The following is a 52016-nucleotide window of genomic DNA, read 5'->3' as shown; positions in this document are numbered from 1 at the left end:
TTGGCAGAGAGAGACTCCCATTTTTTTTATAGATACATTTTTTAAAGATTTATTTATTTATGCATACAGAACTGGGGTACAGGTCAGAAGTGCAGGGGCAGTGCGAGGATTCACCAGAAGCAGAGTGGGGAGCAGAACAGGCAGATCAGCAAAGTACACTGCTGAGGGGAACGGCGGGCGGGTCAGGAGAGGTCTGCCACGCCATGTGGTCTCCTCCTGGGCAGGCGGGAATCGAACTCATGCGGAAGTGGCTTTAGCCTCTCAGTGCTGTGCTTTAACCCGCTGCGCCACCAGGGAGGGCCCTATGGTGCTATTTTTATATATTAAGATAATTGCACACACTCTGAGGAATCTTAGGAGAATAAATAAAAATCAGACCTCATTTAGTACCTCCCATTTCCCTGGAAATGTGAGCTCATTCTCACACCAGCTAGCACACTGGGCCTAGAACTTTGTATGACTTATAATGTGGTTTACTTATCTATCATAGGTATATTTTCTTTCACTTCAAAAAGATCTGTTGACTATTATGTTGTCTTCAAGTGTTTTAACATGCTTCTCTGTAGGCTATAGAAGACCACGTACTTGCTTGTCAGAAGAAAGTTCTTATAGCCAGTTCCTCCAAGGTTCTTCACTGGTTCCAAAAGCTCCTCTCTGACACCAATTGGGTGTGCTATGATTCAATCCAATACTCACACTAACTACCTGGAATAGGCATGTAGGTGGGGTCCCCAGGCCACCCACACTTCTATCCTACCGAACATAAATTTAGGATTTTCTAAAGCCCCTCAGGGCTGATAATTCACAATACACTCACAGATCTTAGCAAAGTGCTATCTTTATAATTACAGCTTTATTATAAGGGATATAAGATAAGAACAGCCTGATGAGATGAATAGGACAAAGTACAGGGTTAGGGAAGAGAGTGGGGAGGACACAGAATTCCCATAGCTCTCTGGTATACCACCCTACCAGAACCTTGATGAGTTCATCAACCTAGAAACTCCCCAGGTCTCACTTAAGTGTTCTTATCAAGGTTTCATTACTTTAGAATGACTAAGTCATTGGCCATTAGTTATTGAACTCTACCTCCAGCCTCTCTCCTTTCCCTGGAGATCAAGGGGTATAGCTGAGAGTTCTAACCCTCTAACCCAAGTTTCACCTTCCTGGTAAAACTTGGAGCTTGAAGCTCCCTGACGGTTGTCCATAAGTTATCTCGATAGCACAAACTCAGATTTGGTCAGAAAGGAGTGAACTGTGAACAACAAAGACTCTCCTACCACTCAGAAAATTCCCACAGCTTTTGAAGTTCTGTGCCAGGAATCTGGAACAAAGAATCAATATATTTTTTATTATTCACAGTTCTGAAATGAATTTTCTGGATAAATCTCTTTATTTCCATCAGCTGAAATGTAATCTGAAGATAACATATTTTACTTCATTGATCACGATGACCCAGCTTTCTAACACTCAGGAGTTATCACAGTGCTTAACACAGTTCTGTGTATAAACAATCCTCCTCAATCAGTGTGCATTTTGAATTGTGTTTCTCAGTTCATTAGCTGATAATACTGGTACCTGCCACTCACGGCAAAGGCTGCTGGTGTGAGAGAGGACTGGCATGAACCCAGGTGAATGTATCTAGGAGAGCTAGGTCAGTCAGATTACAAATAGGCAGTGTCTGTTTCCAAACTAGTGGTGTTCTTTTCATAGCAAGAGAAAGAATCCTTACTTAAGTTCGATATACAGAATTTATTGAAAAGAAATGTATAAGGGTAGCTCACAGAATAAGAAAGAAGGGTTTTTGTTCATGATTAAAAAGATGGAAAATTAAGAAACTTCTGAGACTCTAGACCAAAGAAACAAGACTCACTTTATCACCTACCATTTGATCTTCACAACTCTCAGGCAATTGCTCTATGGCCCTTTTACAGGTGAGTCAACTGAGGCACGAAGAACTGAGAAACATGTCCCAACATTGCATGGCTAGTATGTGGTATAGCTGGGATGCTTTCAACCATCATGCTATACTATTCCCCACTTTTGTACCTGATATATATATATATATATATATATATATAATGTGTATATGTGTGTGTGTGTGTGTGTGTGTGTGTGTGTGGCAAGTAATACAATTATCTCCATTCTCCATTAGGGAGAAATAATCCAAAGTACATCTAAAGTGGTAGGATCAGAAGTCAAACTCAAGAATTTGAACCCAAGGCCTATGCTTTCAACATTGTGCTGTGCTATGCTGCACAATTGGGGGTGGGGACAAGGACACAGTCCCTTGGAGAAGGGGGAGAGGCATAAGAAGGCACTACATTCACTGCACTCACCACAGTATTGCAGAAGCAGTCACTCTTCAGATCCTTAGTAGCCTCGATCCTAAGCTGGATTTAGTTATACTCAGTAGTAGAAAGTTTGGTCAAGATCAAGGTCAAGAAATAAAAAACAGTGGAACCATGGGTGTGTGTGGGGGGTGGGGGTGGGGGGAGTGGACTAGGGTCTAGACAGGGGTCTGAAGCAATCTTCCACCAAGAGTGAGTTGGCCTGGGACACAGATGGGTACAGTCACTTCCTTCTCTGTGAGGGCACATACAAAAGATACAGAAGGTTGCACTCAAGGAGCAGCTGAAATGCTTTTAGCACCTCTATAGCACTGCTATGCCCTTGACCTGGAAAGCAACAAGATGGTGTCAACTTAGATCCCCTCAGAAATGCCTTCACGGAGTTATGAGTTAATGTCATGCTCTCTGCTTTTCTCAGGAATTCAGATAAGAAATGGCTATTTGAGGAATAATTTGTGGTCTTCAGAAAATCTGTCACTGAATACATTGCTCTTCCTGCTTACATATTAAGCATGATATTCTGCCTAGATTTAGAGCTGGAGAAATATTTGTCTTGAACCATCTAGGTGTTTTTTTTTTTTTTTAATTTTTAAATTGTGAAGTGGCCCATATTTAAAAAAGATTTTTCAAAACGGAAACAAATGGCACAGTGACTACCTCAAGATAAATATCTCAAGGTAAATATCTCTATAACTGCAATCCAAGTCATAAACAAGAATTTCCAACATGCCAAGTCACTCATCTTACTTCCAAACACCTTGCACCACCTGTTTCCACTATGCCTCCTTTTTCTGAATGTTTCATTTCTACTACTTAAGGATATATACCTCCATAGTATAGTTTAGTATTGCATTTTTCTTTTAACCTCACATAAATCAGTCACTATGTAGTCTTGTGTGACTAGCTAATTTCTCTGGGCATTACACTGGTTATGTTATACAGTCTATGCTATTGTTTATATATATAGTTCATCCATTTTTATACCTGTATATGCCACTATATCACCAGTTTACCTATTTTATATTGGTAGACATGTGGGTTTTTTTATTTTGTTTTGATTTTTCCTGAACACTTTACCTGGTTCTTTTTTAATCAAAGAAACAGATTTTCTTTAGTTCCCCCAGAAGGAACACAATCCACTAAAACCTTAAGTTTAACTCCGCAAGACTCATTTGGGATCTGACTTCCAAAACTGTGATGCAATAAATTTATGTTGTTTTAAGCCACTAGGTTATGGTAATTTTTAATTCAAACACAAAGAATGAAAAAACATCTGCTTAGGAATTAAAATAATTCATATTACAATAATTTGATCATAGTTTTGCATTATTATGGCATTGAAACATAGCCCATTTTCCATATTGTCCTATCATGTAAGGTAGAAAAATTATTTTTAAAAATTGAGGTACAATTTACACACAGTGATAGGCACAGATCTTTTGTATAGAAAATTATGCCTCTGTAAACAGGGATATGTTCTGAGAAGTACATTGCTAGGTGATTTTTTCACTGTGCAAACATCATGGAGTGTAATTACACAGACCTAGAGGTCTCGCCTACCACACACTTAAGCGGCACACAGCAACCACCCACCGTTGTCATGTGGTCCATGGTTGATTGAAACACTGTTATATGGTGCACGGATGTAATCTGATGAAATTTTATAAAGCCTGTGCAATCAGCACCCAAAACACAACAGGACATTTCTGCTACTCTAGAAATTGTCCTCATGTCCCTTTCTATTAATTTCTATTTTCTTCACTGCCCTCAACACCCAGGCAATTATTGCTCTGATTTATATTCCCAGAGAGTAGCTGGACTCTTCTAGTATTTCTTTCTTTCTTTCTTTCTTTTTAAGATTTATCTATCTATGCTTTTAGAACTGGGGTACAGGCCAGAGGTGCAGGGATGGTGAAAGGATTCACCAGAGACAGAGTGGGGAGCAGAACAGGCAGATCAACAAAGTACACTGCTAAGAGAGCAGCAGGCAGGTCAGAAGAGGTCTGTTGCACCATGTGGGTCAGCTCCCTGGCCAGGGATTGAACTTGTGCTGCAGTGGCTTCCGAGAGCTTCATAATCCGGTGCTTTAACCCACTGCGCCACCAGGGAGAGCCCTCTTCTAGTATTTCAAGTAAAAGAATTATACAATATCAACTCTCCAGCATATCCTAAGAATGCTGAGTTTGAAGTTAAGGACTCCAGGATAGAGCCTGGTCCTTGTATCAGGATCATAATTCTTTGAGTTTGACCAAGCGTCAGTCTCTCAGAGACTGTTTTCACTTAGACTATAGATGGTGCTCACAGGACAACTGTGAAGATCACAGGTGACCCTATGACAAAGTACCTTGTCATTTCTTAAATCATATACACTTTTAAACACTTATTTACAATTCAAAACATAAATCAGGTACTAACAATCTTAGGGCAATGGAATAATAGTGATTTTTTAATTCCTATTTTATACTAAAAGTTCTTTATTAGATTTTTACTTTGATAGTCTGTTTCAAATAGTAATTATAATCTTCAACTGTGCATCTGTGCAAATCATGAGTAGAGCTTTATTTGCCCCTTATATGAAAAACAAACAGAAAACAAGATAAGGATCCTAGCTTATTATTTTCTAATTTTATAAACCTAAGCAATGCCTAACTCAACATGAAATATGTTGCTGTGACACTGTTCTTCAGAACAAGCCACATCATTGAGGGTAACACATCTAGCTGTGCAGATGCACAACCCAGAGTAGGCCCATCAACTATCTGGCTTATATCCTCCAAGCCTCCATGCAGCAGGTGCTCCATGTTTGGGAATAAATCTTTTTTTCCCCATAACTATGATCTATGATGATCCATGATGACCATCCTGTCATCAACTAACATAAAATGCTCATATTTTGATATTGCAGAACTTTATAGCAACCTCTATTTCTCTCATTATCAAATATATCTTAGAGTTGCTTTTAGATAAGAGTGTGAACCACTTCTTTTTATAAATATGAATTAGCTTTGATAAATAGCACAGATAACTGAATGTCAATGATACCAATGCAACCTTAGTGATATTTATCAGAACTTTATTCTGTCTAATTTACTAAGAGCTGTTGCGGACCACCCACAATGGACACAGGGTGGCTAGATGGCAGAATTCTCAGTGGCTTCAATCAGTGGGTAGGTTGGGAGGGAAGAGATGTTTAGTATTATGGACTCAAGAAAATATTCCTGGAATTAAGTCTTTCTCTATGATCCTTCCATTGCCATGATTAAGAAAGGAAGAAAGCAAATAAATAGAGAGAAAAGAAGCTTGCCAGAATGTGAATTAGGGATAGTTGGAATTCACAGACTTTGCCCTACAGATCAAACTTCAACTTTCAGAATTACAGAGCAGTGTATTAGCCAACAAGAATGTAGCTATCACCACAGTAATGGTTGACATTTATTGAGTGATCACTATTTGCCAGACACTATTTTAAGTATTTTATAAACACATTCCTATGTCTTTCTATAACCCTGTGACAGCTAGCCTATGGCACCCCTGTGTTAACAGGGAGGTCACTCAGGCATAGCAAGGCTTGAGCCTCTGGTCTTAGTCATCACACTATGTTCACTCTCTCACAAAAGCTGGGGAATGACTCTGTATTTAAAATTTGGATTCTGATTAATTCATGTTATTCGCAGCAACATGGATGGAGTTATAAGGGGTTAGGGATTATGCTCAGTGAAATAAATCAGAAGGAAAAAGAAAAATATTGGATGGTTTCACTTATAGGAGAAATATAGAGGAACCAAATAAAGGATCGGGGGGAAATAATAACAAAAGATTTATCAGGCAACTATAAATCAGAGACATTCTGCAGGGGGAGGAGAGGGAGAAGGGTCAAAACAGGGGTGGGAAGAGCACAGGAAGATGGTACACAGCTGAACTGGTGGTGGGAATTCTATTGGGGACTACACCTGAGAGGAGAAAGCAGACTGCAAAAAATGAACAATGATGTAAAATATATATAAATAAATAAATTGTATCTTAAAAAATAAAGTTTGGATTCTGAGCAACAGGAGTCTGAGCTCTGAGAGATAGAAGTGATTATTCAAACACATCTGCGTGGAGGGTGTGTCATTACATGGGACATTTATGATCAAAATATACAAACTTAGGACAATATAAGAAGTAGTTGTGGGCAAGGTAAACAGGGATGTGTTTCTCCTTCATGCTTCTCAGCTATAGGAAAGTAAAAGCATTCACAACGGAAATAATTTCTATTCTCTCTACTTAAAGTAACAGTTTAGCAAATAAAATTTAGTTCACTCCATAGTCCAAGTTTGTTACTCTCAAGTAATCCTTTTCTGCTATTGTTTTAAAGTCCTGAATAAAGAATCTAAGTATTACTGAAGCTCAGATCAGAAGCAGGTGAATCAGCCCTGACAAAGAAATGAGCTCACTTAAAGAATTTCAACTTAGTAAAGTTTGTTTCCATCTGTGTGCAACTGTGAGTCAATTCTGCTCTATTATCTCTTTGATCCTCACAACAGAAAAGCAATAGGAAAGATAATACTATTAGATTCATTATGGCTCATTATAACAAAGAAATAAAGAGGCCCAGAGATGTGAAGGGATATCCTTGAGTTTACACAGTGAATATTCAACCTGAGACCAGAATCCAGGATCCTGCTCTAAACTCACTCTATTTTAGTGATATTTTCTAGATTCATTAACAAGCAATAAAACTGACAGATTTGGCCTACCCTCTAGTGAGCTATCAGTGAGCAGTGAAATGTTCCAAAGTGGTCTGAGCTAAGGTAGGGCTTCTATAGATACTTAGAAAATGGAATAGTCACACAATAATGGCTTGTTTTTAGCACTTAGAATGTGCCAAATAATACGCAAAAAATGATGTATGTAAATGAACTCACCCATCCTGAAAACATTCCTGTACAAAATATATTAGCTCTATTTTACAGAAAAAGATAAAAACAAACAAACAAACAAACAAACAAACAAAAAACCCTGAAGGTTAAACAGGTTAACTTACCAAGGTAGCAGTTAGGATTTGTGTTGTCACCTCCAGGCTGATGAATCAACAGAGAAGAGAACTCCAAGGCTGTTCTTCCTGACAAGCTGACGACGCTGCACCCGCTGACATGCATGGCCTCCTCTCTTCCCACCTGTTCCATCAGTTTTCACTTTGAGGCAGGAAGTTCCATCAGGCTTCTAGAGGACAAATGTTCTTCTGATACTTTTGTGATAGGCACCTCCCTCGATTCTGAAGGATGTGAATAAGTTTAAAACACAAACACACACACACAAATGTTGTTTGTTCTTCTTGAGGGAATATTTACTGAAACTCATGGTGGGGCACAAAATTTAAAAAAAAATAATTCTTTATGCAATATTTTTGAAAATCAAAATCAACACAAAAATCTCCACTTTAAAGACAGGTGACCCTAAAATTGCAAGACACAGTCACTCACCTCACCCCAGTTTCAATCCTGTAGGACCCTGTTAGTATTTAAATTGTTGACATTTTGTTCACCGTGGATACTTTTTGCATGACACTGCCCATCCTCAAACATTATTTATTGTGACGAAGGAGTTTCTGATGTGTTAAGTCCCCTTAAATTCTAGCCTCACTCACCTCGCTCTATTTCAGTCCTGGACTGGAGACTTAAAAGACAGAACTGGTCTTCTCATGCCCTTTGTCTGCTCTATATGTTAGCTGCTCTCTGTGTCAGCCCCACCAAGTGAGTGATGACCACATACACACAACTTCATAGCTGAGTGTGGGAGGGAAGGAGGAGAGAAGATTTTCTCTTCCTTGCACCAGAACTATCAGAGGAGTTTCGTTTCTTTCTCTTTCTTAAAGGATATTTTTATACCATCAGCCAAGAAATTTGCCATGAGCAAAGTTCCAATCTTTGACACCCTCAAATCATGTTGACATGCAACTTGAAGAATTAAATTCCTATCACTATTTATTAGTGGTTCTTAGTTATAAAAAAAAAAAAAGAAAGAAAAAAAGAAAGAAATCTTTCCCAGGCTGCTCCCAAATCTAGTAAGTATTGCTGACAGCTGAGCCTCTCTGCAACCTTCATAACTTCAAAGGTGATTCCATTGCGCAGGTAGGCTTGCAAGTGCTTACTTTAGGGCCAGGCTGACTTACTCTTCTCCCTCAGGAGTTCCCTGTAATCCTTCTCAGAGGACAATGTCAATCACCGCTCCCGAGTAAGAGGGAGCTGGATTCAATTCCTTATCTTCCCACGTTCTAACTTTGTGATCTTGGACAAATTGCTTGACTTTTCCTTCCTCAAATCTAATAGAAATAGTAACACAATCTACCTCTTGGACTTGTTTAAAGAAATAAAGCTAAAATAGCAAGCAGAAACCCCAGTAACCTACTGGACAAGGCATTGGCCTCCTAAAACAGCCAGCACAGCTTTGATATGCATGTGCCTTCCTGCAAACAGGCTCCTACGTAGACTCAGTGTGAGCTAACTCAATATGAGTCCATTCTGGGAAAAAAAAAAAAAAAAGATAAGAAGTCCAAAGAATAAATAAAGAAATAAAGGCAGAACTGCTGCTTGGTTGGCAGCCAAGGGTGGGGAGAAACTCAGAACTCAGAGCCCACTCTCCTTTTTCCAGGGTGTTCTGAAAAATGCTTAGGAATCTGGAAAATCAAGAGGACTATAATAAGGGACATAATGGCATTACAGATCCAAGTTTACTGTTTGGGTTGGCTAGTTTCTGCCTCAGAACTTCTATGGCCTATCTCCTATCTCTCCTCTAGTGGTAGACATCTGGCTGGGGCCACTCTGTGGCCACAGGACCCAGCAGAGAAGGGCTGCTTGGCCCCAGCAGTTTTTGTGGCCTCAAGCTTATTAGTGAAGTGGCCACTGACTAGCTCAGCAACCCATCCAGAGGACATAGCTATACATTCCCAGTTGTCTTGCCAGATGAACATCCGTTTGGTTGTAGGTGTATATGGTGGTGACTAGTAGGCTTGAATGTGTTTTCTGATCAAGAGTAGAACAGCACTTAAGTGTCTGATGCAGGAAGACCCTGAGGGCATCCTGGCTTGGCAGGGGTTGCAGGGAAAGAGTAACTTGCCTGTTTGCCCTTCAAAGAACAGCTGTGCTCTATTTGTTTCTTGGGCAGTGTTGATTGTTTCAACCCAATGGGTCAAAAATCTCAGCCCAGTTCAGAGACTTGTGCCAGCTTCAGGCTGACTCAGAGGGGGAGAAGAAGGTGCAGATTGGATCAGCGTAACTGAGGTTGGCTCTGCCCCAGGATTCATCAGAGCCACACAATTGGCTGCACTTCCTTTTCCCTCAGGGAGGTCCATCTGGGCCCTTCTTGCTCATGTGTGGCTTTCATTGCCTCCTTTCATTGCTTCCAATCAATACACTGCCTTTCTTTCCTTTTTCACTGAGGAGCACTCCCTGTACCAAGTTAATAGCTGAATAAACTGCTCAAGAGTAAGAGTGTTTTGTTTTTTCCTCCCCTGAACCCATTTCCAGACTTGTTTGGGAAGAAAGTTGGTATTTCATACCACAGTGTGTTTAAAGTGTATGCTCTGATTGTCCTTTAGCAAAGCTATTTTAGTTTGGCTCCTTGTAGTTGGTTTCTTTAATTACAAGTAACAGAACCCAACTTGTGCTGGTTTTAGCCAGAGAGAGGGATTTATTATAAGGATAAAAGGCATCTCATAGAAGCAAAGACAGAGGTAGAGTGAGCTTTAGAAAGGAGCTGGAACTGCACAGCCACCAGATCTCTGCTCTGGCTCATCTGGGGAGCTTTGCAGTGTCCTGCTTTTCTCTCCCTCTGCTAACTGCTTTCACTCCTTCTGCCTACAAGTAGCAATGTCACTGTCACTTCAAGGTGGTATTCATCACTTCCACTTGAGAGATGTGCTCAGAATGACTAGCTTCTTTTAGCCTCATTTCTCAGGAGGAACAGGACTATCAGATACCTCAGCTGTGATGGGCAGTGGCTAGCCTGGCGGTGTCCTTTTAACAGGTTCCCATATATGGCTGATGATCAGAATCATTTGTGGGAGACTATTTTTTTTTTTTTAATACAAACCCAGGCTCTACCTTCAAACTTCTAGGGGTAGGGCCTGGCACACTGCATTAAGAATTCCTCAAGTCACTCTAATGATAAATTAGATTTGAGAGCCACTGAAACTCAAGTCTTTGGTATCCATTAATCTTTCTACTAAGGTCAGACGAAAGACTGCCTTTTAAACTATCTACTATCTACTGTTTGTGAAGCTCTCACTATAGAACTAGAGTGAACAATTTATTTCAGTGTAAATATACGTGAGTGGGATGGGGAACTCCCTGTCTGACAGAACACTTGCTGTATAACCAGTCTAGTGGAAATCTGAGAAGCCAGCTCAGAGTTGTAACTAATGTCACTATTCTTAATGATTCATGGTCAGGACTTATAGACAAGATTTCAAGAACAGTTCCTACAAAGAGAAATCTGAATCAGTGCTAGCCAAGCAGATGACACAGATACTATGGGTGAGTGTGAGAGCCAAGAACAGGTTTAGGATCTAGGAAAAATAGAGCACCACTGGGAAAATGCCATCTTAGAGAACCGAGTTGTATGATGTTTTCATGCTTTTATTTCATACATGCTTTTTTTTTCCTGCTTAGCAGACTACTCTTTTTCTGCTTAGCAGACTGGCTTTTCAGATTTAACTTGTATTTTCACATTGAAGAAGGCTTCTCTGACTGCCCAGTCCATTAATCTTTGCTTCCTTTCCTTTATCTTGTGCATACCTTGACCTGATCATGCACTATAATCATTTTGCTTCAACATTGTCTCCACTTACTAGTAGGCAATCTGGCAAATAAACCTCCTTGAATGGTGGTCGGAGAACTCTTCTCCTGAACTGAGGCAGTGATGTGTCTGCTAATCTGAGTCCTGGTTCTTCTATCCGTCACTTTCCCCTTATTCCTACAGCCAAAATTATTTTGCTTTTACCAACAATCTCAATACTGTTCCAGGTTCTGGGATCACTTATGCCTTAGTCACGAAAAATTTTAGGAGCAATAGCCCTCTATCCCTGCATGCAATTTGCCAAGTTGGGATACCCTTAGCACCGTGATGCACTTTCAGGATGTCTTGTGTTTTACTCTGGTACTCTAGTTAAATTACTCATAATTCACTCGGCATGATTCAGATATTACCTCATTTCACTCCTACAACAAGCCTACAAAGAAAGCTTTATAGGGAGAGCTGAGAGTTACAGAGGTTAAAGTGGCCTGTCTACGTCACACCACCAGTATATGTCAGAACCAAGATCACAATCCAAACCTAACTCTAAATCCTTAGGCTTTTAAACACCAGGCTCTATTTTAGCCCCCCTTTGGAAGCCCACTTTACATTGTCAGCTATCTCTTCCTGTGGAAGCTTCATTTTCTCAATTACAATAAAATAATCAAGACATTTATTAACTGAGTATAATTTTGGATGGTATATTACTGACATAAACTGAAAATAAAGTGACTTCTCATCAAATAGTTTTCAAGTACAGAGTGACTTTCTAGAAATATCTAAAAGCTTCCAGCACAATGTGAGTACAGGCCTATTTGCAGCTCATCTATTTCAAATGGCTGAGGAAAAGATTTCTGCACTGTTGTCCTCCCTTTCCACAGGAGTTCTGAACTTCAGAAGGCCCTCCTTCCACTGTGCTGTTTGTTTTAGGTGTGGCCCCTACATGGCGGGGCTGAGGATGTGCACATACTGGACCCAGACAGGGACCAGCCACAGCAGACTATTCATGACTGAGTCACAAAAGAGTCAGTCACACAAGCTGGGCCTAAAACTTGGCATTAGGGGAGGACACTGCATCTTCTGGTTTCCTAAATATACCATCCTTGACAGACCACACAGGAAAATATTCATCACTTATCCTATAAGCAGGATTTTAAAAAAATACACAAGTGCTCAAGGGATGTCAGAAATGGTTTACATTGACTACACGTGTGAAAACTGAAAAATTTTAAAGTAAATCAGAATGGTATACTCCCTCCACTCTACATGGCTCAAATGCTAGAAACCAAAAGAGCCGCACTTAGAAGTCAGAGTAGACTCAAAAACCTACCTATTTCCAAAGAGGGGTGAAACAGACTTCAAGGAGGCTGTAGTTAGCTAAGCCTCTTCTCGCCAGGAGCTACAGAAAACTAGTTCAGAGTCTCGCAGAGACCACAGACGCACCAGACGGATTATGAGGCCCTACGTTTGGGAGCAACAGAAGGAAGGGCTATTTTAGCACACTCAAAAATCACCTCCAGAAAACAACACTTTCCTCCAGCTTCACAAGCAAACTTTTCATTTTAGATGCAAAAGGTAATCACATTAGACTCCCTCCAAGGACAGAAAGCCACAGCAAGCCGGCAGGGCAGTGTGACAAATGAAGCATCTCTGTAAGTACAAAGAACGGGGAATGCGAAGCTCTGCCAATTTTTGAATGCGAGTGATCAACAAGGGCACAAGTGTAAGTGGGGAGGTGGGAGGAGGTTTGTTTCCGAATGTTTTAAAGATGCTGATGATACTCATGAAACATCCAGAAAGCTGGTAGGTAGAGAAGAATTTCTGGAACTCAAAAGAGAGATCAAGGCAATAGATTTGGGGGCCCTTTTGCAAATGATTTGTATGTCCCAGGAGAAAATAAAGCAAGGTGAGAAAGGACACAAACTTAGGGAAACCAAACCGACACAGGATGATGGATTTGGGTTACACAGTCACTCCTGCTCTTTGTATCGAGATTCTTTTTAGTCTATTCCCTTCTAGCTAGAACAAAGGCACTATATCGCCATGCCCCCAAACGGATAGTCAAAACAGACCCTGGGAATAAATGACTTTACTTAGCAAGGCCATAAAAAATGTAGTAGAGTGTGCTCTTTAAATGTCTCAAAAATAAGGAGCTAAGATTTTTATTGTGTACCTTTACTGCAGAAACTTGAGAAAAAATAAAAAGAAAGTCTTAAATTAAGTTGAAATTTTACTACATCTAATTTTTAAAGCTCCCCTTCTTTCCCTCCTCCCCAAACACTAATAGGCAGAACACAAGGAAGTTGCCTGTATAAAAAATGTAGGATTTAAGGCAAGTTTGATGACTTAAGACTTATAAAATATTTTACCTGTCTTTCCTGAATTTCCTGAAACATCAATATTGTTTGGAGTTCCCACATTTTTCTGACTATACAGAGAATGCACAAGTCATGGTCATTGTTCCCACGCACTCTTTACACACTTTTAGCAAGCCAGGAGATTGCAGTGTAATCGCTCAAACACTCAACAACACAAGCAACTGGGTTTCAGCTGTCTTCACTGAAAACTGTTTCCTAATGTTTTATCCAGCCTGTATGCAGTTTCAACACTGCTCAGGCCTGAATAAGCACTAGACGGAGGTGGAAAGAATGCTAACCCAGGTGTTCCTGACATTATCAGATAAAGGGAACTCAAAAGGCCTGGTGTTGGCTGGTTGATGGATAAGCTTTATGACATTAATGAGGTAGGGGCAGGTTAGTTTGCTTTACACACTCCCACAAAAGATTAACCCAGTTTTCTCAGTGCTCACTAAGGAAGTCCTAAATTAAGAATTCTATCAAATGTGGGACTCCTTGGAGGTGTAGGAGTTAGGTGTTAGATGCAGCAGACCTCTCCTGTCTCCCCCTGCTCCCCTCAGCAGTGTATTTCAATCTTCCTGTTCTGTCCCCCACTCTATCTCTGGCCTACACCCCAGTTCTTGCGTGCCTAAATAAATAAAAATCCTTTTTAAAAAAGAATTTTATCAAATGTGAACACACGTACACATAAAACAAAACCCCACAGTATCACTGATGAAAGCATTTTACAAAACATAGAAGAATGGAAATCTCCAACACTCTGTGGACCAGACTTTTTATGGGATATGCCCAGCCTTACGAGGGGTACCTCAAAATTTTTCAAAGCCGGGTCCTCCCTCGTGGCACAGCAGGTTAAAGCACAGCAAGAAGCTAAGGCCACTTTAGCATGAGTTCAATCCCCATCCTGGAGGTGTCCACATGGTGAGGCAGACCTCTCCTGACGCGCCTGCTGCTCCCCTCAGCAGTGTACTTCATTGATCTGCTTGTTCTGCTCCCCAGTGTCTCTGGTGAATCCTCTCACCACCCCTGCACCTCTGGCCTGTACCCCAGTTCTGTATGCATAAATAAATAAATCTTTAAAAAAAAAAGTTTCAAAGCCAAGTTTTAAGGTAACTTCCTCCCGATTCTCACCTTTCACATACACTGCCCTCATACAGAGCTATCTGAAAACCACTACACACTACACCTGCGACATATCTTCCAGTTCACCAGCTGAAGCCTCTGAGTTGTGCTGCCTCAGACTTTTCTTAAATCTACTGGGTATACAAGTGCTAGTCCTTGGGGCCTCCTGTTTTCCCCTATTCTGCATTTCTGGCAAGGGAAACTCAGAAACAGCATCTTTAGAGAATTGTTCAATGTTCAAATTTTGGACCTATGCTAGAATGAGGTACAGTAGAGGCTATGGTTTTTATTTACTAAATTGACCACTTCCATCTCCAGATTCCTGACAAGAAATACCTGCTCCTGATGAAAGCCCTGGCAACAGCAGCCAATACCTGAAAGAAATACTGAGCTACAGAGAACTTGTCGCCTTACTTATTTTCCCCAATAGTTAAAGTGCTCATTCTTAGAGAAATCACTGACTAGAAAATAGCGTTGGATAGTCAAACAAGAATAGTTGAGTGACAGTGGTTATGTTCATTATAACTTGGAATCTTTTTCTAGGACTCTCAGATCTTCATGATGCACTGAGTAAAGTCTACAAAATTTTTCAGTAGTATCATGAGATAGATATTCTAAATACATAGTTCAATTTCTCTTATGAAATTAGTACCAACAACTAAGGGAAAATTGATTCTAGTTGCCATACCACTTAGTTTCTAACAAATTGCAAGATTCAATAGAAGGCCTATCTTTAAGATTGTTCATTTTTAAGACTTAATTCTTCCAAAATTTTCCAAATGTTCTAAACCAATATATGCATGCATCTTTACTGACAAAATATCTTGGACCTGCTTCCTAATTAACTTAGTTACAGGTGACTAACTTTTTATAAATAATGAAAAATAGTATATTATCATGTTTAAAAAATTATTTTTAATCTACATGATTTGAAACCATACCTACTTTTAGGAATTTCTTACAAGTGGTATATTGTAATGTTCTGAATGATTTTTATAATAACCTTGGAAATTCATTAACATTTTAATTTTCTAGTCATATATTTTTTTCTGACAGGGAATTGGGTTATTTAATTCAATAATGAAATTGTGGGTAACTTGTTGGGTCCCAGCCGGGATGAGCCTCCCCAACCACCCCCGGAGCTTAAGCACAAGATCATAATAGGAAGAAGACATCTTGCCACTTGTGTGAGTGGCTTAACTGATTAATATCCACCCTGATCGCAGTGGCACATGTGAGGGAGATTTCCTCCTGCCCCCAGGCCAACATCCTGAGATTAAGAGTATAAAAGGGAGGCTGGAAAGGATAATAGGAGAGAGAACGTTTTGCTGCAACCATCTACGTGTGCTGACTCTTCAACCTCTACGTCCCCCCGCGCAGACTCCTATCCCTGCCTTGCGGCAGCGGCAGTAACTTCTTCTAATTTGATCGTTATTTGGTGGACATTTACTATAAAGTGAATAATTAAACCTGCAGCACCAAAGCTTTAAGGAGATTCATTGCTAATAAAATATATTATGATAAAAATATGTTTAAAGCACTATAACTTTAACCAACAATACATGCAAAAAGGTATTTGGAGAGTAATAGGTTGATTTTTTTTTTTAAAGATTTATTTATTTGTGCATACAGAACTGGGGTACAGGCCAGAGGCTCAGGGGCGGCGAGAGGCTTCACCAGAGACAGAGTGGGGAACAGAACAGGCAGATAGACGAAGTACACTGCTGAGGGGAGCAGCGGGCGGGTCAGGAGAGGTCTGCCAGCCATGTGGTCACCTCCGGGGCAGGCGGGAATCGAACTCATGCGGAAGCGGCTTTAGATTCTCAGTGCTGTGCTTTAACCCGCTGCGCCACCAGGGAGGGCCAGTAGGTTGATTTTTAAGTCTTAATTCTTAATTACATAAGAATAGTTAAAGTGGCCCTCCCTGGTGGTGCAGCGGGTTAAAGCACTGCACTAAGAGGCTGAGACCACGTCTGCATAAGTTCGATTCCCGCCTGCCCTGGAGGTGACCACATGGCGTGGCAGACCTCTCCTGACCCACCCGCTGCTCCCCTCAGCAGTGTACTTTGTTGATCTGCCTGTTCTGCTCCCCGCTCTGTCTCTGGTGAAGACTTTCGCCACCCCTGAGTCTCTAGCCTGTACCCCAGTTCTGTATGCACAAATAAATCTTTAAAAAAAAAAAAGAATAGTTAAAGTTTTTCTAAATGAAAGATTGGAAGAGGCAGTTAATAATAATCATTTGAGTCTTGGTGAAACCTCTTGAGTTTAAGTTCTCAAATTTGAGAACGAACAATTCCAACTAGCGAACTCTTCTATCAATTCTCCATTTCCAATAAAAATGAATGATAAATGAATCATGTTGTCAGTTAAAGGATGATCAAAAACATGATGTGGGGACTCCAAGGGTTACGTCTCAGCACTATGAAGCTACCAAAGCTATGGGCAGCCAGCAGCCTTCAGCATGAGTTCAATCCCTGACTAGGGAGCTGACCCACATGATGCAGCGGCCCTCTCCTGTGTCCACTGCTGCTCTCTTCAGCAGTGTACTTCAGTACATCTGCCTGTTCTGCTCCCCACTCTGTCTCTGGTGAATCATCTCACCCACCCCCTACCCCTACCACCTCTGGCCTACAACCCAGTTGTTGTCTACATAAATAAATTTTTAAAGCAAAACACGATGTGAATTTTGGCATAGAATTTAAAAAACTGAGCAAAGCTGTTTTAAGAAAGCCATTTGTACTTGCACCTCCTGATTTAGGGGCTGTCTTCGAGCATTTACAGAGGTAGAAGTGGAAGAAGAGATGCTGGACACCCTCCTTTCATTCCAGAGATACTATATTTACCCAAGGATACAAAGCTGCGCAGACAAATATTACATTTCACTCAGTAAGTTAACATTTAAAAAATATTTGCATTTTGATAAGGTAGAATTTAACTCAAGGCTGACGAAATTTTGCACAGCCTGAAGGTATACTTGTTTATGTTTGCAAAGATAGAAGCTAGTATGATCAATATAACTTTCAGGCATAAACACATACAGTCAAATCCTATGACAGCTTCAGGAATATGAAATTCTGTGCTAATGGAATCGGCCCTCATCTGCCAGCCTAATCCCCTATTTCCAAATAGTCCAAGCTTCTAGGGGAAAGCCTGTGGCAATGGTGTGATGAGAAAGTGATTGTCTTGTAACCAAGAGGAATGTTCTCAGTTACATGAATAGTCAGCTTGTACAGTAAGTTGCACTACCTTACATTGTTGTGTGACAGTACAGATAAAAACATATCATTTCCCCATTATTATTGCAGTATTACAACCCTATATTTTTCCAAACTCAATTTTTTGGGTTCCATCTAGGCCTTATGGTGGGGTTGTGGTGTATTACATTGGGATAAAATCATGTAGAGGCACTGCAATAAAAAAGAAACATTCAAAAAGTATAGGTGTATAATTTTAAGTATCCTCATGTACTGTTTACATAGTTGATGGTATTAAATTTTTATATTTAGACTATTGAATATATTTGAAAAAGTGATGAATGTTTTGCTTTCAAATGTCAATATTTATACTATGCTGGAAATTATACCCTTTGCCAGTATTTAAACTTAAGAACAGCTTTAAATGTACAAAAGAACAGTTTCCTTTTGAAACTTTTTTTAAAGACTATTAGTGAATACTTGTGCAAAAATGCTTGAAAATAACTGCTGTAGACTGAAGCAAGGTAAGCAAGGACATTTTCAAGGCCAACTGGAGATTTTTTTTATCAGCAGCATAGACTGAAATAGAAAGGAGAATTTAACATTTGTTTGCTTTTCCTGGCACCTAGAGGGAAAGTCAAGCATCACCAGGGTGAAACCATTTCTGCTATTGTGTTAGAATCTCTAAAGATTGATTTATGTTACATAGTAACAGGAAAAGAGAATAGCTCTTATCTTTAACTATGCCCATGCAGCAACTCCTCCTTTATCAGCATTAAGAAATAAGCTGTTTGCAATTTCAAGAAAAGCAACTGATTTTATTTTACCACTAATTATTTTTGAGTATCCCTTAGGTGTTCAGTTCTGGGGATACAACATTAAAAACACTACAACTGAAAGAATTTATAATCTCATTGGAAAAATACATTAAAATCCCTGATAATGTAGCACAGAGGTATAATGAGTATATTGAACAAACAGAGGAATTTACTGCCAAAGGTCAGTGTAGCTTGGAAAGAAGACTGGAATCAAACTAGGTCTTTAAAAAATCACAATCAAGAAAATGAAACAGGGCCTCCCTAATGGTACAATGGGTTAAGTCTCAGCACCATCAAGCGATCAGCAGCCACTGCACCATGAGTCTCTTGCCCACTGCTCCCCTCAGCAGTGTATTTCAGTAGATCTGACTGTTCTGCTCCCCACTCTGTCTCACCCCCACTCGCACCTCTGGCCTACACCCCAGCTCTTGTACACATAAGTAAATAAAAACAAATCATTAAAAGAAAGCAAGGCTGATGGGCTAACTTGCTGGAGAAGTAGGGAAAAGTAGGTATGGTACAGGTGTGATGGTAAGGGGAACCGTGATTACTGGAGGGCAGATGGCTGCTATAAAAGCTGAAAGGCAGCTAGAAATCAGACTGTGGAAGTCTTAGATGCAAACAGAGAGCTATGTTCTATCCTGTGAGAAATGTGAAAGCTTCTGAGATCAACATTTCAGGAAGCTTTAAATAAAAGTAGGCCGGAAGAGACAAGAAACAGATTTCAGCAATAATGTGGGTAATTCAGATGGAAGCAGAAATTGGGGTAATGATAATGTGACTAGAAAATAATCAAAGACACTGTACTAAAAAAGGAGGATTGAGAAGCACAAGTAATTCCAAGGCGTCAAGCTGATTTTCTGGGGTCCAACTGACAAAAAATAAATCAAAGGGAAAGCAGGTTTGTACTGAAAGGGGCAGGAATCATCAGGGAAGAACAGACATGGGCAGGGAAAGGTTCAAACCCAGACATCTGCCATCACCTACTATCAAGAAAATTATTTACTTCTATTTTGTCCTCTAGCTCAGTGGAGGAGGGGAGAGGTTAGTATTCTAAACTTGTTATTGGCCACACCACTGATTATACCATCTGAATTTACAATGACTTATCAATAGTCACCCTAAAGAAATTCTCCTTGAGAACACTCATTCAAAAGGATGTAAACTGGAAAAAAACAACAACAAAAAAACAACATAAGCAGATCTAGCCTAAAGCCTCAGAATTAGCCTCTTAACCACTAGTCTCCTATTCAAGTCTTGATACAGGATGAATAAAAACAATTATCCCCACCAGTCAGTCCCAAATCAGCCAAGCTAACACCCCCTGAACTCAATGCCTCACTACAGACTAGTTAGTCTGCCTGAAAAACACTGAGCCAATTCAAAACACAGTCTTTTTCCTTCCCTATGACCCCCATTCCAAACAAGTCTTGCAACTTGTTACCTTTGAAGGAACAGTGTTTTGTTTGCTTCATTCAAAGATTATAAACTTATTTCCTGCTTTGTAACACTTAGTACAGACATTGAAAATGGGCAGTTTAAACTGCAGCAGGAAAATGTGCCACTATGCAGAGAACCTTAAAGTATCAGATGAGCTGAAGAATTAAGGGGAGGTAGCACTGGAAAGAGTAACATAGACTCTCATTTTGCCAATTTGAAACTCCCACTACTTGAACTTTAGCAGGTTTTTCTAACTGTAGTGATGATAATGCCCACCCTGCAGGATCCCTATAAAACCATGGATTAAAGTGCTTTCCATGTTCAAGGGCAGATGCAATTTTTTTTTTAGATGTGCTTATTTATGCATAGAACTGGGGTGCAGGCCAGAGGTGGGGGGGAATGGTTGTAGTGGGTGTGTGTGTGTGTGAGGATTCACCAGAGACAGAGTGGGGAGCAGAACAGGCAGAAGGACTGAAACACACTGCTAAGGGGAGCAGTGGGAAAGACAGGAGAGGTCTGCTGCCCATGTGGGTCAGCTTCCTGGCTGGGGATTGCACATGCAGCAGTTTTATAGTGCTGAGACTTAACCCTTTGCTCCAACAGGAAGGCCTTAGATGCAATTTTTATTGAATCTTAACATTCAGCTCTAGGTTACCATGTTACCAGAGTTAACATCTTATTGATGGGACTTATATATTGCTCTACATAAAAAAAAAAAAAAAAAAAAAAGTGGAAATAGGAAGCTTGTTCTGCAAAGGGCAAGGTAATATTTTCAGTCTCCCTGTTCAGTTGCAACTACTTAACTGTACTTGGTAGCACAAAGACAGAGAATATGTGACACAAACAAGCATGGTAGTTATATTGCAATAAAATTTTACTCATAGAAACTTATATTTTAATTTCATGTAACAAAATATTATTAGTCTTTTGGTGTTTTGAACAAAAATGTAGAAACCCATGCTTAGGTCTTAGCCCACACTAAAACAAGAAGCTGGTTGAACTTGGCCTTTGGGTGCTAGTTTGCCAATTTGGGCCCTAAATTAACACATTTATGGGCTTTGGAAACTTTGTGGAAGAAGGGAGATTTGAAATTGTTCCAGGATGCAAAAGAAACTTCTTAGAATGCTATCATTCACTTACTAACACTCAACTACATGCAAAACATTTTGAAATCACATGTGGTTACAATCAAAGATGTAGCAGTCTGAGGCTCAGTTCCCAAAGTTGACAGCCCTCCAGAGACAGAAAGTCTTCCTTCAAAACACAATCTAGTCTTTGGAGTATACTGGCAGTCTAAAGACCCAGAAAGTTTGTTTCCTTGGTGACGCCACCTACAGCCAAAGTTGAACAAGGTTATTTTGACTACCTGTTTCCTTCTCTCAGGAATTTTACTTTCAGCTCTTTCCCTCACCTTCAAATTATTGCTTTTCATGATCATTTCTGGAATATTCATGTCATACCATAAGAGAGCAAGTCAACTGACCCTATCTAAAAAAAATGACCATTTAAACTAGTCTTCAATATGGCATTTCCCTTTTAGTAACATGTTAGGGACTCCTTTTCATTTCAGTCCAGGTAGAACCTACCTGTCCCTAGAAGATCAGTTTTGGGGGGTTAGAGGGGGAAGACACTTCAGTAAAATTTCTTCACAGTGGGATCTCCCTGGTGGCGCAACGGATAAATGCAGCACTGAGAAGCTAAAGCCACTTCAGCACAAGTTCCATCCCTGGCCCCTGAGGTGACCCACATGTTGTAGCAGACCTCTCCCTGCCTGCCCGCTGCTCCCCTCAGCAGTGTACTTAGTCATTCGGCCTATTCTGCTCCCCACTCTGTCTCTGGTGAATCCTCTCACCGCCCCTGCACCTCTGGCCTGTACCCCAGCTCTGTATGCACAAATACATAAATCTTTACCAAAAAAAAAATTTCTTCATAGTAAATGTTTTGAAATGTTTTGAATTTTATCCACAAGATTACAAAACAAATAAAACATGGACAAAATACAGTGCTTAGTACATATTATAACTGTTTCTAAATATTGTAGATCTGAAATAATTACAAAAGAAACCTAGTCCAATTCAATAGGTTCTAAGAGGTGAAGGTGGAAAGTAAATAAATTAAATAACTAATAACTAAGGGAAAAAAGTTGCTTGAAAATGATTAATAAATATTAATGTCATAATATGCAGTACATATTATACAGTATTAATTTAAAAACGGTAAGAAAACATTAGTAATTTGTTGGTTTTCCTGAATGTTGAATGAAATGTTTTCTAAGCACTTTCCTCATAAAAATTTGTAGCGTTAATTTCTTGAAGATAACAGAACACATCAAAACAGTAAAAACCAGTATTCCAGTGTTTTAAGATGATCTCATTAAAAACGTATAATGGACATGCAATGGCCTGTGCAAAATAAAAGTTGGTTTGACAAAAAGCACTGCACTGAGAAGCTAAAGCCACTTCCGCATGAGTTCGATTCCTGCCTGCCCTGGAGGTGACCACATGGCCCGGCAGACCTCTACTGACCTGCCCGCTGCTCCCCTCAGCAGTGTACCTTGTCGATCTGCCTGTTCTGCTCCCCACTTTGTCTCTGGTGAAGCCTCTCGCCACCCCTGAACCTCTGGCCTGTACCCCAGTTCTGTATGTACAAATAAATAAATCTTTAAAAAAAAAAGTTGGTTTGACAAAAGGAATAGCAAACTGGAGGGGAAGTTAAAGACTCAGCAGAGCTATTACAAATCTTTAGGAGAGTGGCATCAGCAAATGGAGGGTTAAGAGATACCAATGCTCATCCCCTCTCCTGCCCCACAACAAAACAGTAACTACAAATAAAAAGAAAAGAAAAGAAAAGAAAAGCTCTAGATTACCAGTAAGTAGGAAAAATGCTGCAGAGCTCAAAAATTAAAGGTGGCCATGGAGAAAAGCACAGCAACACTTTGCCAGTCATGTCATTTTCCAGTCAAGCGCAGCTAAGGTTCAGGAGGGATCCCCTCATAGGTATTTCACCCAATGGGAAAAAGAACAGAAACCCAGCAAGCCTTGCTCTGTGGAGCTTTTGCTACCAAGGACTGCCTGCACAATCTCCCCCAGTGCCAACACCACTGACAGCGCTGCCCGGCTCCACTGTTCTCATTCCCACTCAGGCTGGGGCTACCAGTGTGCCAAGACCTGGCTCCTGGCACTGCCTTGCCTGTTCTCTGAGACCCAGAAGCTGCAGGCCCCACTACTGCCGCTGCTCTGTGCCCGGCCCATGCTAGGTTGCAAATCAGCCCACCATTACTGGCATCTGTCACTGCTCTGAGTTGTGTCACCTGGGTTCCAAGTTATGCTTGACTACTATTATGAGGGCTGTTCTGCCATTGTTCTGAGCCTCAACCCTGGTTCCAGACATGACTTATAGTTGGGTCAAGCTGTGGCTGTTTTGCCAAATACCCCTTGGATTCCCAACACATAGCTTTAACAGGCTACCACCAGGAATGTGCTACACTCTGATACAGTCATCTGGGGCCAGAGTTGAGGTTGACTCGCTATCCCCAGGCAAAGCAGCCACTGCACTCTCCTCTCCGGGCACACGTGACCACGGCATCCTACCGTCCTGGGGCCTGTGTTACTGCTGCATCTCTCTGCTCCCATGGGTCTGAATCACTGTGACCAGCCACAGAAACCTAAATTCTGGTTCCACAGGCTATGTATACACAACTTAGACACCAGTGCCACTGATTTGCAAGTAGTATATGCCCAGGAATGCAAGCATTGTGATAATTTCACATGTACCTGATCCAGGATCCCATTTCACTACATCTCAGTGTCAGCATGCCAGACCAACAGTCAGAGTAATGCCCTTAGCCAGAACTTCCTCCCATGGGCAAAAAAAGTAGAACAGGAAGACCAGGGCGATCCTGCCTCTGGCGATCCCATGCACCCCAATCATCACTGTGACCACACATTCTTGGCCAGTGATGACCCCCTGTATCCTCTCGGGAACCAAAGATGTTACATCCCATCCAGTCAATGTTCTCACAGTCAATTTCAGGGAAAAGTCTTTTTTTCCAATGAAGCCAAGCCCAACAGGCCCTAAGTGGTAACTGCCCTTTTAGACATGATGATATAAATGCAAGACATCAGAAACATGCAAAACAAACAAAAATGACACCACCAAAGGAACACAACACTCCAGCCACTCCCCCCCCCCAAAAGAAATGAAGGTCTGTAAGTTTCCTGAAAAGAATTCAAAACAATCATTTTAGGGAAACCCAGGGACATGCAAAGACACAAACTCAGTGAACTCAATAAAACAACACAGAAACAAAATGAGAAGTTCAACAGAGACAGAAATCATAAAAAATAACCAAATAGAAACAATGAAGAAGGTAATGATTGAAATGAAAAATGCAAGTTTCAACAGCAAACTTAATTAGGCAGAATAAGTTATGAACTTGAAGACAGATCACTTGCTATTACTCAGGAAACAAAAGAAATCAGAATGAAACAATGAAGGAAGTATCCATGAATCATGTGCTACCATCCAGTGAAAAGAATATTCACATTAGGGGAGTCCCAGGAGAAGACTGGATAGAGAGCAACAGAAACCTTATTTAAGGATATAATGGCTGGACACCTCCCAATTCTAGAGAAAAATGGTTATCCACAGATACATACATTTCAAAGACTCAATAAAAATAGATCTTTACCAAAACACATTAAAATCAAAATCTCAAAAATCAAAGAAAGAGGGGATTGTGAACGGAACAAGAGAAAAAAAGACTAATCACATACAAGGTAATCCTGATTAGGCCATCGATATGCAGATTTCTTAGCAGAAACTTGCTGACCAGGATAGAATGGGACAATACAGTCATACATCCCTTAAAGACACTTCAGTCAATGACAGATCATGTATACATAGGTAGTCCTGATAGGTACTATCCTCCAGCCTAGGTGTGTTCTAGGTAGCTCATTAACAGATATATAATGTAAAAAGATGTAAATTGGGATGTCAATAACAAAGTCTGAGGTACAGAAGTAAATGTGTAGAACTTTAATGGAACTGAAGTTGTTATCAGCTTGCTTAAAATAGCAAGTTATAGCACCCAAAGAGCATCTGACATTAGCACAACAAAATCACCTAATGACTGTGTATTTGAAGTGCTCAAAGATGAAAACCTGTCAACTCTACCCAGCAAAACTGACCTTCAGAGATACTTTTCCAGACCAGAAAAAGAAAAGAAAATTTATCACTATTAGACTGGCTTTACAGGAAATGCTAATGGAAGCTCTTCAAGTTGATAAGATGTTCATTGGTAACATGAATATGTATTGAAAGTATAAAATTCATTGGCAAAGATAAATATTTAAATTCAAAATACTCTCTGCAATGATGATAGCATGTAAATCACTTTGACCTCTGGCATATAGGTTAAAAGACTAAAATGCTCAAAATAAACACAGCTACAGTAATTCATTAGCAGATATATAATGTAAAAAGCTGTAAATTGGGATGTCCATAACAAAGTCTAAGGCACACAAATAAATATGTAGAACTTTAATGGAATTGAAGTTATCAGCTTGCTTAAAATAGACTTAAAACATAAAATTACTTAACATAAAACATAAAACTCCCTGGTGGCACAGCGGGTTAAAGCACAGCACTAAGAAGCTTAAGCCACTTCTGCATGAGTTCGATTCCCGCCTGCCCCGGAGGAGTTCCACATGGCGAGGCAGACCTCTCCTGACCTACCCGCTGCTCCCCTCAGCAGTATATTTTATCGATCTGCCTGTTCTGCTCCCTGCTCTGTCTCTGGTGAATCCTCTCACCCTCCACATCTCTGGCCTGTACCCCAGTTCTATATGAATGAATAAATAAGTCTTAAAAAAAAAACATAAAATGAATATGAAAACCTCATGGCAACCACAGAGCAAAGACATAAAGTAGTTACACAAATGATGTAAGAGAAAAGAATCAAAGCATACCTCTACAAAAAATCAACTCACAAAGACAGAATAAAGGGAACTACCAAACAGTCAGAAAGCAATTAACAAAGTGGAGACAGGAAGTCCTTACCTATCAACAATTATTCTAAATGTGACTGTTTTAAATTCTCCAATTAAGACATGCAGTGGTTGGGGGCAAAAATAAACAAGACCCAAGAACAGACAAGTGTCATGTAACATTTCAATCAATGATGCACTACATATATGACAGTGGTCCCAACAGACTATACCATACAGCCTTGGTAGGCTTACCTTTCTAGGTTTGGGTAACAGTTACGCAATAATGAAATCAACTAACAACACAATTGTCAGAATGTAAGTGGTATCTGCTATACCACTTAGTATATGTGCCATATATACTGCCTAGAAAACCTTTCATTCCCCCAAGCTTTAGAGACATTCACAGGCTGGATGAAAAAAGGTATGAAAAAGGGAAGGGATGAAAAAAGTCTAAGTGATTAAAGAGAGCAAGGATAGCTATACTTCTATCACACAAAACAGATGGCCTCAACAGCAGTAATAAGAAGACAAAGTCATTATATAATGATAAAGCAATCAATTTATCAAGAGGATATTAACAATTGTAAATATATACATACCCAATATTGGAACACCTATGTATACTAAACAATTATTAAAAGAACTGAAGACAAAACAGTGATACAATTAACTGTAGGTAACTTTATACACTCTACTTTCAACAACAAATCACCTAGATAGAAAATCAATAAAGAAATAAGCTTGAATGGTGTTTTAAACCAAACAGAACCCAACTAGTATATACATACAGAACATTCCTTTTAACAGCAGCAGAATATACATTTTTTTTAAGCACACAGTGAATATTCTTCAGGATAGATCATGTTAGGTAACAAAATAAGTCTTAACAAATTTAAGACTGAAAAAACATCAAGTCTCTCTTCTTCATACTATGGTATGAAACCAGAATCATTTACAGAAGACTGAAAATTTACAAATATGCTGTAATTAAACACACTTCTATTAAGAGAAAATTTAAAAACTTGAAAAAATAAAAATAGTATATACATATGCATAATGGAATATTACTCAGCCATATAAAAGAAACCCTATCGATAACAATGTTGGATAAATCTAGAGTGCTAAGTGAAGTAAGCCAGATGGAGAAAGACAAATACTATATAGTATCACTTACATGTAGAAGTGATACACACAAACAAAAGAGCCAATTTCACAGAAACAGAAAACTGTTGGTTGCCAAGGTCTGATAGTGGAAACAGGGTGATATAGGTCAAAGGGTAGAAATTCTCAATTACAAGAAAAGAATCTAATACAAAGAATACAAAAAATAATGACTATAGTTAATAATAAGATTTTGTATACTTGAAAGATGCTGAGAATAAATTAATTAGGCATTCTCACTACCAAAAAGAAAAACAAGTTAACTATATGAGGTAATGGGTGTGTTAATTATGTTAAACTTGGTAATCAATCTGTAGATATTTAGGAAATCATCACATTTACACTTTAAATATATTTAACTGTGTTTGTCAATTATTCCTCAATAAATTTTAAAAATTAGGGCTATAAAGCTTCACTAGATAAAATATTTGGTTAAGCAAAAAGGGTAGTAAGAGCTAACACTGAAAGTCTAAAAAAGTACAAAATGAGCTTGATGGTACTTGGGATATTTGGCAAAAAGAATATAGGCAAAGAATTAGCAGCTTGACTTAGAAACAAAAAAGGACAATGCAAGATTCCTTTGCCATTCTCAGACTTCCCAATTATAGTTTTGGCCATTGATAAGCAACTCTGGAAACTGATGAAATCAGTTTTGCACAGCACAAACTTAAATTCTCTAGTAAGGTGATTATGTGGAAAGCCCCCTAAAGAGTTGCCTAGGGAACCCAGAGGCCACATCTGCAGAGCAATTTGCTATTTTCTATTCCTTTGCCCTGGCACAGTAATTCATTAAGTACCTGAATAATGTTAAAACTTTCAGCAACAATTTATGGAAAATTTATATGGGGGTATTTTGAATTCATGAAAATCTCAGCATATACCCAATTCTATTCTAAATCCTAAAATACTTAGCTCTCCTGTTTTATTATAATCCATATCAGGTTGTCTTTGTCCAATTATTAGTTATTATACTGATTCTATGACTGCTACTCAAAGGCAGAAATTCATTCCTTCAAGCAAGAAACCACAACTCAACTCAAACTAAAACACAAACAAAAAAAAAAACCACTTTTCTCCTATGCATCAGTTAGAAGACCTTTATAAAATTCATGTGATTATAATACATAAATCATTAAAATAAAGCAGCATCATAATTATTATCAGAAAGTAAGGCAAAGGAACAATGTTAATGAAATTGTACCTTGAAAGCTGCAAGGGAAATTCAATTCTGAAAATATGTATTTTTAGCTTTGAGATAAAGAAGAGTTTTACTTTCTCAACTCTGTAAGCACTTTTGTTTTTAGAATAAGTTAAGAATTAAATATTTAACATTAGTAGCCACGGACTATGTGAAATCAGTTTTCAGTAATAAAAACGTAAGGTAGAAAACATTTCACTTTCACTCATCATCTTCTCTACAAATGCAAAATTAAATGATGACCCTTAATTTGAAGTCTATTTCAAAGCATGATCTCTCAGATCTAAGAATTTGGGCAGATCTATGTCACAAGAGGGAGGGGAACCCAAAAGTCAAGTCCAAAGTAAACCCACTGGTTTATCTGTGTACTGTAAGTTCCAATTATAGCTCTTGAAGAGTCCTTTAAAAGGTAAATTTTCTTCTGATTTTTCCTTAATTTCATCAGCAACTGAATTTTTAATTAGACCCAATAAATTTATCACAAGTCTTCCAATTATGAACTGAAAAGAAATGTGGTAGATGAGTGAGTGTGCCAAGCACTTCATGAAATTCATAACACATAGCTGAACGTCACAAACTTCAAAACTGAAAAGCACTATAAAGTTCTTAAAACCAAAAACTAGTAAAGACCCACCTTCCAATCTTTTGTACATTTCAAAATGTGATTTTATCTACTGATGTTAACGAAGAATTAATTATGTATTCTAAGATTAATTAGATAGGACATTCAAGGAGTGCACCAACAAGCCTTTGTATTTTAAAACCAGAGAGAACACACCTTGGATACCTTAAAATAAAGAACTCAGTTCTAAGCAGGAACTCTTACTGTGTAACCAATACTGTTCATATCAAAAGTGCTGGTGGCAAAGAATTCAACATGCCCTCCCTACAAAATCTGTTCATATACACACATATATATCTATAACTGTAAAGATTCTAAGTATTTAAGGTGCTTGAATCTTGCGCTGCAGGACTAATTCAATAAGTATTCATCTGCTATCTCTTTGTAGCAACTCCAGTTTGAGTGAACGATCCAAGAGTAAAAGAGCAAAAATGCTATTATGTCCTAGAATGCGGCATTTGTGGAGCTGGAGTGCCCTCTAGTGGCAACGAAGAGGACACACTCATTAGCTGTCCCGCATGCATTTTCTCATTAATGCGAAGTTCACATCCATCCTGAAGCATTCTGACTGCTATTCTTGCAATGTTCTTGGAGTCATCAAGACCACTGTGAGGCCGTCCATCATAATCCATGCCTAGTTTTTCAAGCATGATGGTCAGTTTGGTTTGACTTCTAGGAACCTGAAAAATAGTTTAGTAAATAAATTTTCAGGATGTAAAAGGTTACTATAAAAGTTACAGTATTTACTGTAAATACAATACATTGAAAATCAACAGTTATAGCTTTAACAAAATTAGGCAAAAGGCAAAAATTCTTTTTCAAATGAAGCAAATAAGCCTTCAGTTTAAAAAATTATCTTAAAATTAAAAATTTTTTATATGAAAATATAGACAGTATAAAGAATCCTCAAGACAACTATAAAGCTTTCTGACTTAATAAATTATTTACGGAAAAGAATGTGTTGTTCTGGATAGATAGCTAAATTGAAGGTCTAACCTTTTAAACAGAGATTTAATTATTTTGCATGATTATTTTCCTGAGATGTATTTATTTTACTTGACTGATTATTTGACTGACTTCTGAGACTCACAAAATTTTAGCCTTCCTAAGTAACTAAAGGCAATAAAGATAAAGAATTAAAGATGATATTGGATGGCATTATCAACCTATTTAACTAATCACTTTTTTAATCTTACACATCCCAAAATTCGAATACTCTCCCCATCTCTGATATTTGGAACTCAACAGCTATCTCAAACTAAGTTAAGTAACAAGAAATATGATATATAACTAAGTAAATATATCAAGAAATAGTATAAACATTTAAGAAACATGGGGCTTCCCTGGTAGTCTATGGGGTAAGTCTCAGAGCTATCATCACTATGGCCTGAGTTTGATCCCTAGCCAAGGAGGTGACCCACATAGGGTGCAGCAGACTTCTCCTGTCTCGTCACCTGCTCCGCTCAGCAGTGTACTTCAGTAAACCTACCTATTCTGTCCCCCACTCTGTCTTGGTGAATCCTCTCACAGCCCCCCATACCTGTGGCCTACACCCTAGTTATTCTATGCACAAAAAAAAAAAAAAAAGATTAATATTAGGGAAAAAACAGTTTTAAAAAAGTGAGAGTTTTTTCCTCTCACAAAACTAGAGTGTAATACTGGTGAGGGTCATGATAAAAAAGTCTTGCAATATTATTTTTTAAATGTACAATAATCAATTTTGATAAAAAGGAGCATCTTACCCCAAATAATCCATACACTGAATACCCCTAGAGCTTCAAACCTGTTACTAAAGATCACATATATGAAGTAATCTATTTGAATAATGGTAACAAGTTAAATGAGAAATACACCTTTTGTTCCTAAACTCGTAAGATCATTTACAAATTTGGAATCTGGAAACTAACAACTAATTACATGGCCCTTTTCGGTGAAAAATACTTAGTAAATCATAACAAAACATACATGAAAAATACAATAAATTTATCGATAGTAGTATAATAAAGAAATTTTACCTTGTAAAAGTTTCCATATGACTTTCGAATATTGATCCATTTTTTAGCAAAAGGAGGATATTTGAGTCTACTTAGCCGGCACTGAATATTCAGGAATTTACTCATATCCCATGAACTTATAAATCAAAAACAGGAAAACAAATAAATACACTGTTCTTACAAATGAATACTTTAACTATTTGCTTTTTATTTACACATCACCTGTCTGATGTTAACATATAACATCATGCTTAGAAAATTAACCTCCTTTCTTCAAAAATACTAATTGAGAAGTTAACGTTAAAAAAGAGAAACAAAGAACAGGTTAGGTATATTAAATCTGCTTTTACTTAGTTTTATTAGGTTCATTTCCCCCCAAATATCCTCACTTGTGTCATTTTGATCATTTTTATGTTCTGTTTACCTGGGCAGACCTCTATCTTGTGTGATACATGGTCATAATTCTAAATTAATTGTTAAGTTTACTTTCAGTGTCAGGTTTATCACATGGCAGTTTTTGCGAGGGTGCTATTAAGTCAGCCAAAAAACAACGAAGCAAAATAGGTGAAAGAGACAAAAGTAGTTGCCTTCAAGTAGTTAATGTGCAATTTGCTTACTATGGCATGTTTCTGTAACACTAGTCAACTTGTGTTAATGTGAAAGTGCACAGGTTCTAAAGGATCTGCCCAGATCCAAACATTGTGTTCTGCTCATTCATGTTTAAAAACAGTAATAGATTTCTAAACATTTCCCAAAACTTCTGTTTTTAACACAATTACTATGCGATTAAATTCAGTGTTCTTTTTCCTACTGCCTGCAGGGCTCTATACCCTTTATGTTGGTGACATCACAACTTTAGTGTACAAGCTCTCTGGAGTTTGAAACAGAAGCTGATTAGGTCTTTTCTTCGACCTTAATTACATTATAGTATACGTGCTGACTTGGCACGATGCTGGTAACACTTGTTTTAACCTTTCCAATCTTCCCACTTAACTTTTTACTTAACAAATGCTTTTTGTCATACTTTGAGTTTAGCACTACAAGTAAACAATTTTATGTGAAGACAATATAATATATATACAACACACGATAACACGGAAGGTTAAGTAGCAAAAGAATCTTTCAATAGATTTTTAAATCCTTGCTAACATAAATACAGCTTAAATATCAGAGTATTTATCAGAAGCCAACATAAATGGCACATATCATAGCAGCTGTAAGGCTTCAAGAAAAACAGATCACCGTAAGTTGGAGTATCTGGAGTAAAACACAAGGTGGGCTTTGAACAGTCAAGAAAGAGAGCCTTCCAGTGGAGAGGAAAGTATGATTAAGTACACAGGGGATTTTTCTCAGCTAGGAGAGTCATAAAAGTTTTAGTAAAGTTGCTTTATATATTGTTATATTTCTCTTAACTCCCTAGACTTGGATTAAATTTATCATTGTTCTTTTTCCTGTTTAATCCTTAGAATTCAACATTAAACTAGAAATTAAGAACAGAAAAATAATGTCTTCTGCAGGAACTCTAATGCTGTTAGTAAATAATGCCTTTTGTGGAATTCTGAAAGTTAAGTGAAAAGATCTTTAATCTTTAAAAAAAAAAAAGATTGAAAAAGATAACTTTCCTACTTACCCATCTGTCAATATGGAATACTTATACTTTGTTCCTAACTCCTTTAATTTCATCCAGTCAATTACTTTTTTTAGTACCTGTGGGAAGGTATCAGCTCTGTCCACCTGATCCTGAAGATATGAAAGCAAAATATATTTAAAAATCTGGGCAGTTACATAGAGTCCAATAAAATAACCAGACATTCGAGGGAAAACAACCGTGAAGTTTTATCTGTGATGTTTTATGTTCTTTATGCTTTCCTTGTCTGAGATTCACTTTACATTTCATTTTTAAGGCAATTAAAAATTATTTATAGCCAAGTATTAGAGACTAATATCAACTGAAATATGTAATCCTCCCAAACTTAGACTTAAGATAATCTCTAGTGCTCTCTCTTCCTCTTTTTTAATCTTCATTATCACAAAGTAATTTTTTTTCCTTATTAAGTTTTCTCATGTTGTGAGTCAAGTCTATAATTTAAAAAACAATTTGGATGACTGGCTCTTTTGTGGGGATGGGAGGGCGGGAGAGAGAGGAGGCCCCAGGGGGTCCTTTTTTTAAGTCTCTGTTCTAGTGCCTAATTGTCCAGAGACAAAAAGGGAAATTTCTATCAGCTGAAAGTCACACTTCCATAAGGTGGCTCCCTAATCTCAAAGCTCACATCTTTCTACACTTACTACACACTACTGCCACACTGATCTTCCTCTAATGTTAATCTAACGTATCACTTTCATACCTAAAATTCTTCAAACACTTCCAAGGCTTTCAGGATAAAGATACACCAGACTATTCACAATCTGGCTTGCTTCTGTCTATCACTCTGCTTTATCTGTGACCACTTTCTTAACAGTCCATACATATTTGAACCATTCCGAATTCTGCTGTTCATAACTAAAATGCCCAGCCATTCTTTTCTGTCAACTTACCTACCAGGCCAAGGCCACCAACTTGAACACTTTTTTCCAGGACAGCCTTTCCATTCCTTCTGTTACAGAAGTCCCTTTTACAGATACCCATAACAGCCTGAGATAAACATTGACTTTCTAGTCATTATTCTGTCTGTCCTAACTTAAGACTGAGAACAAAAGACATAAACACTAACTTGACTATTTTTATATCTCTTAATACCTTGACAAATATTATAGTTTCTATTTACATAGTCATTAAGTGAGTGAATGATGGAGTAAAACAACTATGTAAATGAACAAAGGGTCTACTACCTCATTAGAATATAACCAAAAATCAGAGACTAAAAAAAAATAACATACTTAAAAAGTCAAATTGTAATAGAAACTTAGTAAATTTATCTTCAAGTTCAGCATGGTAGTACTTACTTTACTAGTGCTACACGCAAATAAAATGTTTTATCTATTTTTAGGAATTTCTTTTATTTTTGCATTTATTTATTCTTATTTATTTCTGGGGTATAGGCCAGAGATGAAGGAGATAGGAGGATTCACCAGAGTAGGGAGCAGAACAGGCAGATCTACTGAAATATACTACTGAGGGAAACAGCAGGTAAGACAAGAGAGGTCTGTTGTGCCATATATGGGTTAGCTTAGCTCCCAGGCCAGGGATCAAACTCAGGCCTTCATGGTAACAGTTTTGCTACTAATGCCCTAGGTACCAGGGATGCCTACAAATGAAATATTCAGATTCATTACAACCCCTTAAAAAGGAAAGTCTGGCCCTCCCTGTGGGCACAGCGGTTAAAAGCGCAGCATTGCAAGCTGGCCACAGCTGCTTAGGTGCAAGTTTGATCCCCACCACAGAGCTGATCCACATGTCATAGCAGATGGATCTTCTGACTCGCCTGCTGCTCCCCTCAGCAGGGTATATCATTAATCTGCCTGTTCTGCTCCCCACTCTGACTATGTGAATCCTCTCACTGCCCCTGCACCTCTGGCCTATGTCCCAGTTCTGTATGTATAAATAAATCTTAAAAAAAAAAAAAAAAAAAAAGTCTTAGAAAAATTTTACCAGATCTAAAATCTGCTTTTTCTTTTTTCGTTTTTAAAAACTACTCTGTTGGTACATAACTTGTGTACAATAAATTGAACATGTCTGAGGTGTACAAGTCTGGTAAATTTTTGTTTGCATATACCATCTTCATAATCATGATGTTGAAAATATCTATCAGCCCCAAAAAGTGTTCTTCTGCCCCTTAGCAATCCCAGAGTTAACCATGGCTTGCCTTCTGTCATAACAGACTAGTTTGCTTTTTTACTTTTTAGTTATCACAATACAAAAGATCTTTACCAAGCAAGGAAAGTATCACATTATTTTACATTTTCTACTAATCTTTTTAAACTAGCAAATTAATCCCTACTTTAAAAACTCTTTCATACCCCAGAAAAAAGAACAGAGAATTATAACCTGAGTAATCCCAGTTAGATTGATGCAGAAATCGGAAAGTTGTGTGTTAATCTCTGGTCTCACATACTGCTGAAACGTATCTTCCTGTAAGGGAAGGACAGCGAGTTAAAATATGTTCTATGACTTAAGATGCATGACATATCATACATGACAATTCAGCCACAGAAAGTTCTAATTTTATAGGTGCTCACATACAGACCTTTCTAGAGTTTTGACAATTATGGATAATTCTTCACTACCAAAATACTCTAGTTTTTTAATTAAAAATCACTTCTCAATAAATAAAATTTAAAAAGAAAAGCCAAGTGCCTAGAAAAGCAAATTTCCAAACCAAAGTAAACATTTTTCTGAAGAACAAAAGGTTGATAATTGTCATTTAATAGTTTAGAACATGTAAAACCTTGAGTGGAAACTACTTCAATATAGTTTTTTAAATGGAAATAAATTCCTTGAAGCAATGTTATCTTCAGTTATGTTAGCTGTAGATCACTATTTTCATTTATTCCTCAGCAGCCCTTATTTTCATAGTCCATTAAACTGAATTCTAAATAGTCAAAATCTGACATGATATGTATTTATAAGCTGTTGATACATTTCTGTAGCAATTTTTAACCTCTTCAGGTTTTCATGCTTGTCTTCTCATTTCATACTTAACATCTTAGCGAATTCTGGAAGGTCAATACGGTTGTTATCACCAGGCTCAGATCTCTAATTGCTTTTTCTCTAGACCAATTCTGGCTCCCTAAACCAGATTTACCCTGTCATTTGTTAAAAACTAAGGATAATTTCAAAAAATGTAAGTTTAAAGTTAGCAATGCATAAAATTGTAGATATGAGAAAAAGACAAAATAGTCTTTGATATAAGATTGAAAAATTAAGAAAAATAAACACACTTTCTAAAGGTAAATTATTTCTATATAGTAGTGTATTAAGCTAAATTATAAATAGTTACTAACACCTGTAAAACAGCAAAAGAATAGTAGAGATTATTCTTGCTTCAAAAGTTATATATTTACTTACTAGATGTATTATAGGAGATAAAATTTTACTTAATTTAACATCATAGATTAATGAGGTCTACATCCTTTTAATTGTTAATATTTTGTTTTAGAATTTTAAAAGAAAATCTTTCAAAAATAGGCTGCAAACTTCCCTTACTATTACAAGCTGGTAATACTGAATAATATTCATAAACTTTATTCACTATTTAATGCTTTTAACAGAATGATGGTATAGAGAACTATGCATTCATTGACTAAATATTTACCAATCACTTAGATAACTTACCACCTAGCTGATAAGTTAAAAGATGATAGGAATATTTAAAAAAATGAAGTACAGGAGTTAAGGTGGCGTTACAAAAATGTTATTAAATAGGTAACCAGATATTCTTCATCTAGAAAATGAGAAGCAAGAAGGTATGGAGGGAGCAAATGAGCACGAAGACCTCTGAAGGAGAGGAATTAGAGCCAAAGCCCTGGCAGATGTGGGGTACAGCACGAGGGGCTTTTCTGAGGAACAGCAAGCTGGTCCAGACAATGCAATTAGAGGGATCAAAAAGCCAGATCACGTAAGGAATAAGGCTTTTACTCTGAGTGAAATGGAGGGTCACTGAAGGATTTTAAAAAGAGGAGTGAAATGATCTTACTTAATTTTATCAGGATTAACCTAGCCAGTGAACTGATAATTGACTATCAGGGGATAAGGATTAAAACAGAGACCAGCTAAGTGGTAAGTACAACAGATCCTGCCCCCCCCCAAAAAAAAAAAAAAAAGATCAGGGTTCAGATAGGGTTCTTCCAATGCAGTTTCAGAAGAGAGCATTAGAAAGATAAGAGTTGCTGGGGACCCCCCTGGTGGCCTAGAGGTTGTCTCAGCATTACTACCCAACCACCAATTCAATCCCCAGCCAGGGAGCTAATCCAATAGGAGACTTTCATATGCTCCTCCCCTTAGCAGTATATTTCAGTAGATCTGTTCTACTCCCCAACCTATCTCTCACCCCCTTACTTCTGGCCTACACCTCAGTTCTGCAACACACACACACACACACACACACACACACACACACACACACACACACACACAAAGCATTGTCATCACTCAAGTAAGGCAGAAACAGTAAATTCAATTTGTGATATGTTAAGATGTCTTTTTAAATGTGCAAGTAGAGATGTCAAATAAGCGAAAAGCAGAGATCTATTTGGCATACATCAGCATTTTAGTATCTAAAAGTTAAAGAACTAGATGAAACCATTAAAGAAGGGGATCTATAGGGAGAAGACCACCTAGGTTCGAACCCTGGGGTGTCTGACTTTAGGAAGCTGGGAAGAAAAGGAGGGAATGGGAAAGCAAATGGGAATCCATTGAGGCTGGAGAAAAAGCAAGAGAATGAGGTATACTGGCTATCACTTGAAGAAGGTGCTTCAGGTACAGAGAAGTCAAATTCTACCAGAATTTAGGTACAGGTGAAAGATGACACTGTAAGGGATTTTAATGGAATGATGGGATTTAAACCCAGTGGTGTCAGTTGAGAGAGAATAGGAGGAAACATAAGTCCACATAACTTCTTTAAAGAAATTTTCTGTGAAAGAACAAAGAAATGACATAAATGGGATTGAGTGGAGGCTTTTTATGGTAAAAATAACTTGTCTGGATGTGACAGGAATGTAGTAAGCAGCAATAAATCATTAATGTGTAAATGAGAAAAGGGAGTTGCTAGAGCAGTGGAATCTACAGTGATACGCAATATTATTTACCTTCATAGTTTTTTTTTTATTTATTAACCTCTAATCTGCTTTGAAAAATGAAATTATGTAAACAGAATGATTCAGGCTTTGACTAGCCATAAGGGAAAAAATTATGCATTTTAGAACACAAACCACTTAATACTTACTCCCATAATATTTACTCCACGTGCGTATAACAAGGGAAACCACAGAAGTTACTGACATGTCAAATTTTACAAAGCAAATGAGACTTTCTGAATTAATAATGTATTAACCCCCTAAAACACATATATCATAAGATTTAGAAGCTAAGGTTTGAAGAGTCACTATCTCGTAAACTTTTCATTAGGAAGAAAGGTAGTTGTTAGTTGAAAGGTGGTTTTTGAAATTTATTATTTTTAGAGATTATTTTTATTATTTTTGCAGCCGTGGTTCTTAACTACCAATCAGTTGGAAAGTTTTGTTAAAAAGCTGATGCCAAGGGCCCCACTTTGACAAACAATTCAGAAACTCTTAGACTAGGATCAGGCCTCTGGCTATTTTGTTTTTGCTTTGTGTACTCCCCAAGAAATTCTAATGTATAGCTAGGTATATGTTCAGAGCAAAGAAAAAGAAAAAAAGAGATACTGCATAATTTTGGCTACTGGAAAATGAATAGACTATGAAGTGATTTTATTAGACTTTTTCTATTAATCAAGCTGAAACAATCAAACTCCCTGGTGGTGCAAGAGGTTAAAGCACAACACTATGAAGTTGTTTGCAGCCATGCAGCACAAGTTCAGAGTTTGATCCCCAGCCAGGGAGCTGTTCACATGGTGTAAGAGACCTCTTCTGACCCGCCTGCTGCTCCCCTCAGCAGTGTGTTTCAGTAGATCTGGCTGTCCTGCTCCCCATTCTGTCTCTGGTGAATCCTCTCACCCTCTACACCTCTGGCCTGTACCCTAGTTCTTGTATGCATAAATAAATAAACTTAAAAAAAAATTAAGCTGAAACAAAGCACACAGCGAGAGCAAAAACCCACTTTAGAATGCTAATTCTAGCTAAAACCACAGTGAGATTCTCTGCCTTTCTGGTGAATCCCAGAAACTGCAGATAAAAATAAAATTAAAGTATAACAATTTACTTACTATTTCTAAGGTATGAGTATTCAGCAAAACAACAGGAAATTCAATTATTTCATGGATGAATTCAGGTGGGTTCCCTTCTTCACAAGTGGCTTCAAAGTCAATGATACAAATATAGTCATAGTAACTGTCACAACAACTGTCATCTTTCACCATCAGTTTCTGCTTCTTGTAATAGTTTTTCAACCTTTTCTTTAGTACATCCTTTACTCCTCTAAGGAAAATGAGAACAAAATTAACTTATAGGTGAATTCTGCAGTCAAAAATCTTAACTTGTACTGGCTTAAACAAAGATGGTCATAATACAATTTAACAAATATTAGCCAAAATAAATGCAAAGAAAGCAAGAGTCAAAGCTAATTCAGCAAAAAACTAATTAAGAAATATACTTAACAAAATATCAGTATTTTCCTCTGCAAGTAACTTTTCATCTTTATAGCATACAATAGCATTTTCTCCAATACATACTGGTCTTGTCAACATATACCACCTACACAGCCATTATTACCTTATTTAATAAGATGACATACAGGATATAAAAACTGAAATTAACGATGAATTACGGTCAAATACAAATTTCAGAGTATGAAAATTCAGTTAAACTGAACACATCACGCTATGCTTTGCCTTTCCTTTCTTTTGGCTTCTAAAGGTCAGAAAGCTCAACAAAACCCTGTAACTATGAAAGCATTAAACATAAAAGCTGAATGCCTAGGGCCTCCCTGATGGCTCAAGGAGTTAAATCTCAGCTCTATCAAGCTATCAGCAGACACTGCAGCCTGACTTTGATGCCTCACAGAGAGGTGACCCACTTGGCTCAGCAGACCTCTTCTGTCTCACCCACTGCTCCCCTCAGCAGTGTATTTCATCAGTCTGCCTGTTCTGCTCCCCACTCTGTCTCTGGTAAATCCACTCATCCACACCTCTCCTGCCTCCCAATCCCACACATACACCTCTGGCCTATACCCCAGCTCTTATATGCATAAATAAATCCTTTTTTAAAATGTGGATGCTTATTAACTCCCTAATTAGAAAAACTAACATAGAAGATGAGTGAAACCATTTCTACAAGAATACTTTTAATACTCAGTAGGTCTTTAATTGGAAGGTTTCTTAATTTACCTTGAGTAGAATAAGATTTGGTATATTATACACATTTTCCAAATATATGTTCCACAAATAGGAGGTAGTGGTAGGGAAAAGGTTGTTTTAAATAGTTAACAGTGGTTGATAATGGCAGTTATGTGCTTCATACATTATGTTTCTTCAAAAATTAAAAGGTACAACTGGTACTAGGACTTGTTTGGGTGTTGCTTGAGTCCTATTATGATTTGCAAATACAAAATGATAATAAAAATAAGACCTTAGTCATAATTAAAATGTAACAAGGCATTCTGGGAATTTTAGCTTCTATTAACTCCTTTCACATTAAGGTACTGTGAGTGACTATGTCATCTGACAATGTTAAATTACTCTGTCTTTATTCCTTTTTTTCTTTGAGAAACTACATTCACTAAAGGATTACCTGTAAGCACAGAGGCAACACAACACACCTGTTGCTCCAGAAGCACTTGTCCTCTCCCTTGCCCATTCATATCTAAATAACCACCATTTCTGTCAATTCAAATTCAGAACCTGATTCTCCTTAAATATCTCTGGCATATTCTCTCTGGTATTACCTTCTTGGACAATGGCACTTCACTATCACAATCCTCCTATTTAGTCTTCACTTTAGGAATTAAACACTAATGCCAATTTCCTGCTGAACTACCTTCACAGGTTTCTTTCTGCTTACAAAGTAAAATGCAGATTTTAATACTGCGTTCCTTCACGAGTTGGCAATCATCTATAATTTTAGTGCCATTTTCAAATATTCCTATTCCCTACGGCATGTGGCATATGGCAGAAAAGCCATAACATAGTCATTGCTTGGTATGTGGTACAAATTCATGTTCTATAACTCGCACAAAAGCTGGGGGGAAAAAAAGTCAGAGCGTGTACTGAGTTGCATTTACAATACCTTCCTTACTGTTTGGCCCACAAAATTCAAGTGCCATACCTGGAGGTCCTTAATTTTTATGTATTGTTGTGCTGTACCTGGACAGACCTCCAATGGAGCACTAATCACTCTGTACTGAGATAGTATATGTTTTCCCAAGAGACTATGAACTTCCCCAAAAAGGGGAACATATCTGTTTTACATTTGTGACTTCAATGGTTATTAAAGTGCTTAAAAATAACCAAGTGTGGCCTCCCTGGTGGCGCAGGGTTTAAAGATTCAGCACTGTCAAGCTATCACTGAAACATGAGTTCAATCCCCAGCCAGGAAGCTGACCCACATGATGCAGCAGACCTCTCCTATCTCCCCTCAGCAGAGTATTTCAGTAGAGCTACCTGTTCTGTTCCCCACTCTGTCTCTGGTAAATCCTCTCCTTCCCACACCTCTGGCCTACACCTTAGTTCTTGTATGCATAAATGAATAAATCTATAAAAAGAAATAAACAAGTGCTTGCTGAATGAAGGTATAAACACACACCTAGATCTCTAGCTCCAGTGCATGTCGGGTAGAAGTACTGATTCTTGTACCTCAGAAGGGCAAAAGTTTTGCTCAAGTTTGCACTTTCATAAGAGTCACAGAGATATGAGGTAAAAAATTTCCTTACAATAATGACCCAGACAATCTAAAAGGGAAAAGTTACACATGTAAGCTTTTTTTAAAAAAAAGTTAAGTTCCGGGCTCTCCCTGGTGTGCAGCGGGTTAAAGCACAGCACTGAGAAGCTAAAGCCACTTCCGCATGAGTTCGATCTCCTCCTTCCCCGGAGGAGATCCACATGGCATGGCAGACCTCTCCTGACCCACCCGCTGCTCCCCTCTGCAGTGTACTTCGTCGATCTGCCTGTTCTGCTCCCCTCTCTGTCTCTGGTGAATCCTCTCACCCTCCACATCTCTGGCCTGTACCCCAGTTCCATATGAATAAATAAATAAATCTTTAAAAAAAAAAATTCTCATTGCTTACTATCCAGACTAGTCCTCTCTGGTCTTTCTCGAGCCAGAGAGCTGACCAACATGGTGTGGCAGACCTCCTCTGACCTGCCCGCTGCTCCCCTCAGCAGTGTAGTTTGTCAATCTGCCTGTTCTGCTCCTCACACTGTCTCTGGTGAATCCTCTCACCTACCACCTCTGACCTGTACCCCAGTTCTGTAAGCATAAATAAATAAATAAATCTTTTAAAAAAAACTATTAAAACTTTATGTATGCATTTCATTAAAAATACTTAAGACAAACAGAGCTGGCTAAGCTGCACTGTTTTCTCATTCAATATACATTTAAACAAAGCACAGTATCGTTATGTGTATTTTTACTAAACTAAAACATAAAAAATATATTTTCTGGTAGGTGATTTCTTAAAATTGCCTGGTTTCAAAGGAAATCTCTATTAAAAATAAAGAAAATTCGTGGACAAAATGAAAAAGATGTTATTTACTCTCAATAAAACAAGATGTAATTTTCCAGGAATCAAATGAACAATTAAAAAAAATTTAAAACACATTTGATATGTAAGCCACAAACTTCTATACATTGTTAGTATATCATCAATATATTCTTAGACTTTGAATTAAGTTTCTTAGTCTGATCATCTAAAATGCTGATGTAAATACTAAGAGTTGTACACAAACAATCTCATACAGAGATTCATAAAAACTTAAATGACAATGTTATTTGAAATTATGGTAATGGTTATTTCTTTATGGTAAGATTATGGATTACTTTTATATGTTCAATGTTTTCAAGATTTTCTAGAAAGAATTACATAATTGTAAAGTGTTAATTTTTAATTACCTGGTTTCAAGCTTGAACTCTGAAAGTTTAGCTCTGAGTTCCTCCTTACTCATCCTATTAATGCAACCATTCGTGATAGCAATCTCTTTGTAAACTGGGTCACTGAAATCACTTGTACTGGAGGTAATGAACTTGGATCCTTTTGTATCTTGGCCATCAAACCTACATCGCTGCTTTTTCTACCAAAAAAAAAAAACACAAAAAACAAAGCACAGTTTAATATTAGTTTAAACATCTTCAGGATTCAAATTCCTAAGGCATCTTCATGTTACATTTTTAATGAATAGTGCCTAGTACAGCTGCTGAGAGACTAAGTATAGGAAGTCATGTTTCCAATACAATTTACGTTGCTCTCCTAAGAGTAATGAAGTTCCCTAAAGGCAATGATGCTAAGTAAAAAAACTGATGCTGGAATCACAACCACCACAGCACAGAGCTCCAAATATCCATTTACTAGCAGCATGGTCCTAGTTAGGTACTTACTAGCTTTTGATCTTCAGTTTCCTTATCTATAAAATAAAGTAAAATAATAATTATCTCAACTTATAGTTGGTAATGGTAAATAAAATTTGGGAAAGTCTATTTTTTTTTTATTTTAAGTTTTTTATTTTTATTTATTTATGCATACAAGAATTAGGGTGTAGGCCAGAGGTGGGAGGGGGTTGGGGGGAATGAAAGGATTCACCAGAGACAGAGTGGGGAGCAGAACAGGCAGAGTGACTAAAATGCACTGCTGAGGGGAGCAGCAGACAAGACAGGAGAGGTCTGCATGGCTGGCCATGTGGGTCAGCTCCCTGGTGGGGGGCGTGTGGGGGAGGGTTAGAACTCTTGCCTCAATGACTGGTGATAGCTTGTTAGTGCTGAGACTTTAAGTGCTGTTCCACGGGGAAGCCCCTGGGCAAGACTAGTCTAAGAATTAAATGAGGTTATGCATACCAGGCTCCTAATAACAAAGCCACTGTAGCTATTAATAATTACTTGTAATCACATACTGCAGAACAAATCTTTTCACTAACAATATTCTGAAAATGACAAATCAATTTTAAATAAACTTTTGCAACATTTAAGTACGCTATATATCAGTGACTTCTGAGGATTTTTAACCTGATTGTATTTCACAAAGTTAACAGAAAATGTCCAATATAAAAACAAAATGGACTAGTTAAAAACTTCCTTGTATGCAAAGGAAAGAAGGAAATATGTTCAGCTTCAAAATACAAAAGATACATATGTACTAATTATTCAGGTGAACGAAAATTATTATAAACTGTTTTTCTTTTCAAAAATCAAAACTGCTGTTAAAAACGTGACCTGATTCTGATCATTCCACAAGTAGTAGGAATTACCAAATGTTCCACATGCAATTTTATAAAATTTAGAAATGTTCCAGAATTCCCAAAATAGTTCAGTACTTGCTAATAATCCATATGAAAGTTTGTTAATTCAGTCATAATCTGCTTCACTATCCCCTTGTGGACTACAATTACAGATTAAGAAGGGATAATCAGGGCCTCCCTGGTGGACCAGGGGGTTAAAGTCTCATTACTACCAAGCTGTTGCCACTCACTGCTACACAAGTTAGATGCCCCACCAAGGATCTAACCCACATGGCACAGCAGACCTCTCCAGTTTTACCCACTGCTACCCTCAGCAATGTACCACCTGTCAATCCACCTATTCTGCTCCCCACTCTGTCTCTGGTGAATCCTCTTGCCAAATGAATCTCTGGCCTAGACCCCAGTTCTTGTGTGCATAAATAAACAACATAAATGTTAAAAAAAAAAAAAAAAAGGGAAGAACACATAGGCCCATAATCCCTGATTCAGTTCCTGAATTAAAACTAATCCTGATGATTCAGGGACTTTTTTCTACTTTCAGGTCTTGATTTAATACAACACATCTTTACTGGAAAAGTAATGCTATGCTTAAATACTCAAGAATTATTTCTATCTGCTTTCAGGATGAGGTCCGTAATTTCAAAGTGTGAACTGTTCATAAATTAAGGAATAACTTTTATATTGGTGTTTTGTGATGACAAATGTATAAACTTTATTACACTGACCTATGGCAAAGAAAACAATCAGCTTTCCAAAACATTTTAAATTTCTGATACCTGTTACTTTATCATTCCAATTTAATCAGGATAATATATCCTTTGTCTCTGAACTTATTGTGAAGTTTAAATTTCATCTTTGATAGAAGACAAAATTAGGCTAACAATGAATAAGTTTATCTACCAAAACAGATATTTTAGTGAATTTAAGCAAACTTTCACCTTGATTAAATTTTCTCTTTGATTCACTTCCTTAATTCTTATCTAAAACTGTGGCTACAAAAATTATCCACGAGAAACTCTTGGACTCTGCCAGGAAGGCTATAAAGAATGATTTCTAGAAAGCAAGATCTGCTTCCTCTCAAGGTTCAACTCTAGTCTCTTCTTTCAATCAAGTTTGAATTACAGTCAACGTCCCATTCTCAGTGACCAAAAAGTGTCTTTCCAAATGTCAGGTCTACATTAATGGTTTCCAAGGAATGCTCAAGTCAATACACAAAGGAGCAGGAAGAAAATACTAAAAGCCCTGCATGTATTAACCTACAAAACCATAAAATTAGTTTATTAATAGTACAGTGATGGACACGCATTTCTATGTGTCATTTGTCACATGTCACACACAGTACTGGCCAGATTCCACAGTAAGGAAAGAAATACTTGTGTGACATTTTCTCACTTTTCGTGTTTGCATGATCTGTATATATTATCCAAATAAGAGAATCTTTACATAATGGTAAATGACTACAGAAAATCGTAAGTACCAAACAAAGATTTACTGTGAGATGCAGTTAGCAACAGAAATATGAGCCAGAACCTGTGTGGCAAAGTACTTAAAAGCACTGTTGAACTTAAAACTATGTATCTTGGGTTACAGACAGGTACTCCAAAACTGTTTTTTTCCTTTTCTATAATGATGAATTCAGAACTTTCTGAATGGATACAATTTGTTGTTTCATTAAAAAAAGTATTTTTTATAAAAAACTACTGACATTAGGGATGGAAATTTAGAATTCCAACAAAAAATTTTATTTGAGACTGAAAAAACTCATTAATTTAAGGATGCTTAAATTAAAAGCAATTGGGAAGCTAGACAGGCCTTAAGTTGCCACATATTTCAAAGTTTTAAGACTTTCAACTATAATAAAGTATAACCAGATTTCACTTATTAAAGATAAACTGTAAAAAACTTTTGAAACTGACTGACATGATAATGCTATTGACAGTTTCTCAGGTTGAAGGGGGAGATGAGGTAGTAGACTGTTCTTTAGTAAAAAGGGACACTGGAAGGATATTATTTAAAGTGTTGTATTAAGGGAAACTGCAGAGACCCAGAAAAAAATTCAGGGCAAAAGGAGAATATAAAGACCCTTAACAAGAATGACGAGCCATCCTAAAAGCACTAAGGAGGCCAGCGGACCAGGGGCATTGTGAGATGCAATTACAATAGAAACAGGATCCAGGGCGGTGGACAGCAATCTGAAGGCAAGGAATAGCTCAGTCTTATTCCAGACCAAACTGCTGTGGAGAGAAACTGACTGGAGATGGAAGAAAGCTAGGAAACTTTCTGAAAGGTAATCAATACCTGTTACTAACAAAAAATGACCAATATTGGTATTACTGACAATTCACAGCTCTGGCCCACAGTTACATTAGTCAAATAGGATGAAGAAGCTTTAGGACCCTTCTTTTTTTTTTTTTTTTAAACAACTTTTTTCTCGCTAACTATGATCTACCAGTGTGCTGTCAAAACAAAACAAAACAAAAACCCTTCAGAACATCAGTGACTAGTAAGTGGGCAAAAATCAAGCTCCACGTAATAGGCCCAATCGCCTGTTGGGAGGCAACGGGCTTAAAGATAGTATGAAGGGACAAACCTAAGGCATATGGTGCGATTAAAGAAAAAAAAAAGGGCATAACCCACCAATTCTAGGTGAGGGCTAGCTTGGCTCTAGCCACAGCGCACAAAGAAAAGTGGAGGGCTGAATTCCCATTCCGAACTTACAAAGCCACAGCCACACATTTCTTTTATTATTTACTCTCATCCCGAGGGAGCTCAAGGACAAGCACGCCAAGTAAAGGCTGCCGGAGCTGGGGGCCAGGGAAAGCTGGGATCGGGGTTGGGGTCAAAGTCACGCAGAGTGAGGATTCGAGGCAATACCCTGAAAGAAGGGGGCACCCGGGTGACAGGCGCGGCGAGCACCGACAGCGGAGCTCAGGCGGTCTCCTCACCTCAGGATTCTGAGGCTGCGACTCCTCCCCACCCTCCGAAAGCGGCGTCCGCAGTCGCGCGGGAGCCACGGCCTCTCCGTCAGGCTGTTGGCTCTGCCCATCCTCCATGCCAGGTGTCAGGTATACAGGCACTTGCTGGCGCCCAACGCTCACTCACTCTGAGACAAGCCCAAAAGCTTCGTCTTTTCTTCCTTGAAAAATTACCGGGCTCTCGCGTTCCCGCGGCGGCGGCCACACAAACTCCAGAGGACACCACCCACTTCCGGGAACGTGTGGCGTCTACACGCTGCGCATGCGCGGTGAGAGGTGCGCGCGGAACGCCAGTGCGTCTGGCCACTAGGGGAGGGAAAATGAAGGGGAGCCGAGGCGCGCGCGGGAACGAAATGCGATTGCAGTCGCCGGGCTGCGTAGCTGCGGAGGTCTTGGCGCTAGACGCTAATGTGTTTAGGATACTACAGGAGTAAACAACGAGGGGGCACCACAGAGAAGGGAGAAATGCCGTAGCAAAATATTTCAGAGTTTCTTAAAGGGACTAAGACGTCCATTTTCAAGGTTTAAAGTCACGGAAGTTATCAAGATGTGTATGGCATAACTCCCGAATTGATAATCCCTTTTTGTTAGTATTTGTTCAGTTCAAATAATGTGACTTTTGAGACTTGACACACAATTGCAGAGAAATTTAGAAGAACTGGACATCTCATCTCTCTTTTCCTTAGAAGATAATATATTTTTCCTCAAATGACTCAATGAACACTACCAGACTCCCAAATACAAAAACATTAGGAAGGGCGAGTTACAGATTTTTCCACTTGAACTTTCAGGTTTAATACATGTGTCTCCACTCAGGTCAAGAAGATTCACCAGAGCATTTGCTCTGAAAATGATGCATACTTTATTTAGTACTGTTACCTGTGTCAAGGGGAATTCTAAAATACAATAGCCAACAAATATTTATGGAGCACCTTCTGTATGCCAGGGATGAACATTGGCCATAAAGAAAAAATAGTGTGCCTTAATGGAGACTACATTCAAGAAATGGGATGCAAACAAGAAACACAAAACAGTTGTTGCAAGGAGGAAAAAAGTAAGCAAGTAAGGGGGTGAGGGGAGATGACCATAGGAGGAAGGGAATTGCAGCTTTTAAATAGAGTGGTTACTGAGGGCTTCTCTGATGGTGTGCTATTTGTGCAAAGACCTCTAAGGAGGGGAGAGAGCAACAATATTTGGGGGAAGAGAATTTCGAGCATCAGAAGGCCCTGAACTGAGAAGTCCCCTGGAGTGTTGGAGAAATGCCTAGTGTTCCATAGTTTCTTTTCATTTGTGTCGGACACCGAAATGTTTTAAATGTTGGTTGTGCTTGTCACTTGCTACATAATATGGAGGTTGATATTAGTGCCTCTGCCTAAGGAAAAACGTGTCTAGTTTGACACTAACAGACACCAGACATCATGTTTCATTTTTGGCACAGTCTCAAAAAGAAATTTTAGAATTGCTTGTTTTCTTATTCTCTCTAGTGGTAAAATTTCCTGTGTGCCCTTCAGCTAAGGTGTCCCTGGATCAGTCCCAAGTAAGTAATAAATATCTGTGTATTTGTTAGATACCAGGGTTTGTAAGCCATTCTAGGTGCCACTAAATCACCTTTATAGAGTTGACAGCTCTTTGTTTTAAATAGATAGGATCCCTGATGCTTCTTAGTCGCATGTATGTTGGTTTTATGTGTTAGGTGTGTAGCTGGGCACCCTGTTCTAATATATTGGTCTGTAGTATCAGTTCTTACACCCAAACCATTTTGTGTTCGTTGCTGGTATCTGCAATTAATTTGTCTAAATATCTTACAAACCAAGTTCTTCCTCTTTACTCACTGATTTTATGACTAACTTGTCTATTTATGAATTTTTTGTTTTTCACACACATTCTTGGATAAAATTTATAGAAATTTGAGATTAAAAAATTGTGATTAAAACTAAATTCACTAAGAATTTGAATTTTGAGTCATCCTATTTAAAAGGATGTAAAAAAGTAAACTTTTTTCAGATCATCTTTTATGTCTTCAAATTTTGATAATTTTCTCCATTAATGTCTTTTACATTCTTGGTTAATTCCTAGAAACTTAGTTTTAGTTGCTATTATCAATGGCATATTAGCTTGTATTATTGTGCATGATATACTATGTTTTTAATTTATATGGGTAATTTGCGGTAAGGAAAAACCTGCCAGACTTTTTAAATTCCTGCATTTACAAATTTTGATAGTTTTTTCTATTTTCTTGGTTTATTTCCAAGGTAGATACCATATTTGTGCAAATGTTTTAGTTTTACCTTTCCTGCCCTTACAGAGCTTATAGCTTTTTCTTGTTACATTGGCCAGGAGTATTGGTAACATGTTAATCATAATGGTATATGTGCTGATCTCATATGCATTGCATATAAAACTTATGTATTTATTACAATGTTTTCTGCAGATACCAATGCCTTTTCTTTCAATATTGAAAATATATGATTTAATTTCCTTCATGTACCTAATGTGGCTTTGAAAGTCTGTTGTCATCATCTGGATTGTAATTTCCCTTTTTTGGTCTGGTTCATGAGAAAAGGTGGTAGTTAATGAGGTATGAAGTTACATTATTATTTCTACATTATTATGTTGGGTTCCAGATGATGGGGTTTGGTGTGCAGGGTTCTTGGGCTTGGATGCCTCTAAGAAAATTCAGGAGATGTTCTCCTTTATCAGCACACAGCAAGTTTATCAAGGAAAGGAAAAAACAAACAAACAAACAAAAAAAAGAAAGAAAGAAAGAAAGAGATGTCTGCAAAGACACAGACAGACTAATGTAAAAGACCAGAGCTGCATTTTTTAGAAGTCTAAGAAAAGAAGCGTCTGCATAGACACAGTGGCTAGGAGAGCTGACTTTTGTCAAAGCAAGGGGTGTTTCTTTGTAGTGTTCTTTGATGAAATTATTGTGGAAATTATCATCTTGGAGTCAGATTTGGTTGATCTTCCTTGCTGCCCCCCAATTCTGGCTGATAGTCTTTTCTGACTCTCCCTCAGATTCCTGAAAATGACCATAGCCTGGTTAGTTTTAAGTCCTTATCTCTGGTGTCTGACCTTGTGAGACCTCCATCCTAAATTTTTCTATCTGAGCTTTCCTTATTAAGTTATATAGTACTGTAGTTCGCTGGGGCTGCCATAACAAAATATCCCAGAACAGATTATTTAAACGACAGGCATTTTATTTTGTCATAACTCTGAAGGGTAGAAGTCCATAATCAAGCTGTCTTCAAGATTGATTTCTTCCAAGGTCGTTCCATAGCTTAGATGGCCATCTTCTCCCTGTACTACATGTGGTATAAACTGACTCCTCTGTAACTGTCTGTGTCCAGATTTCCACCAGTCATGTTGGATTAAGCCTGCACTAATGACCTCATTTAATCATATTATCTCTTTAAAGAGTCCTATCTCCAAGCATAGTCACATTTTGAAGTACTGGAAATTAGAACTTCCGTGTATGAGTTTTGGTAATTTGCAATCCAGCCCATAATATGCGACATTTACATTCTATTTTAGAGCTTTAAATTTACAATTAATTTATCTTATTTCTCATGTTTTGACTTCCTATTTTACCAACTAAAAGTATGGACCATTCTTATAACTAACTATCTTGCCAATATCCTAAATTTCTTTCCTTGATAGAACTTGGATGATAATAAATCTGTCTTCCTTCTCCGTGCTTGCTCTGTGTTCCAGTGCTTTTGAGCTCACACAAGTAGGTCAATGTACAAGTAGGTGCAAATCTGCCCTATCATCCCTACTGTATTTTTCTTTGCCTTCCCTCTCCACAATGTCTACCTCTGCTCTCACCTCCAGCCTCTACTCTGCTTCCCTACCTGTCCTCACCAGTCAACCTCCCTCCTGCTTCACAAAGATTGAAAGCTTCTGAAGAAAACCACTTTATCACCACTAAATTGCCCATAGCTGATCTTGTATTTGTTTAAAATTTTGCTATTTTTTCATCATGTTTTTTTTTTGCATTATTATTATTGAGATTATTGCTAAAATAATGTTATATTCACTATTGGGATTTTTTTGGTATCTTCTTAAATTTTATGCCTAAGGTGGGTACCTCAGCTGTTTCACTCCAGTCCCAATGCTACTATATTCATCCATTCCTCCTTCTCACCTTCATTTTTCTGAGTGAACACCACCACAAGATTTCTGAACTCCCTTCCTCTCCTACCTTCTGGGAAATCTTGCATTTGCACTATTCTGTCTTCCTTCTGCATGTTCAGTATTTTCTTATAAGTACAACTTTCCCTTTGTATTTAAATAAATTCATCTCAAAATTAAAACTGATGTAAAAAATATATATTTAAAAAAATTTCCAACCTCTCTCTCAGGCTCAAAACTCTTATACCTATATGTACTTCTCTCTCTATCTCTCTCTCTCCATCTCCCCTTAACCCCATTTCTTGAAGGAGGGTTTTTCTTTTTCTCATATCATCCATTTACTATGCAATGGACTGTAATTTGAATTCCTCCCACACTGTCCATGATCTTTACTTCTCTATTAAGGTGACCAAATATTTCCATGTGATTAAACCCAGTAGGCCTTTTCAGAACTCATCTTACATGACCTGTCATCAGCCAATATTGTTGGCCATCTTTTATTTACAGGAATATTTTTTCTTATCTCCATGGCAACATGTGTTAGGGTCCGAGAACTCCATTACTGCGAAAGACAGAGCGTCACACAAGAATGCAATTCACAAAGTAGAGTTTATTGGGCTGGCTAGCCAGGGTCAAGCCATCTCCTGCCGGACACGCAGGACGGAGGGTTCAGGCAAGACCCCGACCAAAGCAAAGTCAGGGAATATATAGGCCTTATTGGCTGTTACATACATCATAGCCCACGCAAATTCAGAACCTGCGCAAATTCAACTTAGCAAATGGATTCACAGCCTGGGTCACAGTTCAACCACCCAAGGACAGGTTTCCAGGAATAGATGTCTCATTTCCTGGTGCCTCCAGTCCAATCA

At 38.1% G+C, this 52016-nt stretch overlaps 1 protein-coding gene across 1 annotated transcript; it reads right to left on the bottom strand.

The window, feature by feature from the left end:
- Window positions 1–26668: 26668 nt before the first annotated feature.
- ERI1 (exoribonuclease 1) lies at window positions 26669–47193 on the bottom strand. The gene is made up of 7 exons (XM_004682459.2): window positions 46984–47193; window positions 42702–42880; window positions 38864–39074; window positions 35008–35091; window positions 32653–32762; window positions 31044–31158; window positions 26669–29708 (listed from the first exon to the last, which is right to left on the bottom strand). Exons 1-7 carry the CDS (start codon window positions 47089–47091, stop codon window positions 29466–29468), a joined length of 1050 nt encoding a protein of 349 aa, XP_004682516.1. The 5' UTR covers window positions 47092–47193; the 3' UTR covers window positions 26669–29465.
- Window positions 47194–52016: the final 4823 nt, after the last annotated feature.

Source organism: Condylura cristata, unplaced genomic scaffold, assembly GCF_000260355.1.
Source record: "Condylura cristata isolate star-nosed mole 26May11 unplaced genomic scaffold, ConCri1.0 scaffold00014, whole genome shotgun sequence".
NCBI lineage: Eukaryota > Metazoa > Chordata > Mammalia > Eulipotyphla > Talpidae > Condylura > Condylura cristata.
The sequence above is the reverse complement of the archived record's forward strand: the minus strand, read 5'-3'. Positions and strand labels throughout refer to the sequence as shown.

Coding starts and splice junctions, on each gene's coding strand:
- ERI1 (XM_004682459.2), bottom strand. CDS start 47,091: ATGGAGGATGGGCAGAGCCAACAGCCTGACGGAGAGGCCGTGGCTCCC. Junction 42,881..46,983: donor CGCAGCCTCAGAATCCTGAG/GTGAGGAGACCG, acceptor TTTTTTTGGTAG/AAAAAGCAGCGATGTAGGTT. Junction 31,159..32,652: donor TATTCCATATTGACAGATGG/GTAAGTAGGAAA, acceptor TTGATTTATAAG/TTCATGGGATATGAGTAAAT.